Source organism: Scardinius erythrophthalmus (genome assembly GCF_964197995.2).
Source record: "Scardinius erythrophthalmus genome assembly, chromosome: 16".
Lineage (NCBI taxonomy): Eukaryota > Metazoa > Chordata > Actinopteri > Cypriniformes > Leuciscidae > Scardinius > Scardinius erythrophthalmus.
This window is the reverse complement of record NC_138236.1, coordinates 13,766,197-13,831,603: the sequence shown is the minus strand read 5'-3', so window position 1 is coordinate 13,831,603 and position 65,407 is coordinate 13,766,197. Positions and strand designations below refer to the sequence as shown.

Here is a 65,407-nt window from a genome sequence, read left to right as displayed (position 1 = left end):
ATTTTTTCCTGAATCATCATCTGTCCCTTTTTTAACTAATGTTCGCATAATTGTTAGGTGTTAGTGTTTTATTTCGCGCATTATTTTAGTAGCCTACCATGAACACAAATTTGCCAACAGGCCCGCGTGTTTGTTTGTGTGCTCTCGTATGCAGTATGTGTAACCATATGGTCTAAGAAGGGAATTGCACACTGGTTCCTGTCTGTCAGCGTCTGGCCACTGTTTTTCGAACAATAAAAGGTTACCAGATGAATAATAACACCCTTCATGTATTCATACACCTACCTGCATATTAGCCTTTATATTTTCATAGTTCAAGTGGACGAACACCGCGGGATGATTCTCGAATACAGAACGTGTGCCTATTGTTTATTGCGGGGCATTTGTGGTATTTTTAATATGCATATGTGATATTTATTTATTTATATTTGAATTATTAACAACATAAGGTTCTGACATCGTGTGATAGAAATTTTAAAGCTGTACAATTGGCTCCATAAAACATTAAGTTCTTGATTGAATATACATGTTTTACTGATAAATATTTATTTGTGAATAATAATATTATAATAATCACAATAATTATATATTATATACTATTATACAATAATAATACTGCTTTATCATTGAGAAAATATGACGAAATTATGGATTTAATGACATTTAGGTTTCTGTTCTTTTCCAGGAAAATGGCATCTATAAGTGTCTAAAATGAGCACGACCTCAAATGACCTGCAGTTTTCTGACAACAGACCCTAATGACCGCTTAGTACTCAGACTCTTTTTAAACAGCTTTAAACATCCTCAGTTGAGACCTTGCTGTCAGTTCTGATGTGCCCAAAAATGTGCCTATGCTATTTTAGGAAAACCACGGCCCACCACTTTTAAACGTTACATTAATGATTAAGAAATGATTAAGAAATGAGAGCATTATTATCCTCGCTATTTTAGTAATATTTTCAATTCAAACATATTTTATTATATGAGATTATTTATTTTGTGATTTGGTTAATTACGAGGTAAAAGGGAGATGTACAGTAAATTCTCCAGCAATGGCATGTGTGCTTAACATTGATTAATAAATAATGAGGTTTCAAGTCAGCTGAATACATTATACGAGTTATTTTAGTTTGGTGGATATTCATTCTTAGCATCTGGTTAATCACAATACCAAAGGTATTTAACCTCCTTGCCCTCCTCCCCACCTTCTCTTCTCCACAGATGGCTCTCCTAAAACAAACGGCCAAATTGAGGTACAAAATCAAGTATGGCACCTTTCCTTCTGACCCAGCAACCCTCCAGATACAAGAATCTTTTTCAATGATCCAGTCCCTTCCCTAAAAAAAAAGGCCCTTCCCCCCAAACAAAACTCCAAATACCTTCCCTTCTTCTTCAATAGTGACGAGTACAAGGAATGTCTTGTATGATGACTCTCTGGTTTCTCTCCTTTGCTTCCCTTAAACCTTGACTCTCAAACCCCTCCCTAAACCCAATATGAAGGTGATCTATTCTGAGTTCCTCTGCTTTTCTCTGTACTTTCACCCTTTGTGCAATGAAAACTCTTCATTGGATTCCTGTGCTATGTTCTGAATGTAACGCTGCCCTTTTAAATTTTTCCCTGTTAGGAAAATATACAAGTTCTCTTTCACTTCTATCTATCTATCTATCTATCTATCTATCTATCTATCTATCTATCTATCTATCTATCTATCTATCTATCTATCTATCTATCTATCTATCTATCTATCTATCTATCTATCTATCTATCTATCTATCTATCTATCTATCTATCTATCTATCTATCTATCTATGGATCAGTCTCTTAGTATTTGTCAGGATGGATATTTAAAACTCTACCCCCTTTTTTTCCTCAGTCTCTGTGTCCCGGGACGACTTTCTCTCTCCACCCCCTTATGTGATTATTCTCATCTCCTGCTCTGGGCTGGTCTCTTTTGTTCTGTTGCTTCTCACCTGCCTTTGCTGCAAAAGAGGAGGCGTGGGATTCAATGTAAGTCTTTTTAGTGTGGGGTTTATACATGTGGGTTTTACGTGAATTTTGCATAATGTGGGTGTTACTGATATGAATCAGCATGAAACATACATTTACTTGTTCTTTTGATGTTGGTTGAATTTCTTTTTTCTTTTCTTTATATATATATATATATATATATATATATATATATATATATATATATATATATATATATATATATATATATATATATATTCCCACCTCCACTTTTCTCTTTCAGGAGTTTGATAATGCCGAAGGGGAAGAATGCTCTGCGGCATCCAGCCCTGTTCCTGAGGACAGTTTGTCCTCCTGTCCATCACTACCGGAGGTCTACACTCTCCCACTGCGGGATAAGAACTGCACCATCTTACTGAATGGTACAGGTAAACCCACTAACTACAGGCAATGTGTGCATCTTGCTCTATAACCTGTTCCTAAGTGAAAAGGTTATGAACTCTTCTGAACACACTCCTGTTGTATCCCACAGACAGCTCTCAATGTTTCCGAAGGCACACTCTCAACTACCTGCAGGAGATTGGAAATGGCTGGTTCGGGAAGGTAGACACGTTTAAATGATAAGATTTTACATGTCAGGAACAGCTTGAAATGTAACGAAAAATGGGAAACCCATGGTGGATGTTTAACGTATCTAAGAAAACTGAAAAGTAAATTATTATGATTTTATTTGCGTAGCCCTTTCAAGTAAACATAAAACTGGAAGGAAGTAATTATTGTGGTTTTTTTTTATTAATTCAAGTATGGATATGCACTTGAATTAATATTGAGGCTTCTGAATCTGTGTAATATTCCAAATATATGTGAAATTGATCAGTCTAAACAAGCAATTATTACATCTGATCTTAAATACTTATGACATTTCAGGCCATGGTCTTATTTTCCGCTGCTCACTTACTTGATGACCATCTATAATTACACTGACCTGAATTTGTAGTCTGTTTGACATGTGTAGGTCGTCCTGGTCTGTATATCCTCACTTGCACATATATTCACATAAGAACGTAGGCTTTTTTTAGTTTCTTTCTTTCTTAGTCTCTTTCGCTTCTTTTCCTCTCTTTCATTTGATAATAATGTGCAGGTTTGGTGAAGCAAATAATTTTGTTGTTGTTGTTGTAACTGTTTGATCTGTCTCTGTTAGGTAATACTGGCTGAGGTGCTGTGTGACTGCAGCTCCTATCAGGCTGTGGTGAAGGAGCTGAGGGTCAGTGCTAGTCCTCTGGAACAGCGAAAGTTTTTGGCAGAGTCCGAGCCTTACAGGTCAGACAAACTGGGTTGCTCTGGCTGCTATTACCGTATTGTTCCGAATTTAAGACAGCGTTTCTTTCTTGGAAATACATCTGAAAAAATGAGGTCGTCTTATATTCTGAGTCTAAACTTTTACATGTCAATAATACACCCGCAACAATAGGGAGCAGCAAATATGGGTAAAACGAATGTTCTGCCCAGTACTTATAAATGGAGTCATCAAACAACTCGCATTAAGCAGCCAAGGAATACAGTGTCGGAATGTAATGTTAGAAGATGGCGAGCCGAAAAGACAGTCTTAAAAATGTTAACAGTCAAAGAAAAGCTTATCACGGTAAAAGCGGCCACTTCGAAGAAACTGACAGGCAAGTGTGTCAGTGCATAGGTGAAAAAATAAATGAAAGGAAGCCCATAACCGGAGCCGTCATCCAGATGAAGGCACTGGATATCGCCAAAAGGCTGATCTTACCCACCATTGAGGCCCATCATTTCTTATTTCGGCTACTTACTGACACACTTACCTGTCAATATCCTCGAAGCGGCCGCTTTGATGCGGTGTAAGAATGATGCGGCGTAATGGATTAGTGCTTGCCGTCCGACTTCAGGGAGAAACTGCTGTCTTTTCAGCGCTATGTGATCGGCTTAAGGAAAAAACGTTCCTATCCCCCCTGGATGAGATAGGTAATGCTGATCAAACACCTGTGTTTTTTGACATACCAACATCTGTCAATGTGCATAAAATGGTGAGAAATAAGTCATAGTGAAATCTACTGGAAATGAGAACTTCAGGTTATTTTTATGGTATCTATGTCATGAAGTGTTTATTTCTGAATGTAATTAATGTTGGTACATTTTACCCGTTTTTCAATGCTATTAGTGGAAATCTTTGCTGCTTTTTATTGAGGCTATTTCCTCCCACTTATCTAACACTTAAATTCCTCCTGTTAGCAGTGAATTATCTATTTTTGTGCCAGTATATTTGCATTATAATAGCTTTTAATGTTGTAGGTTATAAACTGTATATATGGGCCGTGGAATGCTACAAAGTTTTAGTTTAATTGCATTTAATTACATTTGCGATCTCTCTTTCTTTCACCATGTACACCTTATGTTTACAAGAATATTGACAACACAAACTAACATTTATTGATTTGTTTTTCACACCTGACAGAAGTCTTCAGCATCCGAGTATCCTCCAGTGCTTGGGCCAGTGCAGTGAGAGCATTCCGTATCTTCTGGTCATGGAGTTCTGTCAACTGGTGAGAAAACCCAAATCTCGGACATTGAGACCAATTTTAAAGAAAAATGAAATAACCGCCTTGGACAATTTGTTTGTCTCCTATCTGTAGTTCAGGGAAATACAGTCATTCATGAAACACTGGCGGATTGAGTTTAACGGAACAATTTTACATAAGAATGGATTTATGATGGATTGGATTAGATAGTTCATCAATTTTATTTCATTAATTCTGCACATGTGTCATAAACAAGGCCTACTGTGCACTCAAAAGACTAAAATAAATTTAAATATACCAGTGCGTGATGTAATCATAAATTGTCTTTTAATAGGTTTTAATCTATCATTTTAGAGGACAAAGAATTTGATCCTATTTTCTGTATTGAATATTGATTTTTATCAAATAATGATTTTCATTTTTTTGTGTCTGTATCTACAGGGTGACCTGAAGAGGTATTTAAGAGCTCAGAGGAAGTCTGATGGGATGACACCTGACCTGTTAAACAGAGACCTCTTGAACTTACAACGAATGGCATATGAGATCACCTCAGGTCTCTTGCATCTCCATGAGAACAATTACATTCACAGGTTAGATTAATTAAATCTCTAACCCTAAAAGTGTTCAGGAACATGTGACTGACATTGACACACAGCATTTGTGAAAATGGAGAAAGGTAAAAAAAAATGTTGACACATTTGTCTATTTGTCTGTTTTTCTCCAGTGATTTGGCACTGAGGAACTGCCTCCTCACCTCAGATCTTACTGTTCGAATCGGAGACTATGGCCTCTCGCACAATCAATATAAGGTATTTAAACAATTACTAAACTGCATTTCACTTCAGAGACTTTATAGATCAGGTCCTCAATCAATCAATGTCTTAGGTTTTTTTAGTATAGAGGGTTTTTTTTCAGTTCACAATAGAAGATGATTTGTCAGTATTCTGAAAAGTATTTCATAGTGCTTAATCAGCATTTAGCTGCATAATGGTTTTAGAGCAACTTAGCCTCTTTTTTGAAACTTAGGTAATGTGGTTATTCATATTTAACACAAACAGGAGGATTACTATCTAACCCCAGAAAAACTGTGGATACCTCTCCGCTGGATTGCCCCTGAACTTCTGGAGGAGTTTCGTGGGAATCTGATTGTCACTGATCAAACCAAAACCAGCAATGTGTGGTATGAAAAATTATGAACAAATGTTTTTCTAATGGTATTTAAATGAAGGAATCCAATAATTGCTCAAAAGAAGAAAAAAATTAATAATGGAATTACATATTTTTAATTATAAAAAACAACATTTTCGGGATTTTGAGAATACATACAATACTATTCACGTTGACATTCTTCCTTCAAATGAAAACTGACAGGTCTCTGGGTGTTGTGATATGGGAGCTGTTTGAATTTGGAGCTCAGCCGCACAGACACCTGAGCGATGAAGAGGTCCTTACATTTGTCATAAGGGAACGACAGATTACTCTGGCTCAACCTCGCCTCAAACTCGCACATGCAGACTATTGGTCAGTATTTGTAATGGCTTTAATTAGATGGAGTTATATCTGTACTTAGATCTGGAATTCACCTACAAAATGTCTAATAATGTTTCATTGATGCAAAAATGACTCTTTTCCATTAAAAATATTCAAAAGTCCTTAAAACTAATGTATTTTGAGTGTATTTTGTCTTATAGTGTTGCTTCTCAAGTCAATATATCTTATTTATCTTGTTTTAAGAGTCTTGTTCTTTGGATTTTCTTGTTCTTTGTCTTCTATCTTGTTCTTTTATTTTAACAATAAAATGAGACAGAAATGCTCATTTAAAACAGTATTTGTAATCTAAAGAAAGTTGAATGTGTATTATACAATATGTCACAACTATATTTTTGCATGTTTCATTAGGTACGAGGTCATGCAGTCATGCTGGCTACCTTCATCCCAGCGGCCAACAGTCAGCGAAGTATTTCTCCTCCTCTCCTCACTCCTCGCCGCAGAACAGGGAAGCCAGAAGAGTTCTAGAAGGGATGAGGACGAGGAGGATTATGAGGAAGACAGTGGACAAGGAAGGAGAGGAGAGAGTGACGAATCATTTGAAAGACGATGGGATGCGCTCCGACCCCCAGCTTTCCAGTCAGCCGCACACAAACTTCTGAGGGAGCGAGAGTACGGGAGGGAGGATGGTTGCCATAGAGGAAATGGAAACTCCTTCCCTCTTTTGGACCCCGTGGACAATATGATCACTCCTACATCTGAGCTTGACGACATCCTTACTGTAACAGAGACCAGCAAAGGCTTAAACTTTGAATACTTCTGGGAAAAGGCCCATGGCAGGAGAGGCTACAAACCCCTTCCTCCACCTCAACCAATACCAACACCCAATTCTGGCCACAGGCAAACCTTGGACACACCCACTGTCGTCCCTGTGATCAGTGCCCGCAGCCCTTCCCTGGCCAGCGAGTATTACATTCGTCTGGAGGAGCATACTCCCCAGGATAAATCCCCTAGTCTAGGAAATGGGTGCTCGTCAAGAACAAATTCAGTGTGTCCTGGAGATCTGGAGCTGGTAGAGCTTCAAACAGGGGCTACTGGAAAAGACAGACCATCTTTCAGGCAGCAAGATGGCTTTAAAAGAGGAACCTCTCAGACTGTCCGATCTAGTGAGGTAAAGGTTTTGGTTCCAAACACTGGCTTGGTTGAGTTTAGTAAGGAGAGCTGTAACCGAGTGACAGATTATGCTGTTATAGACATTGGAGAAACAACCCAAAAGTTTTTTGGTCCTCAAGCACCCATTCTTCCACCTAAACCTCGTTCACTGTCCATGTCCTCTGGCAGCCATCTACACTCACGTCCACTGCCTGCTCCTCCACTAGGATACGTGAGAACATACGGGTTAGATGTGTACCCTGGATCCTCGTACCCAACCGGCAGAGTTGAGACCTCTGATTCTTTACTAATAAGTTCACTGTCGAAAGCCAACTTTGACCATTTGAGCTTAAATCGCACTCACCAGACACTGCCCCCATCTCCATCACACTCTCCTTCCATTCCACCATCTTCTGGTTGTCAGTCCCTGTTCCTCCAACCTCAAACCTGTCCTCCACCTCTTCCTCCCCACCATAGACTCCAAAAGGGTCAAAATTACTCATTGGAAATGCATTCCAGATACAATGCGATGCACTTACAAAGAGACCAACTAAGCTGTGACCGTACTGACGAAAAGGAGTTTGCTGACAGAGGCATGACACGATCTCAGTCTTTGTATAATTCAAGAGATGGTCCACATAAGTACATTACAGACAATGATCCCTACTCCAGAATGACTCGATCCCAATCCACAATTCCAAAAATTGAAAGAATATCATCCTCTAGCCCAGAGTTCTCAAAGGATGATGATGAAGAAGAAGAAGACGATGATGATGATGATGATGATTCAGCTTTCATGTCACCACACAGACCCACTAGTGGCACAACCATTCAGCACACCAACCTGGCTGATAAACCAGACCCAGCTACAACCGAGCTTTTCTCAAGGGGGATGAAGCGAACCCAATCCCGTCTCGCCACCATCCTCCCAGCCTTATGGAGGGAAGATGCAGTCATGCAACGAGAGCGAGTTGCAGCCGCTAGGAAATCTCCCATACATTTGTTTCTGACCGAGATCTCCAATGACTCTGTGGACATGAAGGATGGAGAAAGCTCATGGGCACGAGAAAGCGATGGAAAGAAAGACAAAGGAATGCGGCGATCCCAGTCTCTTGTCACAGAACTTGACTCATCCTCACAAGCTTGGGCCTCAGACAAAGACTTCCTGCCTGGATATGAAGGCAACGCCAAAAAGAGAGATTTATTCCTTACAGAGATTGAGACATCTGTGTCGGATTGTGAGGATGCATATGATGGCGAAGGTGGCACCCCTGTTTCAAGATTTGGAACTACACCTCATCCTTTTGCACATCACTCAAATTTGCCAACCTATGCAGAAGCTGAGGAGGCTTTCTCATCAGGGATGAATAAGTCTCATTCCCTGCTCTCTGAAATATCCAATGAGAGCGTTGAACCTGAGCCGAAAACAGGGGAAATGACAAGAGAGGAATTTTTAAAGGAGATTCAGTCTGCTGAAACATTTCTAACTGAAATCATTACAAGGCAACGTAAAAAGGAGGAGAGTGTGTCACCTGCTTTGTTGTCTCCTGAGTATGAGTCAATATGCATTGACCCAGAATCTTCTCAGACAATACAGTTTGAATCAGAAAGAGCAAGAGCAGGAAAACCACCAGGTGAAACAAAAGAAGCAATTTATGCTCAAGTCACCAAGCGGGCAAAACGGAGTGAAATAAAAGTTGCCATGCGCCCAGAAATTCCAGTACTGCAAATTGCATCTGAGTTACAAAATCTTGAATCAAGTCAGAAATTAACTCCAACTAGTTGCTTTACACCTGAAATACAGATAGAGAAGAGTTCCCTTATTGATTTTCCTTCCTCAGAAGTAATGCCTAAAAATGGGCCCCAATTGGAGCAGATATCTCCTGTTATAAAAAAAGATTCAAAAGAGTCTCAGAATCATGACCATATAAGTCAAGGTCCAGTAGAAACCAGGAATATACACAATGTTTATGGTTCACAATGTTGTGACAAAAATCAAATCACTGGTGATACGCAGATTAGAAGTGTAGATCAAAATGATTTAAAGGGCATGTTTGTTCAGGCAAAAGAGCAAATTCAGAAAAATGATTACAGTGTTTCACCTGGGGTTGATGTCATGGCATCAAATGTAACATTTGAAGAAGATGCACAAAATGAGGAACTGTCAGAACATCCAAAACAGATGCAGAAAGAATCAAACTCTCATGATCTTTCACAAAACAGAAGTTCAACAGGAGGCACAAGCTCTACGAAGGCAAGGGAATCCAGTTCAGATGTGAGTCAGCACTCCCCCACTGACAACAGACAGAACTTGGAAATGGAGACATCCTCTAAATCCCTTGAGCAAACCACTTTAACTGACAAGGAACCCAGTTCAAGGACCATGCGCCATGACAAAGACACAGAAATAGCAAATGAGAAAATACTTCCAAGTGACAATTCACTCTATTTGAATGAATCAGGCACAGATGCTTTTCACTCGCCTATGGTGCATGAACCCAACTCTGATCAATCATTGTCCACCATGACCCCCTCAGATTCTGTTTTGTCACCTTCGACCTCTAGTTCACTGGACTGCCTCACACCTGGAGACTCCTGCTTGGGTGGAGGAAGCAATGGATGGAGGGCCCTTGGAAGTGAAACACCACATCGGGATTCGGCCTACTTCTCAGACAGCGACTTGGATGGTGGAGAGGGTTTAGGCAGAAGAGGCACCGATATACTCGGCCTTTCTCGTTCAGGTGGTGTTAGAGCTGGAGAGCGAGGAATATTGATGGGAATTGAGGAAAAGATTGAGGATGAAAGACTACTGGAGCATTTTGAAAAGGAAGTGAAGATAAATCAGGACATACAAGAATTGTGGGTTTCAAATGATCCATCTGATATAGAGAAGGGTCTCATACAAGGTGCTGTCATCTCAGTAGATTCTCAGAGCGAATACAATGCTGAGTTTATTGCCAAGTTGTTCTCCGATGGAGAGGATGAGCCAAATAAAGGAGTTCCATTTAGCAACAGCTCCCTTAACTTCCAAAACTCATCTCTAGTTAAAAATAGTGAGCTGGTCATTTCTCACACTTTTTCAAAAGAAATAATGCTTCATGATTCAGGTGCTATTGATCTCACACTGCTTGCCCATATAGTCTCAGAGCCTCAAAAAAACATTTCTGGACCAGTTTGTCAAGAAAAACTCAATGAAGATTGTACATATTTGCAAACAGCTAAGTGTAAAGAGGCACGTTGTAAGTCACCTGATTTCCCAATTGGTGAACAGTCATCAGACAATAGTAAATCTAGGTTATCACGGTTTTACAGCTTACAGTCTGATTATTCTAAAGGCATCAGCAGCCCTGAGATAAACATAAAGCTCAGCAATGATGACACCAAATGTGACCTGACCCAGTTCATCTGGTCTGAGACAAACCCTGAAGGACATACAGGAGGGGAAAGGGGTGAGCTTGATATCCAAGACACAGATGCAAATGAACTAGGCTTGAGAAACCTCTCGTATTCAGAGGAGAGTGAGGATGAGCAGGCAAAGGAGAGGTCTGAAAGTCAGCTAGCTGTAGGGGAACTCTGTTTTACTATCAAGGAATCCTCTCAAAATGCTGCAGATGAAGAAGTCAGCAGTATGGAGCTCTCAAAAAATAAACGTTCTGATAAATTCAGCAGAGGTGCGTCAATGGGTCTTGAACTAAAGGAGAAGGAGTTGTGGAGCGCCCTTGAGGAAGATTACGGTACGGTGGAGACTGTGAGAGGGGAATTAAACTGCCAGACCTTTCAGCAGGGAGAACTTCACCTTTGGCCTGTGGAAAATGACCAGTGGGCTGCAGCCGAAGCTCAGACACCAGAAGTAGAGCTCGGATCAGAGCTCTTCCCGAGTTTTGGGAAAAAGGGGTGGGCAGCGGAGGAACACTTAATGATTAGTCATGAATTCTGGGAATCTGAAGCAAATGATGAGCTTGCAGATAGTGAGTCTCATCCCTCTGCTCAGAGAATATGTGAAGATGCATTTAATGATGAGAAGGTAGGACAGGCTGATTATCCACCACCTGAGAGGCTGATCCTGTCTGGTGAAGCAAAAGGAACTATATCACCTCAGCAAACACCTTTTGAAAGGCTGGACTTTCAGCAAGAGGAGAACATAGAAAATCCAGACATTGAAAATGTATCACCAGAGCACTACACTAGAAATATAAAGATGGAAGTTGAGAATCTGGAAAACCCAGAGCTGGAGGCCCCTGAACAACACAAAACTATTGAAATGATGATTGATACTCAGAATTCTGAGACGTGTTTACAAAATTATGTGGGAGGAAAATTGTTTAGTGATGAAGAAAATAAAGAGTTTGACAGTCATGAAAACATGGTAGGTGTAAGAGGTTGTACGACTCACTCTCCCTCATTTTCTATTACAAATGCTCCAACCAATGAGATGGAACTTCTGCAGTACCATAAAGAATCTCTTTCTAGTAACAAGAACAATGTACCAAGAGACCAAACCGAAGCTTCATGGGCGCCCGAGACTGAAGCAAGCAAAATGTTGGTTGCAGCCCTTGAAGACCATCAGACCTGCACAGTGGAGTTGGCTGATAATTCTCACATCATTTCAGTGTATCCAGAGTGTCACAGTATAGAAACCAGTAGACATGATGTTGACAGTAATCACTGTTCTGCCACGATCAGTGATGTATCTTTTGAAAAAGAAAGATCAGATTCTCCATCTTTCCCAAGTCTCACCATTAGCACTGATCCAGAGCCGTGTAAGATCCACAGTAGCAACGTTCAGTGCTCAGCCCCTGCACTGATTTCAATGGAGCTTTCAGAATGTGCTGGTTCTCCATATGCAGGAGTTGGTAAGTGTCAAGGTCCAAGTAGTTTCCCGAATACAGTACACCACATAGAAATCAAGACAAGTTCAAGTCTGTTCTGTTCCACAAATCAAACATCTACCAAAGGACATGAGGAGCCATTGGGATGTTCTGAGGATGCTAACTGTTTAGATCAGTCTCTTGAAGAACTTGCAACTAGTACAACCACTCAAAGCAAAGGTATCACTGCAAACCTGGGACAAAAACTGCACATGTCACTCATGAAAGAAAACCACATTCACCCAGAATCAAATGCTTTACAGGAGGACGACAGAAATGGCCTGTCCCAGAAAGTGGCCCATCCACCTCTCTCCCAGTGTTCTCTGAACTCCATCCCAGAGTTGTTGATCTCTGAGTGGAAGGACTTGGATGAGGAGCCTCTGGAGGATTTTGAAAAACTAGAGCAGCTGTGCTGCATTTCTGGGGATGAAGAAAACCTTGGAGATCTGTTTTTAGGAAACTTAGATCTGCTTGAATCTTTAAAGAGAAATCCAGAGCAAAGAACAAGTGGTGCTGGTGGTATAATAAACCAGGATGACTCAGCAGATTCTGAGAGGAAGACAAGAGTAGAGCTAAAAGAGGAAGTTGATGGGATATCGAAAAGTACCATGGCTGTCTTGCAACACTCAGAGCAATATGAAAACATTTCTCCAAATTTTCCAGGAGAAACTCAGCAATCAGTGGAGAAGGGAACAGGGCAACATATGCCAACGCCTCTCTCTATCCATTCTACAGATGGTTCCAAAGGGCAGAGGTCACTCTCAAAAATGCAGACAAAAAATGGACTGATGATGCAGGTGAGTAAAAATTACACTAAAATTAACTGTACTCTATTGGTGCTCTGCTATTTCTGAAACCTTTTGTCTTTGTGCAATGATTTTTTTAGGTTTGTGAGGAGAGACTTCAGTACTCTCTTAGTGAAAATGTTCAAACCAATGTCCTGTGGGGTTCTACGGTTAGTGACAGCGTAATTCTACACCCTTGGGGAGCCTCTACCACTTCGTCCTCTGAAGAAAGTGTTTCAAGGGAAGATTTCCAGGACAATGAGAGGTGTGGTTATTGCTACAGGAACACTACAAAAAATAAATGAATGATGAATTGAGCAGAGAACACTATTTTAATGCAATTTTCACTGTCTGGAAATAACATTTAGAAAACAAATCCTAGTCAGATATTCTGTATTTAATCAATGTAAACTTTAGAGAATGTGATCTTAGCTTTAATCTCCTCATGGCATAAGTCTCATCGTGGCTTTTAATGTAACCACAGTCTTTGCTTTAGATTTAATATTAACTGAATGCTTTTCTTGGTTAAATGAGGTAAAAACCAGCCTTCATCTTAAATTCATTGTAAATTATCTATCTTAGCAGCAAAGAGGAGACCCCACCCTCCTCTCCCTCAGTGTCTGTGAGTGAATCTGCTGAAACACAGACAGAAGAACTGACTGTGCTTGAACAGCCTGAGGTTACCTCCTCTCTACCTGCTGCAAATCAAGCAATGAAAGGTACTGTGAACTGAAAGCATTCGAAATTTTTTCATTTGGATTTGTGTTAATTTAGTGTTTTGCATTTTTTGCTGTTTTATGCTGTTTACAATTTGAAATATAACTTTTTTATGTTAAATGAACCAATATATATACAGATTAGGGATGCACCAAATCCAGATTTTTTGGGTTCAGCCAAATACCAAATCCACTGGTTAAGATTCTGCCAAATTCGAAATCGAATACCGAATCCTACTCCCATCCTCAGTCCACAACAAAGTTAACACATTAATGAAGTAAACAACGTCCACAGCCGTGTATTTTTCATTTTTATTTTATTTTATTTTAACTGTAAAAAAAGAGAAAAAGGAATAGGCAACATTATGCCAGGATGACAAGTGGGAAAAACTTTGACAATTACCATAGGCCTATGTTTACCCTATCTCAAGATCCAATCAATACAACTCGTATACTTTCGGATGTTTCATACGCAAATGTTTTAACAGCGGCGATGTCGTGTATTGTTTAGGGTCCTCGCCACCACGAGACAAATCGGCCCAATATTCGTCCGAATTCGAAGCCGAATCCTGGATTCGGTGCATCCCTAATACAGATATATAGATACCACCGTCTTTGATATTTATCTTTCATCTTTCCCTCTCCACTGTACCATCAACCCCTGTTCCAGCTAAGCTGGCCCGTCTCTCCTTATCCCTTCCTCCGCTTTCTCTCTCTCTTCCTCTCTCACCGAATACCAAAGGAGGATTCTGGGAAGGGGGGGAGCATAGAGGGGGGAGGAGAAGGACTGCATCAGCAGGTAGCGATCCAGATGAAGATGAAGAAGAGGAACAGGAAGATGAGTCTCCAAGGCGTGTCATCGTTGTCACAGAAACAGATGTTGACAAGAGAGTGGGTTTACGTAGTTTGCTGAAATCGCCAAAGGAACCCGTGGACAAAGAGAACCGTGACCGTGGGAGGAATGTGTCATTTTTTGATGATGTCACAGTCTATCTTTTCGATCAGGTATGTCAAGGGTATTTATTCAGAAAAGCATCAAGTACCTTCAATGACAAGGTTTCACATTGTTAAACATTGTGTGTTTTGTTACTATTCTGTATCTTAAAACTCTTCATGCCAGGAAACTCCAACCAATGAACTTAGCTCTGGATCTACTTGTTCATCTCCCCACGGAAAGCCCCCCAGCACTGATGGTTTTGGTAAGTGTATAGACCATTTGGGTGTTTGCAAACAGCAATGACATGTTTTATGGGCGGTGGAAAAAATAACAGTTCTGTAGCAGGAGTCTATGAAAGCCATGGAATTAAAGAGTAAAACAATACATTTCACAATTCTGACTTTTTTTCTCACTATTCCGAGTTTATATCTCACAATTCTGAGAAGAAAAATTGATATTCTGCCATTTTTCCTCAGAATTGTGTTTATATCACTCAATTCACTCAAGACTGTTTTCTTGTCAGAATTGTGATATAAATTTGCAATTGCAAGTTATAAAGTCCAAATTGGGAGATGTAAACTCGCAATTGCGAGAAAAAAAGTCTGAATTGTGAAATAAAAATGTCATAGGTATATAAATGTAATCTCTTTAAAATGTTATAAGTTTAAATATTATTTTATGCTGTAACTGTAGGGTTAATACAATCATGCCCCCCATGAACTGCATATGCGAATATTATGTAGATGTAGTGTTTACATCAGGTTCATGCTTTAAATAATACTGTAAATAATAGCACAGGTTTCATCAGTCTGGTCTGTCCGTTTAATGAAGACCATCTTTTTTTGCATTCCGATTCTGACATCCAAAGGCACAACAAGACATTTTTCTCTTATTCCATGGATTTTGCCCATTTTCCTTCCTTTGTTACCACTGTTTTTCTGCCACCACAATGCGCTCACAGCTGCAGTGACGTATCTGTGACATCTGCCCCCAAATGGTCTATTCAGCAGAAGATATGATAATTTGGGCCTGATTTGCGTAAAGCAAATGTAAAACTTGTGATTGTGCGAAAAGAGTAAAATTCATGTGATCATTTGATAATATCAGTATCACAAACATGGATTTTTATATTAAAAAAAAATTGAAACCAGCAATGCTTTTTGCTCATTCCAGACTCATCTGTCTGCATCTCCACCGTTTTAAGTTGCGATGAACTGCCTACTGCGAGGCTGTTGCACAATTCATATTAGCTGCAGTTAATAGTACTAATAAACATATATCTCTTTTATAAAAAATCTTCAGAGTACACCTATTACACTTCTAAGACCACATTTTGTCAGATTGTTTTCTTTCTTTCTTTCTTTCTTTCTTTTCCAGGATCAGGCAGCCAGAAAGCATCAAAAAGTAAAGACCATGTAATGAAGTCAAGATCTCCAACCGGAGTCACTTCTGGCTCATCATCAAGGTTTACAGTAAGCCCTGCCGATGACCCACATTTAGTGTGACAGAAAACTGTTCCCTAAACAACATCTGGACAAAAATGAACCCCCCTGGAGTGAATGAGTGGCCCCCGTTGTCATCGGTAACTATGACGACTCCTGGAGGTTATTTTTTTAACTGCGAGAAAAAGAAGGGCTCCCGTTTCAAAAGGCTGGAGGCGGTCCAGGTTTTACTCACTGCTGCAGCTGGAGTGGTAAATCCACAAGTAGAAAGTACCTTCCAAAACAGCCAAAAACCTTGGAGCTCTGTAAAATCTGACATGTACTTTTCGGCTATGCAATGGGAGTCTTATTATGTACCAGCTTAACTGTTCTATTTTCATGGCTTCTTGAAGTACGTTTGTATTTTATTCCCCTTAAATGAAGGGGGCGCACTTTCTCTGACCAGTACCTGTCTATTTGTGTGCTTAGAAATATTGACATTGTAAATTTGTTCTCATTGCAGTCAGGCATTCTTGTAGTTTGTGGTTGAGGGGGGAATTGTCTCTCCAAAGCACAGCAGTGCAGTTCTCATTTAGCATTTGTACAAACTAAAAATTAAATCGCAACAGAATACAAAAATCTCATTTTAAAAACATTTATTTTAAATGTATTCTTAGAATGCACGAAAAAATAAAACTGCAACTGTTGTTTTATACTGTATTTTTTATTGCAGATGTTTACTTGTTTGTTTATTTATTCTGCATTTGTTTTTTATTTAAATATATGTTTGTCTGTTGGCCTAATTCACTTTATAAGTTTAAGTAAACTGGATATTTACTTTGTATCAAATTATTTTGGATTTATGGCATTTAATAACCGCCTCAACAAACATATATCTTTGCATAGGTATAAACACTGAAATGTTTTCTCTAATTTAGCTATTTCTAGATGTCAGTCTGTATCTAGTTGTCCTATGATGTGTCTCTCTGCAGGTGTTATTTTCTAATAATGTATTTGACATTAGCTTTTCCTTTATTCATTTTTGAAGCAGTAATTATTGCTTGGCATGAAAAAAGCGAAATCAGCATACATGACTATTAATTGACTTATTTATTCATTCATTTTAGTTTTCAATCTTATCGTTCATTCAGATGTCTGAGGTAATCCAGATCATAACATCGCGTTCAGCATCTGTTTCATTTAGAGGTTTCATATTCTGTATGAAGCTGAGGGAGTGAAAATAACATGGAAACTGTGAAACATTTATTGAACTGTTTGATGACAATAAATTGTTCTGTCTTATAATATCTGTGTAAAATATTGCTTTACTAACTTTAATATAATATTAAAATTATGCATTTTCTATAATACAACTTAAACTGGCATTAAAATAATGATTAGTATCATGAAATATGTGTAGTCATTGGTACATTTCACAATACTGGACACTATCCCATGAAGCAAAAATCCTGTCTATTGTTGTGTGGCCTATTAGATATGTTTATAAACTATTATCTAGCATACAATTAGAAGAAAAAATAGTAGGCTACAATTATTTTTTGAACCATCATGAACATGAAATATCGTATAGATCTGTCACATATCCCATCACAACAAAAAAAGGGGAAAAACATTACTAAAAGTATGGCACTCCAGAAAAATCATCTTGACACTTTCTACTACAGAATGTCACAGACTTGTCTACATACAAGAAAATTATCTCATTCTATTTTCTCAGTTTCTTAGTTTACACAAACTGAATTTCATGCACAAACATTTAATAAGGTTTTTTTTATCATTATTTTGTTTATTTGTTGTTTATTTCTAGAAAATTGATTAGATTCAAGAAAATAGATTAGGGGTAAAGTGTATTTATGTTAGATGTCCCAGATGTTGCTGTCAGGGTTACAATATTTATGTAAAATATTTATATTATAAGATTTTCAGGCTCTATTTGATACCTTAATCGTGGAAAATGCCATAAGCGTTCCTTAACACATTTCCCAGAAGCCTTTGCTGTAAAACATGTGACGCATTTAACCTGCGACTTCAGCGCGTTGTTTGGTGTTGTGCGTTAGTAAGTCGTTGCATGTTAGCTCATAATCTTGTTTCTTAAAGTGAGAAGAGGAGACGCTCTGAAAATGTAAGTTGGAGCCCATTTGACCCTGAAAACTGTTATAAAGACCTCGTTCAGTAAAAACTAGTGTTTATTATCCTAATTGGCGTTTATTTTCTCGCTCTATTCGTAGATGTCTTTGGCAGACGAGCTGCTTGCCGACTTGGAGGAGGCAAGAGAAGAAGAGGACGGGCAGTACCCCGGTGAAGAAGAGGGTGAGAGTGATGGGGAACCCAGCGAGAGACAAACTGGAGGTCTGGAGGACATACCCGAGGAGATGGAGGTGGATTACAGTGGGACGGAGAGTGTCACATCCATAGCAAAACTAAGACACAGCAAGCCAGTGAGTTTTTATGTTTAATCATACTTATCTATAACTGGATTCGTTACACTAACTTAATGCAAACTTCTTGACTTTCCTCAGTTCGCTGAAATCATGGAAAAAGTCGGTCAATATGTTGGAAATCAAAAAAAGAATTCGGAAGGTAAGCAACGTCCTTCAACTTTACGAAACGTGCCGAATACTGATATTGCTTTTACATATTTAACGTCTTTTCATTCTCTTCAGTATCTGGACCTGTCGAAGCAGACCCAGAGTACAGACTCATTGTCTCCGCCAACAATCTGACCGTGGAAATAGACAATGAACTTAGTGAGTTTACTATTTTTAATATATTTTATATATACAATATCTTCCTTTTAATGTCAAATTACAAGATTTGTAACAATTTTCCAGCACGATAACACCACTTCCTCTTTATTTTCTCCCCAGATATCATTCACAAGTTTGTTCGTGACAAGTACTCCAAAAGGTTTCCTGAACTGGAGTCCCTGGTGCCAAATGCACTAGATTATATCAGGACTGTTAAGGTAGAAACCTGTTAGTCTCAAGCATTTGTGAGCCGCCTGTTCATGCAACAAAAAAAAAAAAAAAAAAGCCATCATATTAGTTATGTCTTCTGATCTGTGTTTTGCCTTTAAATCTAAGTTCATGTGTGTTTTATAAGTTCATGTGTTTGTGTGTGTTCAGGAGCTGGGCAACAATCTAGAGAAGTGCAAAAACAATGAGACCCTCCAGCAGATCTTGACCAATGCTACTATCATGGTGGTCAGTGTCACCGCCTCAACCACACAAGGGTGAGTGAGTGGATAGATTGATTCAGTATGATTATAGGAAGAGAATCTACAATTTTTTTTTTTTTTTTTGTAGATATTTGCTAACGTTTTAAAGTTGGGGTAAGAAATTAAATCCAGTTTACATTGAATTGATTAAAAGTGACTGTAATGCCATTTTTTTTTTATTTCAAATAAATGTTGTTCTTTTGACCTTTTCGACTTATCAAAGAATCTGAAAACAATATTTAAAAAAATTAAGCAGCACAAATGTTTTCAACATTGATAATAAGAATTTTTTTTTTTGAGCGCCAATCAGCATAGCTGAAGGATCTTGTGACACTGAAGACTGAAAATTCAGCTTTGCCATCACAGGAATAAATTACATCTTAAAGGGTCATGAACTGGCTTTTTTAAAAAAAATTATATTGTTGTCTGATGGCAACTTATGACGTTCGATTGGTTTTTACATTCAAAAACATCAAAATGAATAAGTAATAGGCTCTTTTCTACCCTGGTTTGGAGCCTAGCTCCTGTAACGCTCGTTTTTATGGGCGTGCCACATTGAAGACTAGGAAGTAAACGCCCACTGCTATGATTGGATAATCTTTGCATATTATAATGAGTTTCATGTAATGTGTGAATCGGTGGGCGGGACTAAACAGGCAGTGTTGTTGATCTGCGGAGGCGGTGTTTGATACCTTTTGACATCATAGATCCCCCACTTTGAAAAAGCTGTCGTTCGCTGTGCCTGGTGTCAATAAAAGCTTTTATTGGACTAACGGAAGTTTTCAGTTCTGAAATTTACAGGATATTCTTATAGTATGATGACCTCTTATCAGGGTCCGAAATTAACACCCGCCAAGCGCCAAATGCGGGTAAATTTTCTGTTTGGCGAGTAAATCTCAAAAGGCTATCCGCCACACTGGCGGGTGAATGTTCATAACAAAATATGAAATTTTAAGCGCGCACGCACGAGCAGAGAGAGAGAGCGAGTCCCGGCCGCGCGCGCGCACTCACTCACCATTCAGAGCGGTCAAGCTTCCCAGTACTTTTTGACAAACGTCCTTGACAGGGTGGCCAGAGTTTCTTTGCAGCTCAAGTCGGCGGCGGTGTGTACGTACAGTTAACGCTCTTTCTGTTGACGGCGCTGAGGAAAAAGAAGCTGTCGCCGCCCATTTGTGTCCTCCTGCGGTGCCATCAAAGCCGTGCAGAACGTCTTCAGCACTCGCGGATCGTGCATATTTCCGCCGCTGCTTCTGTTTACACACCATGGTCGTTCTTTTCTCGAGAAAAGGAGTTTTCTCATAGCGTTTGCAACGCAATACTCGTTCCCTTATCTCTCAGGGAACCGAACCGAGTAAGTTACGTTCTGCCTCTTACCACAGTCAGGTAACAAAACTCACAAATTATTATTTTTTTTTTCACCCCAATGATAATATTTCATATATTTCTCACATTTTGATCAATACATATGTTAAGTTGTTTTTTTTATAGGCTACATTTCAAATTTTGCTCTGGACATTTTTTTATGTTTGTATTCAACATAATAGGCCTACCTTATTATCTCAATTAAAACTACTGAAATGAATGTATATGTGACAAAAAAAAAGGCTGTTTATTATTTTGGCCGGTAAAAAATATGCTTGGCTGGTGGATTTTTTCATCTACCAGTCCCCGTGGCAGGTGAGCCAAAAAGTTCATTTCGGACCCTGCCTCTTATGTCAAAAGCTCAAGGAAAATTTGATTTCTCAGTTCATCACCCCTTTAAAATTCACTTTACAATTATTTCATAATATTACTGTTTTACTGTATTTTTATCAAATAATTGCAGCCATGATAAGCATTGCAATATTTATTTACATTGTAATATTTTTCTTGACAATTAGCAAAATAAATTTGAAAGGGGAAGTATCATAATGACCTTGTCTGAGGTTTGTGGTAGAACGAAAGAAAGAAATTGATTAAAAACATTTGCTTTGTAATCATTTTAAAATTAAAGTACAAAAAAAACAAGATTAATTTTTTTAGATTGTATATTCATTCTTTAAATATGACTAAAAGGTTTTTGACAAATTCTTAAGTTTTATTTCAAATTTGGCATTGACATTTTTCTTGACACTTTTCTTGTGCAGTAAGCGATTTCTGAGAGAAACTGTTGATATTTGAAATCAGCCTAAACAAACACACACCTCCCTTCATCGCTCCGCTACCAAGCATGCAATGCAAAAGTTTACCTCTCTTTCATCATAGCTGAAGTCAAGCAAAATCATACTTTGCGAAAAAGAAAGCAAAGATGCCAAGTAAATTATTTTAGCCATTCTAAGCATCAGAGACTTCTTTCAAGAACATTTTAAAAGAATTATCAACCCCAAACTTTTGATAGGTAGTGTAATTTTGCTAATTTTCTGATTAAATTATTGGATGTTTGCAGAACGATGCTTGGTGATGATGAGCTCCAGCGATTGGAGGAAGCGTGTGACATGGCCCTTGAGCTCAACCAATCAAAACACAGGATCTATGAATATGTGGAATCCAGGATGTCATTTATTGCTCCAAATCTTTCCATTATTGTTGGAGCTTCAACTGCTGCCAAAATCATGGGTGAGAACAAGAGGTTGGAGGCTGCTGAATAAAGTGCATAGTTCACCCAAAAATAACAATTGTCATTTACATGTTGTTCCAAACCTACTTGATTTTCTTCTGTGGGACAAAGAAGGTTAATTGTAAAGAATGTTATTTTAGTATTTTGGGGGGAGAACTATTCATTTAAGATGCTTATGCTTGATTGCAATCAATGTACAGCTTTTCATTCCTTCTGTTTCTGGCCACATGCGCTCATTACAGGTGTTGCTGGTGGGCTGACTAACCTGTCCAAGATGCCTGCATGCAATCTGATGTTGCTGGGAGCCCAGCGGAGGACACTGTCTGGATTCAGCAGCACGTCCCTGCTGCCCCACACAGGCTACATCTACCACTGTGATGTAGTGCAGTCTCTGCCTCCAGTGAGCATCAACCTTTTTGCTTCACTTAATTATTTTTCATTTCTTTATTTGACTCCACTTTTCTATGTTTCCAGGATCTGAGGAGAAAAGCAGCTCGTCTGGTTGCAGCTAAATGCACTCTGGCTTCTCGTGTGGACAGTTTTCACGAGAGTACTGTTGGCAAGGTCAGCGATCGCATCAGTAGCCACGTTTTACATGGAAATCATTCCGATTGTTGAATCCGAACATAGTGTTTACATGAATGCTAAATAGTGATCGGGTTGATGTGCACAGAGATTCCTACTGTTGTCGCATACTAACCATCCTCCTTTTCTTTATTTTAAAAAGCAGACTTAACATTTAGCCATTTCAGATCCTAATTAGGAGACAACGAGCACACATAGCTTTTTGCCATGATACTTGTATTAGTCAAGCAGTAAAAATTCCCTTTCCCAAAACAAGGTGTCTGCAGATGAGTCCAAAGCAAGCGCTTATGGTACAACGTTGTCCTGCACTACGTCACAGATGAGGAGCGGAAAGAGAATTTTAGATTGACACGACAGTCATTTACTATATTCAACAACAACAACAACAACAACATCAGCTCGTTCTGTGCGTAATGCACCCTTAGGCCATTTTTACATTGCACATGCGCAGTTTCGTTTTCAATCCGATCAAGTGTTTACATGAATTATCGAACGGATCAGAACAGGTTTATCCCACCCCTTTCAAACTGATTGGAATTTCAATCAGTTTGGGCATTTTTGTTCCGATTTAGGTCTTTACATGGAGCATTTTCATTCGCATTGGACTTTTAAGCTGATTGTAATCAGAATGTAAAAGCACCTATTGTCTGCATCACTGTACAGTTAACTTATGTCAGATTTTAAAGTTAGACCATCTTTGCTGTAAGAAAATGTTTAGAAGTACTATATTACCTTCTCTTGATTAACTTGTGTGTTTGTTTGTGTGCAGGTTGGCTATGATCTGAAGGAAGAGATCGAGCGAAAGTTTGATAAATGGCAGGAGCCCCCTCCAGTCAAGCAGGTGAAGCCTCTTCCAGCTCCCCTGGATGGACAGAGGAAGAAGAGAGGAGGAAGAAGGTGAGGGTCATAACGGGTGGGAATGATGGGTCCCTGTGGTGCCAAGAAAATGTCATTTCATAATATTTTTTTTCTCAGAGGAACATTGCGATTTTGCATTGCAATATTTTTCTGTTTTTACGTTCGCTCAGGTATCGTAAAATGAAAGAGAGGCTGGGTCTGACAGAAATCAGGAAACATGCCAACAGAATGACATTTGCAGAGGTTAGTTGATTTCTGTCAATATTGCTCCATTAGTATTTTGGATTAGTATTAAGAACTGTTAATTAATCCATGAAATTTCAAAACGGTCTTTTACAAACTTTCTGTCTCTCTGCCTGTAAGATCGAAGATGATGCTTATCAGGAGGATCTGGGCTTCAGTCTCGGTCAGCTGGGAAAGTCTGGCAGTGGCAGGGTCAGGCAAGCTCAGGTCAATGACTCCACCAAGGCCAGAATATCCAAATCCTTACAGGTATGTCTGCTTACTGTAACACAAATCTCAAAATTGTAAGAAATAAATTCTAATTCAAAAGTATTTTTTTATGTAACTTCTAATCTTAAATGTATTTCTATACACTACCGTTCAAAAATTTGGGGCCAGCAAGATTAAAAAAATAATAATTTAATTTAAAGACTTTTTTGCTCACACTGCATTTATTTGATCAAAAATACAGTAAAAACGCTGAATTCAATTTTACTGTCACATGATCTTTCAGAAATCATTCTGATATGCTGATTTGGTGCTCAAGAAACTTTTATTATTGTTATCAATGTTGAAAACGGTTGTGCTGCATGATATTTTTGTGGAAACTGTAATTTTTTTCATTATTTTTTGATTAATAGAAAGTTCAAAAGAACAGCATTTATTTGAAATGAAGCTCTTTTGTAACATAAAAGTCTTTGCTGTCTCTTTCCATCAATTTAATGTCCTTGCTAAAGAAACATATTGATGTCTTTAAAAACTGACCCCAGAATTTTGAACATTAGTGTAGATTTAATATAATTATTTTTTTCCAGTTGTGTTTAATGCGTTCGATGCATTTATTTGTAAATGTTTTGTTTTTGCAGCGGACACTGCAAAAGCAGAGCATGACGTACGGTGGCAAGTCCACTGTCAGAGACCGATCATCTGGAACCAGCTCAAGTGTGGCCTTCACTCCTTTACAGGTACACAAACATGTGGGAATCGCACGTCTAGAAGTGGTTACATCCTTCGTATTTAAATTGTTCTCGCACAGAGTTGCACAGTTTCCAGTTGTTCTCTTGCTGAAACACTGACTGACAGCTGTGGTTTGGTTGATTGATCTGTTCGCTGTCTGCTGTCTCTCAGGGGCTCGAGATTGTGAACCCGCAGGCTGCAGAAAAGAAGGTGGGCGAAGCCAATCAGAAATATTTCTCCAACATGGCCGAGTTCCTCAAAATCAAGCGTGAGAAGGAGGACAAGGTGTGAGGCTGTGCGTTAGACGGAGGAAACCACAAATATCGACAGCCGAGGACGGATTCACACTTCAACCGCTAATTTATACCCCAACACCACACCCACTCAGGACAGCTCAAGGACATGTGACTGGAGATCTTTCTGTGCAGAAGATATGAAGACGGAGAGCAACATGTTCTGCTGGTGTACATTTAGATTTTTGTTCATTTATCTTTTTTTAATGTGTACAAAGGAATTGTGAGCTGTATATAAATCACAAAGAACATGGTAAATGCAAGTTGTTTTAAGCATTTGTTTTTTTCTTCCATTTTCGTCTTTGGCCAACATTTTGATTAAATAAAGTTGCTCATCTAGTTGTACCAACATGGTCACTAGTCCTTTTTCATTTTAGTTCAAAGCCAGCTGTTTTTTTCTGTGTGCGATGCATTTTCTTTCCCTGAGGAAACTTGTATTACATTTAAAATGGTTTGAAACGCTTCCCAAGAGAATTTCATTTAGTTTAGTATGTTTGCATAAAACATGCTTGAATATGTAAGCGTTTCAATCTCTTTCCTATTAGAGGAGACCCATCTTCCCCATGTACATTTCCGCAATCACATAACATTTTGGTATGTCATGAATTAAATATCTTAATACTTCATTTTCAAAATAAATGTTTAATGTCAAAAGGCTGTCAATTTATTTGTAATGCGAGTAAATGCTGGGTGTACAAGCAGTTTTAACTAACAAAATGGTATATTGAAAGAAATTTGGTTTCACATTTATCTTAAGTGACCTGTCAATCCTGTTATGCAACATTTCATGTTCATGAAATACATTTTAATTTAGTTACATTTTCAGTGTCAACTCTTACATAATAGTAGACCAAGGAACACAATGTCATTTGAAAAATGTCTTGTGTTTTTATGTGAGAAGCACATTTGAGATGAGTTGACAGAAGTGGTGCTCTACTAATTTATGAAAAAAATTAAATAATCACTTTTTATGCTTTATTACACATCTCTTATTAGCCAAATGCAGACTAGTCTATTAATATATTTGAGTATACTACTAAAACAATGTTTTTGACTTACACTTTTGTTTTTAGGCCTGTTGCGATAGTCAATATCAACTTATCGCACGATAAATGTTAATGAGCGCGGACATTTTTGGTGCCACGATATACAGATATACAATATATAACTTGTATATTATATTCATTCATTACACACCTACTGATATATTTTAAATGTTAATTTCTTTTAATTTTGATGATTATAACTGACAACTAATGAAAATCCCAAATTCAGTATCTCTATCTAGTATCTCTAATTAGAATATTACTTAAGACCAATACAAAAAAAGGATTTTTAGAAATTCTGGCCAACTTAAAGTATGAACATGAAAAGTATGAGCATGTACAGCACTCAATACTTAGTTGGGGCTCCTTTTGCCTGAATTACTGCAGCAATGCGGCATGGCATGGAGTCGATCAGTCTGTGGTACTGCTCAGGTGTTATGAGAGCCCAGGTTGCTCTGATAGTGGCCTTCAGCTCTTCTGCATTGTTGGATCTGGCGTATCTCATCTTACTCTTCACAATACCCCATAGATTTTCTATAGGGTTAAGGTCAGGCGAGTTTGCTGGCCAATTAAGAACAGGGATACCATGGTCCTTAAACTAGGTACTGGTAGCTTTGGCACAGTGTCCTGTTGGAAAATGAAATCTGCATTTCCATAAAGTTGGTCAAAAGCAGAAAGCACGAAGTGCTCTAAAACGTCCTGGTAGACGGCTGCGTTGACCTTGGACCTCAGAAAACACAGTGGACCAACACCAGCAGATGACATGGCACCCCAAACCATCACTGACTGTGGAAACTTTACACTGGACTTCAAGCAACGTGGATTCTGTGCCTCTCCTCTCTTCCTCAAGACCCTGGGACCTTGATTTCCAAAGGAAATGCAAAATTTACTTTCATCAGAGAACATAACTTTGGACCACTCAGCAGCAGTCCAGTCCTTTTTGTCTTTAGCCCAGGCGAGACGCTTCTGACGCTGTCTTGTTCAAGAGTGGCTTGACACAAGGAATGCGACAGCTGAAACCCATGTCTTGCATATGTCTGTGCACGGTGGTTCTTGAAGCACTGACTCCAGCAGTCCACTCTTTGTGAATCTTCCCCACATTTTTTAATGGGTTTTGTTTCACTATCCTCTCCAGGGTGCGGAATGGGTTTTGTTTCACTATCCTCTCCAGGGTGCAGTTATTTGCAGTTGCTTGTACACTTTTTTCTACCACATCTTTTCCTTCCCTTCGCCTCTCTATTAATGTGCTTGGACACAGAGCTCTGTGAACAGCCAGACTCTTTAGCAATGACCTTTTGTGTCTTGCCCTCCTTGTGCAAGGTGTCAATGGTCATCTTCTGGACAACTGTCAAGTCAGCAGTCTTCCCCATGATTGTGTAGCCTACAGAACTAGGCCGAGAGACCATTTAAAGGCCTTTGCAAGTTTTGAGTTAATTAGCTGATTAGAGTGTGGCACCAGGTGTCTTCAATATTGAACCTTTTCACAATATTCAAATTTTCTGAGATGCTGAATTTGGGGTTATCTGTTACAGGTGCCTTTTCCAGACAGTGAAAACATAAAAATTACAGCGCGAAATGGCACACACTCACAGATAGCGTAATTATCGCTATATGGCCAAAGAGATGCAGCCATTAAACACGGCCGAAAAATATGCTGCTAACTTTTGACAAACGGTATGAATTACCAAAAGAAAACATAGGCTACATCTCCCAAACTGCCATTCCATCTTAGTACAATAAAGTAAAAGACGACATTCTGAAGGAGATAAAAGACATCTCCTTTTACTCTGCCACTACAGATATGTGGTCAAGCTCCAATATAACGCCTTATATGAGCTTGACTGTACACTACATAGGCCTAACTGCTGAATTGACTCTGCAGTCAAAGTGTTTAGAGACCATGATACATATCCCAGAACCACACTGCAGATGTAGCCTACTTGCTGAAGCCCTTAAGTCTGCTTTAGCAGACTGAGAATTGGATGAGCACAAAATGGCCTGTATAACTACAGACAACCATGCTAACATTGTGGCTCCAGTACGTAATCTTGGCTGGCCATGGCTCAATTCCTTTGGACACAACCTCCAATTGGCTGTTTCCCATGGACTGGACAGTGACAAGGATCACACAGCGTGTGCCATGGGACTTCTTATAGTCCCATATAGTTCCTACTTCCATAGGAATCTTGTCAACCTGAGCTGGCTAAAGAAGAGAGACCCGAGGAAGGCACAGACTGAAACCAATGTATATTTTCCACAGGATGTCACCACACGATGGGGTACCATGCAAAAAATGATAGAGAGGGTGCTAGAGCAACAAGAGACGTGTCCTGGTTGAAGATCGAAAACATGTACACCTCAACCCAACCTGGCAGGATGTTTCTGTGTTGGAATCCATTAATGCAGCAATGAAGCTAGTGGCTGATTTCACAGATGTCCTCTCAGGGGAAAAATATGTCACTGTGTCCTCAGTAAAGCCTGTGTTGGAACTTCTTAAAGGCGAGCTTTTATCACCAGACCCCAATGACACTGCACTGACAGCAAGCATAAAGGCAAACATGTGCAGGGTATTGAAAGAGAAATACAGCCCATCTGAAATCCAAAACCAAAATCCAAGGGCACCATCTTGGATCCAAGGTATTGTAGTACCATGGAGGATGCGGAGGTCTTGGATGATGTCAAAGAAAAGCTTGTGCAAGAACTACTAGACATGAACAAGGCAGAAGGAAAAGGAGAATGTGCCAGTGGTGAGAACTGCATTAAAGCTGCAGGGGGAAATGAAGGATCTGAATCTGAACCTCCAGCAACCAAGAAGAAGAGGCTGTGTGACCTTCTCCAGAACAGAAGAACCCAACTTACAAGTCACCAGACTCGGGCATCGGTTCCAAAAAGAGTGCAGGCTGATGCGGAGCTGACCAAGTTCCTCCAGGAAGAAGCAGTTGATGGATCATCTGATCCCTTGATGTGGTGGCGTGATAACCATAGAATATTTCCCCTAATAGCCAAGTTAGCACAAAAATACATGTGCATTTGTGCAAAAAGCACTAGCTCAGAAAGAATGTTCAGCACAGCTGGTAACATTGTTACCCCAGAAAGATCCTGCCTTAAGCCCCACAAGGCAAACATGTTGGTGTTCCTTTCTCGGAATCTGCCTAACAATTAAAAAACTGATCTGGCAGCAGAAATGGCCTGTTGATGCATCTGTGCCTTTGTGTGAGACACTTTAAGTCTAAACTGACTTTGTTAAACATGTTACTTTGTTTTGATCTAGTTATTATTACCTTGCACTTGATAATTTTTTTTTAGATTCCGATTCCAATGTCTAAATATTCTGAAGAATAAAACGTTCTTTGAAAGAGTGTACTTGCATTATTATGCAATTATATTGTCATTATGAAATCAGTGGCATAAAATGGTCTGAAAATTACAATATCATTTATCGCACAACAAAAAGTAGTTATCCTGACAGCCCTAGTTGTTTTCTCACATAAAACTGAAACGCATGGCCATTTAAGTATTTATTTGGTAAGGAGCCATGTAATACGGTGGTTAAGAAACAGAACAGTTTTTTGCTTAATAAACCCTGATACAGTGATAAGGACCTGATGTGCAACTGCTGGATGTTTTTTAATATTTACATGAAGACGGTGTAAGAGGTCCAGCCACCTGTAAATGGAGACAAGAACACTGACACTGCATCACAAAAGTATTTTATTGAAATTTTACAACTCTGTTTTTTTATTGTTTCCTCTCAACCTACGAAGCGACATCACAATCGCATGCTGTCCTGTCCATGTCAAAAAGGCAAGGATGATGGTGTTTGTTTTCTTATTGGAGAGAAATAAACAAATGCAATCAGCTGCCCTGTGCATCAAAAATACTTTTCCATCTCATCACATTTATATCAGTTTGTGTGTTGGTCAAGTCCGTTGTTCTCCCCAAACAAGAGGAAACTGAAATGAATGGAAAGTCGCATGGGATCGTTTCACAATGTGGGGTGTTTCAAAAAGCTTTGCATGATAAATGGAGTAACGGAACAATGATTTTTTGTTTTTTAATAAGGGAAACTGTCCAGCAGAGTATGTGAGAATAAATTCAAGATGTGACTTCAAAAATAACAGGAAATTTGGGGAAGGTTTTTGTTTTACTTTACATGCACACTTCCACACAACAAAAATATTCAGCCATGGACAACCTAAAAGACACTGAAAGAAAGAAAAATAAGGTTTTTAACTTGTACATATTTTAATCTTTGTCTTTTTATTAGATATTTCTGAAGTGAGATCACTCATGCCATGTTTAACAGACAAATAATCACACGCCACTTTGAAGGCTGACAACGTCAACCCACCTTGCTTGTGAACATATGTAAGATAGATGCTACAGAACATTACCCTATCAACGCCAACTTTTTTGCGGTCAAGCAAAACCACATTTAGGTAATGATAAAGGTAGGGAGGTCGAGAGGAATTCAATTGCATAGCAATTTAATGGTCGACACGTTATCTCGCAAGGCAAAGTCACAGTGCCTAAACACTCCCAGAGGGGCTCAATGAACTAAGAACAACCAACGAATGCATTAAACTCGGGTTCTCGCATAGTGCAGATACACCATAGTCAGTATATGTCATCTAAAAGGATAAGACTTGCTAATGCAGCACTCCACCAAACACAAACTACGAGCAAAATGTTTTGTCTGTGGCATCCTAAACCAAATCGTTTCCTTTAATTTCTGTCACTTGGCTAGGTGGGGGGTTTCAGTTAGAACAGAAATGACGGGGATAAAAGACTCCGTTAAAGGAGGTTCAAATGTTTGCATGTAAACAGGCACTCGACCCCCTACTCTCTCTCTCTCTTTTAAAGAAAAAGGCCAACTTCACATCCAACTTTAACCACGACATGGAGTTCATCTCGGAATGTCAACAGCAGCGTTTTCTCTGTCGTAGCAATCGCTCGCTCTCTCTCTCTCTCCGTCTCGTCCTCCTTCAATCACTGCAGGTCTCTGTCTTCCAGGTATCTGTACTCGAACGTAAATCCTTCCTTTTTTCTCTGGCCCCACTTTTCATAGTCAAAGTAAATGTACGTGCCCTACAGACAGAAAAACAGCAAGTTCAAGGTCTCCAAACGAAGTAAAAGCATATTATTAATGCAATACATCACAGGAACTAGGGATATAATAAAGCAAATAAATAGTATTGGAAATATTACATAAGATTTTTAAAGAAATAATTTATTCAGCAATGATGCATGAACTCAAACTCAACCGTAATACATTTATAATGTTACAAAAGATTTGTTTGAAATAAATGCTGTTCTTTCGAAATTTTTATTCAAAGAATATTTTTATTTGAAAATATATTCAAATAGAATAAGTAATCTTTTACAATATTACTGTATTTTTGATCAAATAAATGCAGCCTTGGTGAATGTAAGACTTCTTTCAAAAACATTTTAACTCTTGATTAATTAGTGTACATTCATTTTAAAAATATCTACAAAAAAAAAAAAAGATGGCTTGTAGCCTTAATGTGAGTAATATATATATATTCACTGCTATTGGTATCAACTACTGAAACTGGTATTGTGGCAAATCTACAAGGAGCATTAGAAATGTAAACTCAGTTTGCCATGTTTATCTTCAGTGATGAGCATGAGAACAGTGTTGGGTTGGTACCTGTTCAAATTCATCAGTGATGGTCTTGGGTTCCTCGTGCCGTTGGAACCACATCATGTATTTGGTGTGGAACCTCCACGATTGCTTCTTCAGTGCTTTGGCCGACAGGTACTGTGCCTTTGTGCCCTAAGGAAAAAATACAACCAAGAGAAAGAGTTGGAAGACTGCAACATCCAACAAACATGCATATAAAAAGTTATAAATGCAAACCTCCAGGTAGTAGAATATGAAGAAGAGTGTTTCAGTGGACAATCTCTGGTAGAACTCAATAGAGTCCGAATGATGTGGGGGCACCTGGTGGTGGAATGGCGGTGTAGGACAGGGGTTTCTCATCAGGTACTGCCTACAGACGGGAAAAATAAGAGAGATTTATGTCATGTTAGGCCTACATCTTCAGCTTGAGTAGCTGCTGTGTTTTTGAATGGCTTGACATTGATAGAAAATACTTTGTCACTACCTTTAAAGTGGAACTTTTATACCTAGAAATATTATACTATTTCAGATGCCTTTTTAAAAGACCACAAAAGAAATGTGTATAGGCCTATATACATATGTAAAATTCAACCAGCCAAAGTGGCTAGTTGGAGTGACTGCGTTACACGCCACGGCTGAAATGTACGGAACCCCCAAAGGGACGTAGTGGTGTAAAAAATTTGGGATGGGAGTATTTTTTTTTTTCTCAAATCTTTTGCATTCCCCCAAGAAACTTTGCTTTCCCTTTGCGCTCCCACGCAAAACCTGTTGTGAGCTCGGACAGACACCTCCTGTTTAATGTCCCGCTGGCAGTGTTTCAGAGCTCTGTACGTTAATAGAGCGTTTCATAGTGTTTGAACTTGGACTCAAATGTAAAGAAATGCGGTCAGTGCTTAACTCAAGGAGTTATATATAGCTATCACAGATTTGAACTTCCCAGATCAATAACTCATGAGCTAAACTTTGTTAAAAGACAAACTACACCTATTTACAATCACAGTAACGTAGACAATGAGCTACAACCCAAACTTCAATGTTACACGCTGTTCTGTCACCCAATTCAGTTTACAATGGTCTCCCACTGGTCTGCTTCACCTCACTGCTTTTGCACATTTTATTTTATGAAATTATTCAATAACTTCACTATAACACACCAAATGCAGTTTATCAAACTATTGTTGTATAACCAGCAGGAGAGCAGTGATGTGTGAATTGAATTTCAAAACGGTTTTGCACTTTGCAGACGGTCCCTTATTCAGACTTGTCTCTCAATCGCCTGGTTAGATTGAAATTTATATTATAAAGCTCGTTTTGAGGACAATTTAGTTGTAGCTCGCTGTTTAGGTTACTGAGATTGTAAATAGGTGTAGTTTGTCTTTTAACAAAGTTTAGCTCATGAATATTGATCTGGGAAGTTCGAATATGTGAATATATTGCCAACTCCTTGAGTTAAGCACTGACCGTTTTTTTCAATATTTGAGTCCAAGTTCAAACACTACGAAACGCTCCATTCACGTACGGATAGGGATGGGAATTGATAAGAATTTAACGATTCCGATTCCATTATCGATATTGCTTATCGATCCGATTCCTTATCAATTCTCTTATCGATTCTTATTGGGTGAGGAACTAAAAACAAATTTGTTTGTATTAACTCGCTTTAATATCTGATCAAATTGATAATTTTCACATTAATTGGTCCGGACAAAAAAATAAATAAAACTGCCATTTATGTGCCATAAAAACTAAAAACACAGACTGAAAACAGTAAAGGAAAAGCTTGTGCCTTTTGGAATATTAACAGTGCTCATTGGGATTAGGCTATTGAGTTACTTAAACAATCTTTGTCAAATAATACACGGGTTTTCTTCACATTTTGAACGTTTTTGTTTCCATTTGTTTAATTTCAAGATATGATGTGACTTATCCATTGTTGTTTTTACAGCTACAAAGCTGGGAGCAGTAAATGATATTCAGTCACATTATACACGCTTTTAACATTAAATAAAGCACATAAATAGTACCTGGTATTATCATTGACACTTTCGCGACGTCGCAGTAAAATAGGATCCGTTTCAAATAGAATCGTCGCGTGTCGCGGCTGGTTAAACTTTGATTATGAAAAATGATACTTTTTATCGCGTGTCGCGCCGTCGCGTCGCATGTAGTTAGGACGCGGTCAGAGCGCTTCTGCCTCGATGCCATGTTTACTCATAGTGTTTGCTACATTCCGAACCAAAACAACGCAGCACGTGTGTGACGTCGTGTCACATTTCGACGAGCGGAACCGATAAGCGGAATCGTTAAGCAGGCACGCTAACGGTTCCAATGAATCGATTCACTGGGCACCGGTTCTGAAGAAGAACCGGTTCTTGGTTCCCATCCCTACGTACGGAGCTCTGAAACACTGCCAGCGGGACATTTTGAGTGGGAATGCAAAAAAAAAAAAAAAAAAAAAAACAGACAGGGGCTCCGTAGAAATGCACCCACATTTGGCGGGTAGGCAGGTGTTTATGTCAAGCCCTGTATATATCAGCTAAAGGAAATAATCCTTTATTTATCAGCTTTAATATATCAGCCAAGTTTTCTTGTTGGGCCGATAACGATATGGTGGCAGATATATTGTGCGTCCCTAGCAGCAACAATGTAAAATATGTAAAAAATTATGTTTTTTCTTTTTTAAACATCCAAGCATGAAAACCCCAAAAACAAAATCAAGACTTTGTAAAAAGGCATAATATGGGCTCTTCAATCTACGTTTAGACCAGCAAGCAGCATGTGTACCTGATTCTCTCTGAATCGGATGGGTGAGGCATGTGTGTCCATGCTGACTCCTGCATTGCCTGCTGGTAAAGCTGCTCTTTAGTGAGGGGGGTGGGGCCTAGCGGACACGCCCCTAAAGATGGCGGCAGGTTGACCTCTGAAACAGCTGGCTGAGGGGCCGTTGTGGGTCCAGGTGGAGCTGAGGATGTTGAGAACAGCTCTAAAGGAAAGACATTTTTAGTGTTTGTGATTATACCAGCTCTGTACCTTACGTAACGTCTAATCTTGCACACTAACTGCAGCTGAGCAGTTAGACAGGGTGTTCTGTGTGTTGTTGAGTCATTTTTCTCATAAGCTTGGTATAATGAAGGATGCTGAGGCGTAATAGTTGGCTGCACAACGTACAACAATGCATCTCAGTCAAATAGGCTAAAATGAGCAACTATTTCCAGTGATTAGTTAGGTGCACAGCGTGTAAGGTACCTAAGGGTGCGATTTCTACATCCAGTGCCAATCCTAGTGCAGCTCGCTCTGCCATAGCTTTTAGAGAGCTTGGTGGTTCAGGAGCCTGTGAAAGACAAAATGGAATTACATTTTAAATTAAAAAGCACATTTTCAATCTATGGGAAGCTGATTTCACTGTATTTGATGGGGGTGACTTTAGAGAAACTTTAAGCTAAGGTGTGTCAGTTATGCACCACTGACAGACTGAATGTAGTCTAGCCAGGATGAAAAAACACACCTTGATGGCTTCTGTGTTTGGTGTGTAGGAGTGTGGGCCGTTTAGCAGACTCCCACCACCAGGTGTGCTGTCAGTGAAAGCAGGTGATGGGGAGGAGGGGGGCAGAGTGATAGAACTCAATAAACTGGGGCCATTATCCAGACTATAATACAGACGAAGTAGGAGAGAGAAAGACAGTGACAATCAATCAATCATTTTACTGTTATTAGTTACAATTCAAAGATATGTGGATGTATACTTACGTTTGATTGGTTGATGAGCTTGAGGACGTGGAATGGCTGTTTTGTGATTGGCTGGCACTGCTGAGTGAGGAGTCTGGTGTGTTATCCGCAACCACAGCACTGTAACCTGTATGAAGAAAAATAAAATAATACAAAAAAAAAAAATAATTAAAGATAAATAATAATAATGAATAAATTACATTTAAAAAATTATAAATGAAAAATAAACAGCAATAAATAAAATAAATAAAATAAATAAATAATAAAAACAATAAAAAGGTAAATAATAATTATTATTAATTATAAACTAAAAAATAACAACGATAAACAATTAAGATATTAATAATAAAATATAATTTAAAATAATAAAAACTATAATTTTTTATTTGCATGTTAGTTATTATTATTATTAATTACAAATTCAAAAAAAAGAAAGAAATAATAATAATAATTTTATTATCATCATTACTGAACAAGTTTAAAAAAACCTGTTGGGCTATATAAAGATACATTTGTTGGCCAGACTCAAAAGCACTCACTGGTTGCTCCGTTTTGTTTGAGGCCACTGGGAGGTCTTGCAGGCGCTACGTTTGTCCCTACTCCTCCACTCGACACAGAACTGCTTCCATTCCCACCCAATAGGCTCTCTCCAGTTCCTCCTGCAGGTGTTGTGCCCACTGGGCTTACGGGTACCTGCGCAGACCCGTGGAGAGCCGTCTGCCCCGGTACCAGGTTCAAAATCCCTCCGGTAAGGGCTCCATGACCCGGACTGGACCCTAGCAAGCCCATACTTGCCCCTGTACCCGTACCATTACTGGTCGCGCCTGTGCTTGCACCCCCTGCACCTCCGCTCGGTACAGATATGCCAGAACTACCACTGCCGCTCCCCAATGGACCACTGGAAGCACTACCTACTGTTCCGCCTGCAGCTGCCTGGGCATAGGGGGCAGGGGTAGAGCCTGAGAGAAGCCCTGCCATGGTGCTATGAGAACCAGACATGCCTGACATGCCCAGACCCGGCATCTGAGCCACACTACTGCTGCTGGTGACCGTCACACCCCCTTTCCCCAGGCCCAAACCCAGTCTAGAGCCCTCGACCCCAGGAACTGTTGAAACCTGGGACTGGGAATTGGAGGTAACTGAGCCAGATGTGCTGGAACTGGGCAGAGAGGAAGTAGTGGAGGCAGGTAGCGTGGGGTGGCTAGGTGGGCTAGGTGTGTTGTTTGAGGGTGCAGATGTTGAGGAGAGTTTGACCTGTGCTTGCTGTTGAGACTGAGAAGAATGCTGCTGCACTGCGCTGCTAAAGCTTCCCAGCAGGTTGCTGCCCCCGGAGACCGCTGTGCAGGCCCCGACAACAGTAGCCATGGAAACCAGCGAAGAGGAGGAGGAGGAGGAGCCAGAGGAGGCAGATGAAGAAAAGGACGAGAGAGATGGGTTTCCGTTCTTCACAGGAGACTGAGCGGAGCAAGAAAGCCACGAGGTTAGAAACACAAATATCTTTTTTTATTAAGCATGCGTGCAATTTAAAGGGATAGTTCACCCAAAATGACATTTCTGTCATTTCCTCATGTTGTTCCAAATCTGTATGATTCTGAAACACAAAACAAGAACATTCTGAAAACATTCTGGTCACTCTGTTCAATGCAAATGTAATGGACATTTTAAGCTTCAAAAAGGAAGAAAATAACCATAAAAGTGGTCTTTACAACTTGTGTGTAAAATACATATTATATTAAGTGCCCATACAATTACTTTAATAGTGAAAGTTTCAGTCCCCATTCACTGTAATAAAGTCATACAGGTTTAAAACAACATGTGAGTGTAAACCTTTAACAGATACAGCAGTCTTACCTGACTGACTTCACTGTCTGTTGATCGACCTCTCTTATCCTCTGAAATCTCCTGAGCAAAACATTCACATACAATATATAGTAAGACAATCAATTCTGTGGCTAAGAGAGCATGATTAATGGAGCGATTATGAATGATGGAGATACTTTGCAGACTAGACAGAGACATGAGGCAGAATAAAAGAAAGCAGCTTACCATTGTGCCTGTAGCAGGAGATGGAGGGATGGGGGAAGAGGAAGTGGTGGAGGTCGGTGTGCTGCTGGACTGAAGGAACATTTCATCTTCCATCTGGCCCTGAGGAGATGTCGCCATCAAGGCTGCCGCTAGAGAGAAAGAGATATTTGTAAATGTGACTATCTTGACAGTTGTTCAGTAGGTCAACAACTAGCCATTTCATTTAAAATAACGCAACTGTCCACACAGCCTTCCTAAAAACACACAGACTTACGTATATCTTCCAAGTCCAGATCATCATAGAGGAACTCATTCTCTTCAAAATCTGGGTCTTGTGAAGAGTCAATGTAGTATTCCACATCATCTTTAATCTTATGGATAGCTTCAACCTGGATTGAATCATTATCCAGCATCCTCAAGATGGTCTCTAACATACGAATGTGGTACCTGTGTCTCTCGATTAACCTCTTTAGCTCCTCAATTCGATCCTGTTTCTGAAGGCAAACACAAACAACAGAAAAGAGCAATACGAGAATATGTTGAGTGTTTGCAAAATAGAAGGAAGGCTAAAAAACGAATCAAGCTATAATAAATTAGGAAAGTGGTCAAAAGAAAGGAGGGGAAATAAAAAATGAAATGTCGACCTCCTTGTCTCCTTTCTTCTTTCGCGTTTGAACAGAGAGGGACTCAACTTCACTCTCAAACTGGTCCACCTGCATGTTCAAAGTGTCTATTGTGTTCTGTGAGAGAGAGAAATCATGTTATTACTGCACTACTTACATCCTGTTAAAAGTTTTTCAATCCCCCCCACTGTTATTTGTGATCCCTCTGGTACCGTGAGCCACTGTTCCGTTTCCTCCTTCTCTTTCTGTGCTGGGTCTACTTTCTGAGCCAAGCCCAGCCCCTCTTTAGAGTAGGCCTTTGTCTTGGTTTCTCTTTCAACCACCTTAAAGCGCTCCATTTGCTGAGGAGAAAGAGACAGAGTCAGGTTAAGGGCTTCAAGCTTGCTGGATAAGACTTGGGAAAAATATTTTCTAAAAATGAATTTAACAACGCATTCATATTTTTATCAATAGTACAAAAGAAAATTTGGGAACTGTGACAAGAGTATTAAAATAAAAGAGCCATGAGGAATCCGACAATGTGCTTTTACCGTTTCAATAAGCTTGCGGTTCTCCACTAGCTGCCGTTTGTCTTTGATCTCATTGGATGCCACCCATGTCTTAATCTGATCTCTTAGTCGCTAAAAAGAAAAACAGGTGAGAACAATTATACTGATTGAGAACACATATTTTCCCTTGGCTCTAAAGCAAGTGTACAATAATTACTTTTATTCAACGGTTTCTTCTGCTTCTCTAAATTGTTTGGCCAAGCAGTGTTCCAAGAGTGCTAATATCTAGTCCAACAGCAAGGAATGCATCTCTATTATTCCGCTTGTGGATTTTCACACCATTCCAGAAAGCCTTAAAATAAACTAAATGTCAGATGAGCACATTCTTACCTGAAGCTTTTTAATCTCTTTTTTGAGATCAGCCTCATATTTTTCCTTCTGGTTGGCATTGGCTGCATTGTGAAGCTGAGTATAAAATTGAATTAATTAATAAGATGTAAAATATGACAACAGGTGCGTGATTCCGTTCGCTTATTCATTCATTTGGATTAAGCATTAGTTGTTGAGATGTTAACGTCTCACCTTTTTCCAAATGTCTTCAAACTGTTCGACACCTTCAGCAACTTTTTTCAAACATCGATCTATTTCACCTGGTTGTGTAAAGCATATGGTTATGCATAAATCATGAGATTATATGATGATTTAGAAAAATCTCTGAACAGAAACTGCTGTGTACAAGGGTAGAGTAGAGAGAAAATTACATTATATTTTTCCACATCATAATGTCTTACCTTGAAGTTTTCTCTTATCAGCCATGGCTTCGCTATGATACTGTCTTCATGCCTTCTGTCACTGCAAGCACATTAGAGAGACAGTTAACTTGCACAGTATTCAGTGTGAAGCAGATGGAAAGCGTTTCTACAGCTCCTGACAGATAAATCACATCTCAATAGAAAATGATATCAACACATCCTGCTCGATTGACGTTACACTATTTGTCTGAATCCCGAAAACGATTAATAACTTCAAAGTTATGCTTTACTCGAGTGCTTTCCGGGTCAACAAATACACGCAATTTTATTTGCGTAACTTTCCAATCCTCCAGAATAAGAGAAAATATCAAGAATTTTCATTGATCCTTCCCATAGTTTAGATCACGTATACCGTTACGCCAACACAACCAGTGTTTACGCAGCCTCTGATCACTGAGCACTAGCCAATCTGATGCTAACGTGTTAGATCAGCAGCATTTCATCGCCATATCTCATCTGCACTGATAAAATGTCACCCTGTCAGTATATATAGACCGTATACTGCTTATTTATGCAGTTAACGTGGATTAAGCTGCTGTTGTTGTGATGTCGAGCAGCGCTGACGGCTAACGCTCTGCTAGCACACACATATAGTTTTTCCAATAGAAATTGTGGGGGATTTCAACTCTTAAATTGAATGCACATTCGTCGTATACCTTTTTCAAATGCGTCAGTATCTCTATGTGACAGCCACGACCAAAATATCCGCCAATTACTTATTTCAAATTTGGTAATGTTTTCAGCTCGACAGTCCCTTCTGTCCAGTACATTAAAGATGGACGGCAGACTCCGCCCACTGTTCGCTGCTAAAGTTCCCGCCTCTCGTCTTTTTCCCGTTCTCATGATTCGTTAAAAATGTCTGTCAATCATTTCTCAAGTTGTGACAATTTCCGCTGGACCGCTGATCCAATTGGATCAAATATTGGGTCAAAGGTTATATTTACGGAAAAAGGCCGTCATCTTCACAAAAATTGATTTATCCTGGGGTCTTAACTTTACAGTCCATGCATGTTCTTAGCACAATTTTTATTTTTTTCATTTGTAACAATTGGACCAGTTTGAATAGGAAAATAGAATTTTAGAATAGAAACATCTATTTGTTTTATAACTGTTAAAGGAATCTATTACTGTAAGTCAGTTGAGGGAGTAATAATGATGGAATTTTATTGATTACTCAGATTTTTTGTCAACATACAAAATAACATTGATAAAATGTATATAGTTATGTGCCCTAGTCCTATGGGATTTGTTTTATAGCTATACTACTAATAATAATACATTATAATTTCATCCACCACTTGTTTGATGGAAATAATTGTAATTATAAAATTAGAATATGTTATTTCTACCCCCTCCACCATTTCTCATTGGATCTATTTAATAACATAATTTGGAAGTTGAGTTAAAATAGATATCTTTAATATTAATTCATTCGTTTTACCCATGCAGATACTTGCATAATGTTTTCTTTGTGAAACCTTGAAGCAATCCCTCGCTTATTTTGGTTTTACCAATTTACTTAAAATCTTTATAGAGGTCATTTTATTATTATATTATTTTATATTATTATTAATATTAATTATATAATGTTTGTTACTGTATAAATGACTATTCAATTATGATTTTATTACAAATTTGATTTAGTTTCCGTAAAATTAAACTATAAAATTAATTCTGTTATCGTCTGTTAACAAATGTGATTAAAATATGTTCCGTTTTTAGTCTTATTCTATATTCTATATAATACACACACACACACACACATATATATATGTATATATATATATATATATATATATATATATATATATATATATATATATATATATATATATATATCTTCTTTATTTTGCATTTTCTTTTTTATATCTGTGATTTAACTTTAGATGTGCACAACGTGTATGTGAAAAGTAACGGAAATATTAACTGTAAGTATCTGTATATTTACAATAAAATGAATGCAAAATATGTCTCTCTCATCAACAATCAAAATAGAAACAATGTATGTAGCAAAAACGCGTTTCAGCACTGAATATAGTACTGGAGAGAGTATCGAGCAAAAGAGTGTGTTATCGCCTAGATATGGGCTGGCCAGACGGATTGTATTCCTGATTGTACGTTTATCACGTCAATCATCCGCTTTTCTCCGCCCACCGCTTCGATAGACTTCCTGAAAACGCTCGTGCCTCCCCTACAGCTCAGGAAAGCTGGAAAACTCGCCATGAAGGGGGAACAGAAAAAAACAGGTAAGTCCGGTATTTATTTCGCTTTGTCGTTTATTACTATTATTAAAGTCATTATACCCCGAAAGACACATACAAGTTTCTAGGACACCTCATTTGATGAAGAAATTAAACAGAAACAGATTCGTTTTTCAGGTTGATGTCTCTGAGCTCCGCGTCGGCTTGGCTATTTAAAATGACAATAACAACATGTTTTCTGAGTACATTGTTCTTATCGATAAAACAGTGTTTTATCTTTTCCAGCTTTAAGGTTATAACTGCTTCCGTTAAGCACGAACAAGTCCACTCATACCAATGTCATGATATAGCTGCTACTAGTTCCCTGTGTTGGCCTGTCATCAGCTAACTATGTTGATATGCGAGTTTGTCTCTGAGTTGCTAAGAAACTGCAGTTGCACTTATTAATTTCCTTGCCATTAGTTTATTTGATGTTTTGAACTCACGTTTTGCTTGCAATTCATTTGATAGTCCTTTAAGAAAGCATACAAGCTTGATTTTTCATCCACTTATGATCATGCATCATAATTCCCAAATCTCATATGAGCACCCTTTTATATTTAAATCCCTAATTTAATACAAGTTCACTCAGTTGTTAAAATCCCCCTTGCAACACTTTTAAATGAATGTATGACTGTGACAGCTGACTGGCCACCTGCCTCATTCAAGAGACACTTTGTTTTCAGGTGGCTATTATATTTGTATGTGTCAAACAGAGCTTTGTATCTTTTACCTTTGCTAAGCATTAATTGTAGGCCTGTGAATTTATCGAATTCACAACTGGTCGCCTAAAGAATGACCTACACTGTGTAAATGTCATCCTTTTTTTCTTTTATGATCTTTGAGGTTTTTAGCTGACTAATTATAAGTCAAAGGACTTGAAATAGCTTTGGTGTATCTGAATGAAGAATATTATCATATCATTGATGCAGTAAAAAGTCTTGGTGATAAAAGGGACAAAGTGTGCAATCATGCGTGTGAAGCCCAGACAATCAACAGTACTCTTTTGGCTCTTGAAAGGTGAAGCTTTAGAGAGGAATGCACTTTTGGTCTTCTGTGGGTCTTGCTTTCCTGACAGTGTCTCTGCCCAACTTTGCAAGGACACAAGGGGGCGAAGTGGACATCACAGGGTTGTTGTTCTTTTTTCTTTTTTTTTTAACAGTTATGGAAATCTGCCAGGCATTGATTTCACATGAGTCTTAACAAGCAGGACCGGAAGAAAATTAAAGTGCGTGATTGCTGTGATAAGAGTCACATATTTCTGCGTTGAGCATTACTTGCTGACTTCCAAAACAAAGTCTGCAGATGTTGAACTACAGTCAAAACATCCTTCACAGCCGTCCGTCTCGTCCCAGATGTTTATAGACTATGTGTCGATATATTGGGCCTCTCAACTGCAGCCGTTTCCTGTCTGCCATAATCTTGTACCATGAGATCTTAATCTGTTGAATATGTCGTCAGTTTGCATTTCAGACATTCCTGTTCTCCATTGAGTTGAAATTGCGATTAGATTTCAACTCATCAACCTTCCTGGTGTTGCGTTTCAGGCACAATCACGAAATTTACATATGTGGTGTCATCCAAGATTGATGCGGGACATGTGTGTAATTCCACCCCAGACTGTTTTCTTTCTCTCTCTCTCTGCTTGGGTCAAAATGACACAGCTCTGCGTATTTGTGTTACCTAACAGTGGCAAACCACAGTCCTGGACTTTTTGAATTATGAACTTTGTATTTAGACTAAATCCATCTGTTCACATTTCTCCATACTAACGGTTGCCACACTCTTTCTGTTGAGAAACATAATTGTATTGTTCAGCATGTTCCTTTTTGCTGATATCAGACCTTTGAAGATATTGCAGTATGAGTTATCTGATTACTTAAGTCTGGTAAGGTGAGGTGCAGGTCAAGGGTCAAATTAACAACACATTCCATTAAAAGGGCAGTAAAGATGATCTTGATGATCTTGAGTTCTGATACATGAGATACACCAAAGTTTGGGGGGGGGGGGGGTGTGTGTGTGTTTTTTTTTTTAAGAAATTAATACTTTTATTCAGCAAGGACATATTAAACTGATCAAAGTGACAGAAATATATTGTAACAATGTAAAAGTATTTACTGTTTCAAATAAATGCTATTCTTTTAACTTTCTATTTGTCGAAGAATTCTGGGGGGGAAATGTATCGTGATTTCCACAAAAATATTAAGTAGCTCAAATGTTTTCAACTGTGATAATAATTAGAGGTTTCTTGAGCACCAGCTCAGAATTTCTGGTAGATCATGTGGAGTAATGGCTGCTGAAAATTCAGCTTTGCCTTCACAGGAACAATAAAAATGTAAAATATATTAGAATAGAAAACAGTTGTTGTAAAATTGTAATGATATGATCAAAAATATTATATCTCACCAAGTCCAAACATTTGAACTTTTTGGTAGTATCTTGTATAACAGAAGGTCCTAAACTTCTGTTCAGAATAATATAGGCTATTACTTGAGCTATATTGCTTTGTAAGATGTAGAATATTGCGTTTAATCTTCGAAAATGTAATCTCTCTTTCTTTCTTTCTTTCTTTTTTCTCTCTCAGGGCACCTATAACAGTGGATAAAGAGGATGACTATGACTTGAAACCCTGTTCCAGCACTCCACCTCTTTCTTTATTCTGGGTTTTATTTATTTCTCTTTTTGAGGACTATCCTGCAAGAAATGAATTCAGTGTTCATGGATATCAAATCCTGGATTTTCTGGCATTTTTTTATCGGGTGAGCTAGAATACATGTTTTTCCAGCACTACTACAATCTCTGATGCTGTTTTGGACCAAAACCAAACCAGTAGTTCATCTGTATCACTTCCTCAACCTTGTTGTTTCTGGATAGGAACTGTATTATTAGTTGTCCACCTCGATAAGGTTTCATTTGGTTCTTCTCAAACACTATCTTCGTCCAGCCCGTTACCTCTGCTCTTTGTCCTTGTTTGTCACTGAACATTTTCGTAGCATTTATAGGGTTATTATAACCTTTATGTGTGCTTATTTTTAGTCATCTGTAAGTTCTCTGACCCTAAACAATGCATTGTTAATTGAAATTGTGCTTCCAATTTTATTTAAACAACTTGTAAGAAAGTATCTTGTTAGTAACTTAAGAAATGTCGTTTAATGATTATTTATGTAGACGCACACACGATTCCGTTTAATCTTGACAAACGACTTATGCATTTTCTCATATTTTGCCAGTGAAGTCAGACACATTTGAGAAAAGCAAATAATCTGTCTTAATTGTGCATCTTTGTTTTTTGTTGAGATACTAAACTGGAAATCTCTTTTGTGTATTGTGTTTTGATCAAGTGATAGTTAGAGGATTTAGCATTGTTTCCAGGCAAAATGCACTGATGGGAAAGATTTAACACTATCAGGGATAGAAAAGCCTGCTGAAGTTTCTTTTTGTTTTGAATAGACACCTGTTGAAGCACTTTCATCATTCATAACTTGTGTAACATTAAGTTTATGCAAAAGCCCATGGACTGGGCTTAAAAAAGCTGAGTCGTTTGAAAATATCTCTAAACGTCTAGTGCGTCCGTCCAGAAAGTCATCTCACTACAACACAGAAGAAAGACCTCTGCATGAGGCACTCAAGCTGTATAGTCCAAACATACTTTTGAGGCCAGACATTGAACATGCGCTCCCCAGGCCCCGAAAGCCCGTCCATGACCGAGGAGGCCCTGTTGCATGGACAGTTCAGCGGTTGGAGTAGCGGAGGGGGAAGTGGAAGTAACAGCAACAGCAACCCCAACAGTCCTGGAGGCATATCTTTACCTTCCAGCCCCGCCTCCACCAACTATGCCCTGACCCTCACACCAACTCACGTCCACGTCCAGCGGTTGTCTCCACGTGCGGGGAAGCAGTCCAGGCTGCTCCTGCCACTGGCAGAGCTGACCGGATGCAGCTGCCCACGATCGCCTGCCCCTCCTTTGCTGGTGCTCTACTGGTACCCTCCGGGTAAACGTCGGAAGGGCGTCTCCAGACACAGACAGGTGAGGGCGTACTTGGCAGAGAGCAGAGCTGAGGCGGAAAAATGGAACGCTGCTATACAGAGCCTGCTAAGGGGGATGGATGTCAGCTCCACTACAGGTGGGTGTCAGGGTTTGATCATTCACAGATGCTTTGTTTTCAGGTAGTTACGTGTGTCTGTGCTTATGTTTGTGGGAAAGCCTATCAGATTGAAAAATGCTTTCAGATGCTGCTAAAAAATATATACATTACAATTCGTTTTGCCTTGCCATCTACCTGAAATAAATTTAAGTTGAAGAACTATAACTAAAAAGTAAATTGAAGATAACTTGAAATATTTTAAGGACAACATTACTACAACTTAAACTTAAAATTCAATTGAAAACTGAAGATATAAATAATAGGAAAATAATGGATGCTGGATGCTGCTAATTTTTCATGACGCCTGAGTCAGTGCTGTTGCATTAATGTTGTTAATTAGTAGGCTATGTCTTGTAAATAGGATGCCACTTTGATTACTTGTATATTGAGCTAAATTTATGTGAGAATGAATCATGTCTGCATTTGTGTATGAATTTTAACTGTCCCTTCCCTTTTTTCCTTTGTTTTTTCACTCATAATGTGTACCACATGCTGTCATTGACGGTCAGAGAATGGGTGGGTCTGTGGCAGGGAAAATACAGCCTTAGTGCAGTAGTGCAGATCATTCGGTAGCAATGCACCAGGCTTTATTGACTTAAAACAGATGCTGCGTGTTGTCGCTGTGTCCCTGTTTTTAACTGCTGTGCTGTAGTTAGTTGTCAGTGATAGTCGTTGCAGTTCAGTAAATCATTAAAACACCTTTATATGATAAAAAATAAATATATTTTGGCTTGTAATTTGTGTTAGAAATTCAGATTGGCAGGTCTAGTGGTGTGAAAATGTAAGTGCAACTGGGATAGTTGACCCAAAAATTTAAATTCTGTCATTTACTCACCCTTAAGTTTTTCCAAACCTGTATGAATTTCTTTCTTCCACTGAACACAAAAGAAGATATTTTAAAGATTTTCTGTAACCTGACAGTTGACGGTAGCCATTGACTTCCATAGTATTTTTTTTCCTACTATGGAAGTTAATGGCTACCGTCAACTGTATGGTTACCAACAATCTTCGAAATATCTTCTTTTGTGTTCAGCAGAAGAAAGAAATTCATACAGGTTTGGAAAATTTTATGGGGGAGTAAATCATGACAATTTTTTCTGTGAACTATCCATTTAAAACTGGGTATTTTGTTTTGAATATAAGGACATTTAATCATTTCAGTTATACTGATTGGTTAAACTATAATTAAAGCAAAACTGAAACACAACATTTCACAATCAGCTGTTTAAATCAAGAGAAACAAATTTTACATTTTTGGGAAAAGTTAACATCAAGGAATTGACAGGAAAGTCTTGCCTCTGTTTAATTTCAAAATGCATGAATCAGTCGTCTGAAGAAAAGAAAAAAGCATCACTTTGCCCCACATGATGGGAAGGTTTGAAGGAAGAAGCCTTCAATCTTAAAAAACAAACATAACATCTAGGTTAAGATCAGGACTATTATGCACTGTGCTCTGGATAGATGAGACCTATCCCAAATTCTCAAATCCCAGAACATAATGAAATGTTCTCAGAGACCACACAGTTTAAACATTAATGTAAGAATTGATTCTGTTTTTGGAAAATTTTAAAAAATACTGTAAAAAAAATACTGTAAAAAATAGAATTGAAATGATCCATTAAGAATTTTATCAGAATTTTTGAAATGATGGTCAGATATGTGTTTACTTATTTTTCACATCCACTAAAACATCATGATGTCTACTTTCAGATAGTTTTGGACTGGCTTAGTGTTAGTATTAATCCTTAGAATGAAGGTCTTATCCTCACTTGCTTGTTTTTGTTTGTGCAGAATTTTGCAAAAGCATGTTGCCCCGTCCCCGTCGACTGTTGCTGCTGGTGAACCCATTCAGTGGCCGGGGTCAGGCAATGCAATGGTGTCAAACGCACATACTTCCAATGATAAGAGAAGCCAACATCAGCTACAACCTCATACAGACAGGTAAGAACAACACGCACACATGCTGTGACTATAAATGGTTCAGAATAAAGAATCTGAATTATTGCATTGAACTGATGTGATGCATGTATTTTTGTTGTTGTGCAGAGCGTCAGAATCATGCACGTGAGCTAATCAGAGAGATCTCACTACAAGAATGGGACGGAATAATCATTGTATCTGGAGATGGACTGTTGCACGAGGTGGATATCATGTGGCTCTGTTACATTATATATTAACTTAGTTTAAATCCCAGATGGAATCTACTGACTTTTTGCAGGAAATTTGTTTGGTAATTTTTCTGGAAAGTCTGTGGAATCCTGTGTAATGGATTAAAGCATGGTAAAAGACATTAAATGGTTGAGAACAATACTCTATTGGTAGCTGAAAACATGCTAACATTTACCAAAATGTTAAATAAATGAAGGGGCCGGGGAGGTGTAGAACATTCTGAATGACATAAGCTTGATTTCTGTTGTAGCTGACTGATCTACCACAGGCTTTGTATGTAAAAATACGATTATTTACGTTTTAATCTGTTTCCCTTTTTCTGCAGGTGATAAATGGCCTTATGGAAAGGCCAGATTGGGAACAAGCAATAAAAACTCCAGTGGGAATTCTGCCTTGTGGCTCTGGAAATGCACTTTCTGGTTCCATAAACCACTACGCAGGGTACGAAATGTACTTAAGCTCACCTGGGACACATTGTGCGAAAATCTGTAGTTCTTCAGAGAGCCTCCCTTATTTTTTAAGGAACTGTTTGACCAAATATTTTAAATTTGTCATCTACTCACCCGCATTCCAAACACTTATGTAAAAAAAACAACAACAAAAACTACTTTCCTTTTACTAAGATGAGTTTCATACATTTTCTCAGTAGTTGTTTGCTTTGCTCTATGTGTAGGTGTATTGGTGGCAATGTACCTACTTTTACACTCTCAAAAAAAAATCTGTTGTGCTGTTTCACTTCCATATTTGAATAATTTTTTGAGCCATGTTTTTTTGTGTGTGTGTTCTAAATGTGATTGAATCTATTTTCTTGTTTGTCTCTCAGATATGACATGTGCCTTCGGGAGCCTCTACTCCTCAACTGCTGTTTTCTGCTGTGCCGGGGTGGGGTTAAACCGATGGACTTGGTCTCTGTTACAACCAGCCCATGTGCATCCACATCCAATCAGAATGGGCACCCATCTGCTCCCAAGAGGCTTTTCTCTTTCCTTTCTGTGGCCTGGGGTTTTGTGTCTGACGTGGATATAGAGAGTGAGCGCTACAGAGGGCTGGGCTCAGCACGGTTTACTCTGGGAACACTGGTGAGATTGGCTTCTCTGCGGTCCTATAAGGGTCGTCTTTCCTATTTGCCACCCGGTATGGTCAACCCCTTCCCCGATGCCATGCCTCAGCTGCCCCGAAGGCCGCTTTCACGCAGCATTACCGAAGGATTGGAGGGAGTTTGTCACGCGCCCATCCACCGCACCTGCTCTGACATGGGCCTGAGTGAACAAAGAAGTCTCCGTAAAGGAGATGGAGAAAGAGAGAGGGAACGAGAACTGGAGAGGCAGGAGAGAGAGAGGGAGAGGGAGAGGAGAAGAGAGAGGGCAAGAGGGGTTGGGGTAGTGAGAGCAAGCAGTCTCGCAGAAGACAGAGAGAGAGAGGTGGAAGCAGAAGAAAAGATGGAAGAGACGTCAGAGACCAGCTCTGAATCAGCCGAAAGGGAAGAGTGTGACAACATAGCCAGAAATAATGGGAATGGAAAAGAAGATAATAAATCAGGTGGGGATGATATAGATGGACAAGGAGTGATGAAAGCAAGAGATTTGGGTGACAGAGATGAGGTAAATGAGTGTGACGAGAGTTATCAGACAACGCCACCTGACATCCAACACACATTACGTAAAAACTCGCTTCCCTCTAGTCAGATTATTAATGCCTTCTTCAGCCAGCCAATTGGTGCTGACACTGACCAAGACATGGAGGTGGCAGCTTATGGGAAGGAAGACGAAGACATTAATGGCACCTACTTTCAGAGAGAGGCCTTTCCTCTGGACAAGTCTCGCGAGCGAGCCCTCACCATCTCTTCCTCTCCATTCCGCCAGTCTCCTTTCAAAGCTTTCAAAACTAAAACTATGGACCAGAACCAGAACCCCTCACGACCACGGCCCCTCTCCCTTCTCCAGCAATCACATTCAAACTCTCTCCCTCCAAAATTTCCATCCCTTTCTCTGTCCCTTTCGCCGACCCCTCCTTCGTCTCCATCTTGCGCCTCTCCCCACTCTTCTTATCTCGCACCGCGTCCCAACACTCCCAGCTCGTCTTCCCCATCGCCTTCTTTTCATTCACCGACCCCTTCATTCAACTTTGACCTTGCAGAGCCCGCAGGACCCTTGAAGAACTGTCATCACTTGACATCCATCAACTTGCCAGAGGATGATCTGCTACCTCCTCTGGACCAGCCTCTCCCTACACGTGACTGGGTCACTATTGAGGGCGATTTCGTCTTAGTGCTTGCCATCTACCAGTCCCACTTGGGAGCAGATCTTCTCGCTGCACCGCAGGCTCAATTTGATGATGGGTTGATCCATCTGACTTTTGTGCGGGCTGGTATTTCCCGGGCAACGCTGCTTAGACTGTTTCTAGCAATGGAGAGAGGAGCTCATATGTCTCTAAGCTCTCCCTACGTCAGTCATGTTTCTGCTCGGGCATTCCGCCTTCAGCCACTTTCACCTCGAGGAACCCTCACTGTAGATGGAGAGCTGGTGCCCTATGGGCCACTGCAGGCACAGGTAAGTGGAAGTATAGGGATGCACAATATGTCAGTACCACATTAGTTATCAGCTGATATTAAAGAGATAGTTGATATTTCATTGATTAACAATGTTAAAGAATGATAATTTAATGACACTAGCAAATCTCATAATCAATATATTATAAAGATTTAACAATGTTATGATGCCTAAATTCTCTTTAAGCATTTAAAATTATATATTTTGTTCTTCTTTTTATTTTTATTTTACTTTTCTGATTGCACATTCTTTTGTCCCAGGTTCATCCCTCCATAGCCCGCTTGATTGTTGGAGACTCTGGAATAAAGATTACAAGATTCTGACCTGTTTGGAACTAAACGGGCAAGGATTAGCGTGACGCTCTGGATTATATAACATTTTGCCATCCGCAAATTGGGGGAGAGAGAAACAGAAAGCCAGCAGTTGCAATCACGGCTTTTACTGGGATTAACTAAGGGATTGCTTATTCAAGCTGCATATGCAAGGAGTATTTTTGAATTTAACGAAGGGATGAGAACTTGCGGCCTATTGCATGACTGTAGGATTACACTTGAATTACCCTCACTGTAGTCAGAAAGAGAATGCAGCAATGTCTACATAAAAAGGAAATGGCAAAACTGAATGTGTCCAAATGGTGTATACATTTTAGTATGCATTTGTGCATAGATTCTCAATAGTGCTCTTGCCTTATTTCAGAGAGTGATAAAAATACACAGACAAACACTAAAAACAAAAGCTGTCTTTTAGGTTGCCACACCCACATTCAAATATGGCTCCACCCATTTTGCATAATAGGTACCCCTGGAATGCCTTATCCATCTCTGAACTTTATGGTCAACCCTCCCTAATTTACATAATTGCTTAGTTTCACACTTAATCTGAATCCTCATTTAGCAATTCAGTTCATTCTACATTGAACTAAGTCTCCGTCCAGCTCTGGAAACCGTTGTTTGATGAGACTGATCAGAAATCTTATCAGTTCTTGCATCTTGCATAAATTTTTGCAGGTATTTTTAGGACACAATCAGTGTGGATTGAACTGAACCTTTAAACATGGACTGTTATGATATATATTGCATTGCTAGACTGTGTAAAAAAAAAAAAAGCATGCAACAGTCATGGTTATGACGTTAATTGACTAGCTACATAGCGAACATAGAATGAAAGCTTGGAAAACTTTCAGTTCCATGTTATCGAAGCATATGCTATCATGTCTTCTAAGTTAAGACAAATTTGCATAGTGTTTGCTTACTTTTATTCAGAGAAATGAAGAAAGAACTGGAAGTTAGGGATCAACTGCCAATGCATCTTTTAAATCCTTTTCCTGAAGAATTCTTAGTGATCAGTAACTTGATAACATTTTAGTCTATTTCTCTCAAAACAATTTTTAACACTGAGTCACTAGAGCAAGAGGAACTGTTGAAAGTCCAGCTGTGGAGCTGATTACGATCGCAAAGGAGCCTTTCCAGTGCTTTTGAATTTTACCTAAATATTTATTGGAGAAATGGCCTATCTGCATTTCTTCTATCCTTTTCATTTTACAAAGGACCACAATTTGACAACTGCAACCTCTTTTTGCTCTCATTTCTGAATTTGCAATGATTAGTAAATAATATTTAACTCCAATTACTCGACTGGTATTTCCGAACGGCTGTTTAGTTCTTTCTAGTGCAATAATTTCAGCTTCTGTTGATCACGACTGTCCTCAGCTTTTAAGCATCGGCTGATTTGTAAATCTAGTTGTTTTGTTTGTGAGTCTGCGCTCTCAAAACGATTTTCAGCTCCAATCAAATGGCCAGTTATTTGTTTTTGTTATTCATTCCCTATATTTCCTTCCTTTTTGTTGTACCATGCTTTAGAGTGATCTAATAAATTTGGTATCAAGCTGCTGTTCACCTTGAAAATTGCAGTTTAAGATGTCTCTTCATTCTACAATGCTTGTATTAAGATTGTAATTACTATTAAAAGAATATTATATTAAACATGTATACATATTATTTACACTTCCTAGTTCTGTATGGTTTAAAAGTTTAGTTTCAGATAAAATTTAACTATGAAACCTTGCATGTTTGTTCTCCTGTCTTTTGCTCTTGCTTTATATAGAGGTATCTCTATGAACACTGAGGATAAATGTTTTCTTTCCGGTTTAATGTCCATTTAGGAATGTTTTTTCCTCTTCAATTAGCACATTCTCAAGGGTAGACGAGAACAAAAAGGAGCTTGAACTATGAAAAACGTGACAATTTTGCACAATCACTGTTGTAATTAATACAAAACTGATTCCGAGGTGGAAAACAATGCAAGTTCCCCTCAGACAAGATGAGTAAGGCACCAGTGGGCTGATAGCCCAGTGTTTCACTTCTCTCTGTCTCCTGCTGGTTATCAGGATTGCGTGAGTTGGTAAACAAGGAAGTCGTCATCTCTGACTCTTTTCCTCTCTTTCTTTCAGCTCTTCATCTTTCTATTCAGTCTACTAATCTCCACTACACGGTTCAGCGACAATCTTGTTTTGTTGTAGTGTCTCCGCCTTCCTATCAGCTTATTGAGCGGTTTATTTTCCCCATGTTTAGTACTACATTGCCCTTTTGCTCCTGTAGATTACAGCTAGTCAGCATTGCCCTCTCTCCCTCCACTCGCCTCTTCTCCTTTTCCCTTAGAAGCGATACATTGTTTTAGTGCTCTTTTGTCTTCATGAGTAAGGCTGTGGCCTACACCATGCTTTAACTGTTCATGTGCAATTGGAGGCCGTCTGGTTAATTTAGCCACTTCCCTGTTGCTTACTCTCCATTGTGACCACGTTTAATGATGTTTTTACCAACATTAAGCTATAAACGCCTGTTTCAGTATTAGTTTAAATAAAAACTTCATCCCCTGGTTTCACAGACAAGGCTTAAGCCTAGTCCCAGACTAAATGCATGTTTTAACTGAAAGCAATTTGCACTAACATGTCTTAAAGATCCCCTGTGGTGAAAATTAAGTTTTTAATGTTTTTGTTTTTTTTCTCTCGGTGATGTTTTACAGTTTTTCTCCATTGGTTTGGCTCATTTCTTGAAACAGAAATGACATTCTCAAAACAACATGGACAAACCTCCAAACCACTTGGCAATTGTTCACAACAGAATTGAATTTCTCATTCATTTCATCAAATTGCAAATGTCTAAGCACATCTTTGCAAATGATTACGTACAGGTAGCCTACATTTAGAACAATTTACAAGTGAATAGATCTTGTTGATCTAAACTGATTGTTGATTCTCAGTCTAATGGTTGTTCGCTCCACAACATGTCAGCGTCATTTCATTGTATAAGTCATCACATGCACAATAGTCTGTTCAATTGTCAAAATTAGTCAAGAACATAATACCATGAATACCATATATGTGTACCATTTTATATATATATATATAATATTATTGGCCACTAGGCCATGGTGGATGTCCCAGGCCAGCGAGGGGACAATATAACTATGAGTGCTGCCATATCTGAGAATGGTGTGGCCACTCACATCCCCAGACTTGGCCCATACAATACACAGAAGCTCCTCATCTTCTTGGACTGCCTTCATTTTGATTTGATCCCTGAAAATGAGAGAGGTCTCGTAGGGCCTCACCTACCACAATATGTCATTATATGGGACTTATATGTGAATTTCCACCGTGGCCCGCTCATCAGGGCCTGGTTCACGATTCATTCATTCAGGATGGTCATGGTGTTCCTACCACCTTACTCTCCTTTCCTCAATCCTATTGAGGAGTATTTCTCCGCTTGGAGGTGGAGATTGTATGAGCATCGGGCTCAAGATCAGAGGTCCCTGCTCCATGCAATGGACGCTGCGTGTGTGGATATTACAGGAGATCAGTGTAGGAGATGGTTGCGACATGCACGCCGTTTCTTCCCTCATTGCATCGCAAGGGAGAATATACGCTGTGATGTGGACGAGAATCTGTGGCCAGACAGACAGCAGCGTGTGGATGGCCAGGAGGGTGAGGATGAGGACAGCGACCAGTGAAGAACTGTTAGTTGTGAAACTCCAGCTTTATTTACAGCACTGTAGGCTGCATATCATTTTCATTGTTTTTTGTTTGTGTGTTTATATTTGAGTATATTATGCTGTATACATTTTCTTTTTACTCTGATGTATGGAAGTTACTTTATGTGTGTGAATGATAATGGTTACAATTTCCTTGGCAGTATGAGTGCAATGTGTGCTGTTAAACCTTGGAGGCTACTCTTACCCTAAAATCCTATTTCTTTTTTTCAGTTTTATACACAATTGTATTCTGTTAGCTAGACAAAAAACAGTACAGTAACCACTGTCAATGATGGGCTAAGACTGAAAGGTGGACATGAGGGATATTTCAATGGTCCTCTGCCATAGTGACAAAACATCTAAACATTTTGACTTGCAGTGCTTACACAATGCCAAAGGGACGAAGCATTTTGGGGGCACTGACTGTTTAAATGAGAAGGAAATTTAGTTTTGACACATGAGTGAACTGTTTTGGGAGAGGAATGAACTTTTGCAGGTGAACCATGGTGTTGTGCCGAACCATCCACGTTATTTTGGCAAAAGCACCAAGAGAGTTGAGAACGTCCGGTCTGTTTCAAGAAATGAGCCAAAGCAATTGAGAAGGATCTTTGCCATTTTCGTGGCACTGACTCTTTATATGGGAGAGGAATTTAGTTTTGAAGCATGAGTGAACAGTTTTGGGAGAGATATGAGCTTTTGCAAGTGAGCTATAGTGTTGTGCTGAACAGTAAGACTGTTTTGCCAAATGATCTTAGAGTTTTGAGAATGTAATTTCTGTTTCAAGAAATGAGCCAAACCAATGGAGAAAAACTGTAATATGCTTTAAGACAAACCATGTGCAAATTCATAAGTCAAAACCATTGCTGAGTATTTTCTCCTTCAAACTGCAGTGAATCAAAAACGTAATTTCTATCTTGAAACCAATCATGTCAATGTGCGGGCGGGCTATATGCTGTGAAGGGGAGTCTCAAGAGAAGCCAGCTATCCCGGTATATTTTTCTGTTGATATGAAAAATCGTGTTCATTTATATAGAGGGTGAATTGTATGTATATTACAATAACAGGTGGAGATTTGATCAACTTGAGTAAATAGAGCAGGCTTACACATATTTGATGTATCTACGCTGCAGCGTAGATATGATAATTAAAACCATGTCGATGTAAGATATGAACCAGCCAAGGAGTGTTCTCCATTACTATTGAATTTACATATAGGCCTACTACCTGGTTAGTAGGCCTATGTAAATTCAATAGTAGCCTAATGGAGAAAGCTCCCTGGGGGACACCTTGCTTCAGAGGGACGGCCAGAGATCTAAAATCCTGCATTGAAATGTAAAATGTTTTTTTTGTTGTTACTTTAGCTGCATGTGCTATCAGTCTTAAGTGCAATAATTAGAATAATATTTTTCCTAAAATAACTTCTTTTGAATAAAACCAGTCACCTTCGCCTGACCAACAGTTTGATAATTTAGGATAGGATAGGACAGTTATTAGGATAATTTTATTTGTCTTACCTGTGTTAATCTCCACTTTCTTCCCAGCAATGTGCTTTTCCATTCTTCACGTTTTCCTTGGCTGCATTCATCATTTGAAGTCGATGCATTATTTTAGAGCTCCTGCATTCAACCTTATTTTCTTCATGCATTAATAGCCTATAAATTGTAGCTTATATTAAAATATGATATTTGAATCAGTTATCATATTTTGATGTTTAAATTATAACGCTGAAAACAGTCTCGTGATTTGATTACTTTAATTAGTGATAGAAGTTACTAAGTAGCATGAAGTTATTATCTTAACATTAAAATACTAACATTTTTAACAAACTTAATTTCACAGTTAATTCAAATATTTTACGACTTTAAAATACGTCAGTGCCATTTTGTCTCAAGATGGACGCCAGTAATGTTTTTTCTAAAGAACAAACGCAACTTGATGTCCTAATTGAACTGAAACCTAATCCTGGCTTAATCTAAGATCTGTCTGTGAAACCAGACCCATATCCAATTGTAACTTCATATCTTTCAATTGCTAATTTTATATCTCAAATTTGGCGTTTTTTATTTTGATTTTTTATTTGAAGGAGAGTATTTTGTGATAATTACCAGTTATTATTTTAATAATTAAGCTATGGAAGTATCTGAGTGCTTCACCACAAGGTGGCGTGAACTATTAAGCCACTTTCACTTCAAGATAATTTTTTAGCCTAGGCTACTGTAATGAATGGTGTTAATAGCCTAATGATATTGATGCACTACTTAACATTTCTCTTGTTTTGTCTTGGTTATTTTGTAGGTCGTTGTTTAGTGTAAATTTTTCAATTTGCATGAATTTTACTCATTTTAATTTTTATTGAATTATTTTTAATATAATTTATTAAAAATAATTATATTTATTATTTAATTATATTTTTTATATAATATTTTTTGCGGTTCTTTTGTCTTAACGCCACACCGCGGAACTTTTGCGGCGCTAGGGGCGCTAGACCTGTAACTTTCACGTCGCATAGACCAGAGGTGCACAACCCTGCTCCTGCCGATCGTCTGTCCTGCACAGTTCATCTCCAATCAAACACACGTCTTTAATATGCAAGCGATTCTGAAGACGTTAATTGGTTGCTTCAGGTGTGTTTGATTAGGGTTGGAGATAAACTGTGCAGGACAGTCGATCGGCGGGAGCATGTTATAGACGTTTTGTACTAAGTTGTTATTGTGCTTGTTTTGGAGTCATTTTATCTTTAGATCGGACTTTATCGTTTTATTGTGTGTTTATTTGTGTTTTTCCTGTAGTAACCTATGAATTTGAATCTAAAATCATATAAGCCTCTAATAATACATACACATTTGTATCTAAAATCATATAAGCCACTAATAATAATACACACATAGGCCTATATGAATGTGTAAAAGGACAAAGAAAATGAAGCCTACAAATAACGGCAGTAGGCTATGTTGTGACTTATATCAGTTTTGTTACACGATTTCCCGACTTCGCAGTAAATATTACATTATATATCCACTTTTATGCCGATGTTCGTTTTATTTTCAGTCAGTTTCTTTTGACCTAGCAGTTCCCCACACTTTAACTTCTTGAGCATCACCACTTATGTTATAGTTAAAGTTATGTTAAGAAGCTCTGAAAAATGTATATCTAAGTAGGCTACAGTATAAGGTTTCAAATCAGTTTGGATAAGTGTTATTTTCATTGCCTATTATTTCAGTTTAAGATATTGTGGTACAACCAAGTTAAACTAAATTTTTTTGAGAAAAGTGACAATTATAGCCCTACAACTATAATAACCCAATGATTGTTCTTTCCTGTACACATGTGTATTAAGAAACAACCTGCGGCCCTTTTGTTGTTTTAAGACGTTTTTCTGCATTTGTTATGTTTCACCTGATTTACAGGAAGATACCTGCTTTTTTTTAACAGAAGTTACCTCAACTTCCTATAAGGGAGGGACTTGAGAAACATGTGGGAGGTCTGCATGTTTTTTTTAAAGCTATATGAAGAAAGCGTGTATTATAAACAAAGATGTATGAGAGCACACCTGTCATTCGCCCCGGCTGAACTCAGGGAAAACAGCCTACAGCAGTGATGGCTCGTTTGGATTTGACGATCCTCTTACTCATGTTGTCTGTGCAGTTTGAGGTCACAGATGCCTCTCTGACACAATTCCATGGGGCAACAGCCCCTGGAGACATCATCATTGGAGGTCTTTTCCCCATCCATGAGGCAGTGACGGCAGTGAACTTCAACAGCTCAAACAGGTTCTCTTCTCCTCAGCGTCCCACCTGCAGCAGGTGAGTGTTCATTCTGGAGAATCCAGTTATGAAGGACAGAAAAAAAGCGGACTGGGCTGAACCGATCATTTGACTAAATGTAAATGTTTTTTTGTCTGTTTGTTAATAGGGATTTATAGACATTACAGTAAAAGATTTGTAGAAATGTAGAATGCTGAAAATATATATAAATATTTTTGAAAGACGTATGTCTGTTATTTTCACCAGGTCTGCATTTATTTGATCAAAATACAGTAAAAACTGTAATATTGTGAAATATTATTACAATTTAAAATAACTATTTATATATATTTAAAAATCTAATTTATTCCTGTGATGGCAAGGCTGAATTTTCAGCAACCATTACTCCAGTCTTCAGTGTCACATGATCCTTCAGAAAACCAGTCTAATATGCTGATTTGGTGCTTTCCCTCTAAAAATAGATGGTGAATAATCATCAGTATGTACTAAAGTCTTCTCTCAAGTATCTTATATGCTTTAATCTGAAGAATCTTGTCACAATCATCTCAACGTGGTTTTGGTTCTCTCTAGATTCTATACAAAAGGTCTAAATCAGGCTCTAGCTATGATTCATGCTGTGGAAATGGCAAACAGATCCCCCATGTTGAGCCGTTTGAACATTACTCTTGGATACCGCATCTATGACACATGTTCTGATGTCACAACTGCACTTTGGGCCGTCCAAGATCTCACACGGCCTCTCTCAGACTGTGATTCACCAACAAACTCTTCTCAACCTGTCCGGCCCATAACGGCGTTAATTGGGACCACTTCTTCGGAGATCTCCATCGCAATTGCCAGAGAACTCAACCTTATGCTGATTCCACAGGTAAGCTCTTGCAAGTTCTCCACTCATATAACTCAAAATTAGGATGGGGTAATATATTGTTGTCTGTTTATCTGTTCTGCAGATTAGTTACGGATCTACAGCTATTATTCTAAGTGACAAAAGTCGTTTCCCAGCTTTCATGAGGACCGTCCCCAATGATGAGTACCAAACCCATGCCATGGTAAAACTTCTGAAGGACAATAAATGGACCTGGGTTGGCATTATCATTACAGATGGAGACTATGGGCATTCTGCCATGGAAAGTTTTGTTAAGCACACCGAAACCGAGGGAATTTGTGTGGCCTTTAAGGTGATCCTACCAGACTCCCTAGCAAACGAACAAAAATTAAACGCCTCCATCAACAAGACCGTGGACATCATTGAAAAAAATACGAAGGTTAATGTGGTGGTCTCATTTGCTAAATCATTTCAAATGAAGTTGCTTTTTGAGGGTCTACAGAGCAAGAATGTTGCAAGTAATAAGGTATGGGTGGCCAGCGATAACTGGTCAACTGCTAAAGATATTCTGAAAGATGTAAAACTCTCAGATATTGGAACAGTACTGGGCTTCACCTTCAAGAGTGGAAATGTTACACCCTTTCATCAGTACCTTAAGGATCTGCAGTTTGAAAGTGAAGATGAGTTGAACAATTCATTCCTGAAGGAATTTTTAAAACAACCTTATATAGGAACTGCTACAAATGCAGTACAGAAACTGATCATGAATTCGGCCTTGGTCTTCAACGTTCAGATGGCAGTCAGTGCTATTGCTAATGCTGTGGCTGAACTTTGCGTAATAAGACAATGCAAAACCCCAACAGCTATCCAGCCCTGGGAGGTATTTTACCACACTAAAAAAACACTTGCTGCCAAATTCTTGTCACAATTAACATCCTAAAAAAATCATTGCATGTTTGTGTTTCAGCTCAGTAGACAGTTGTTCAATGTCACTTTTGAGAAAGAAGGAGTAATGTACAATTTCGATGAGAATGGCGACATTAATTTGGGCTATGATATCCTCCGATGGGATGAATACGAATCTGAAGGACATGGCAAAATATCAGTATACGATCCATCCTACAGCAATTTCACTTCAATCAAGCATCTAAGAGATTTGAAGGTAATTTGTACTCTTTAATGATCATTTTTATAGAGACAGATTTTCTGCTGAAGTAAGCTCTTCCTTTTTCTGAGACCAGCTAAAGTATCATGACACGTAGTATCACAGTATTATTGGAACTTGTTGTTAGGGGAGGATTTTTGTATAATTCTTTACAGTTTAAACAAATGTATTACTGTTATTATTAACTTTTTTATTATTATTGACGTCAACAGACGTCACATCTCAATTTTCCAGTGCCTTAGAGCATGTTTTTACATCAGTGTCTCTTGCATTAGGTGCGTTCATGGCATGTCGTAATCACCTTTATTCTGAACTGGAACATGCATGTTGAACTTGTAATTTCCCGAGAGCTAAGACTTTCACCATGTGGCCGCTGTACCACCTGACCAGCAGCGCTGTGCAGACCAATCGTTGTATGACATCAAAGTACTGCGGGAATGATTCAAAAGCATACAGAGCTTAATTATTTATATGACATGCCGTGAATGCAGCAAGTGTCTTACCAGAGATGGGCTTATTATTTGGAGTTATGAGGGTCTGTGGCTCTATCATTGGAGAAAGCTTAATGGCTATACTGAATCACGTGTGCTTTATTTTCTCAAAAAGAAAAACGGTTTATAGTCTTTATTTAGAGGAGCGTGCTTGTGTGCTTTCTCGCAAATTATTTGCATTTATCCAGTGAAACTTTGCGTTCGCTTGTAAACATTTTGAGTACTTTGCGAGAGAGCGCAAAATTTCTTGAGGAGTTCAAAAGTTTTTCAAGGAAACGCAAAGGTTCTTGGAAAATAACAAAAGCGAATGCTGATTTTTTTAGGCTTTCAGGCGAATGCTGATTTTCCCAGGGGAACGTAAAACTATGAGAATGCAAAAGCATTCATCAGCACTGTGTTTTTTAACAGGTTTTGTGTTAAATGGCCAGAACGGTAGTTTCTAAAAAGCATTCTCTAACGCAGTCTTTCACTTGTTTTTTCTCAGGTGGTATCTAAGTGTTCAGAGAGCTGTTATCCAGGGCAGTACAAAAAAACAGCAGATGGTCAGCACACTTGCTGTTATGAGTGTCTCACCTGCACGGAAAACCAATATTCCAGCCAAACAGGTTAGTTCCTTGGTGTCAAGTTCCTTACTCTAAAGGTGAAGTCACATTCACCTTTGCTGGGCGAAATTTCACTGCTAAATTGAGACATTACAATCAGAATAAATGTGAGGGAAAATAATTTCACCACACAGATTTTACTCATGTTCAAGTTGGTCATGCAAACTTGATTTAAAAATGACTTCTGTGTGAGCAATGCGTCATAGTCAACGCTAGTTGATAGTCATAGTCTACGCTATCGACAATGAACAATGCACCTTGTTTGCACGAAAAACTTAGCTAATTCAACAGCACCTTTAGGATGAAAATCTCTGATCTTTATTTTTAGTTTATACCCCAACAGTCAAAAATGTTTTTAAATTGTCTTTCAGATGCAGATGCATGTTTCCAGTGTGACCCCAAGAGTATGTCAAACGTTAATAGGTCAGAATGTCATCTCAAGCCTTATGAGTACTTAGAGTGGAATTGTGGGTTCGCTATCGTTCTGTTGACGCTGGCTGCCGTCGGCGTCCTCCTCCTCTTCTTGATGTCTGCACTGTTCTTCTGCCAAAGGCACTCTCCGGTGGTAAAGGCTGCAGGTGGACCCCTTTGTCATCTGATCCTTTTTTCGCTGCTGGGAAGTTTTGTCAGTATAATTTTCTTTGTGGGTGAACCGAGTAATGAGACGTGTAGGGTGAGGCAGGTCATCTTTGGTCTGAGCTTCACGCTGTGTGTCTCATGCATCCTGGTCAAGTCCTTGAAGATTCTTCTGGCATTCCAGACGAACCTAGAGGTGAAGGAGCTACTGGACAGGCTCTGCAAGCCATATGTGATCATCTGCATCTGCACGGGGCTGCAGATCATCATTTGCGCTGTTTGGCTGACCTTGTACGCGCCTTTTAAAAAAGACATAGTGCAGCCCGAAGTAATTCTGCTGGAATGCCAAGAAGGTTCAAGTGTGATGTTCGGGTTAATGCTGGGATACATAGCTTTGTTGGCACTTATATGTTTCACGTTTGCTTTTAAAGGCAGAAAACTTCCGCAGAAGTATAATGAGGCCAAGTTCATCACATTCGGTATGCTCATCTACCTCATGGCCTGGGTCATCTTCATCCCTGTGCATGTCACCACCAGTGGCAAATATGTACCTGCTGTGGAGGTGGTTGTTATTCTTATTTCGAACTACGGAATCCTGAGTTGCCACTTTTTGCAGAAATGTTATATAATTATTTACAAAAAGGAGCACAATACCAAAGACGCATTCATGAAGAATGTATATGAATACGCTAGGAAGAGTGCTGAGAACATCCGGGGCTTGAGTGGAACTGAGCCACAGAGTAAAATGGAGAATTCAGCCTACATCATATCCAATCCGTCACTTGTGCCTGAGGAGAAACAAGTTTCTGAACCAAAATTAGATACCACACCTTAAAATAGTATTAAGAATAATTGGATGCAAGAATTTAAGATCATGAGTCAAAGCAACCATTTTGATGACATGTTGTCTTCATTTAACTTAAATAGACTGAGTTAAAAGAAAGACCTAACATTATGATGATTAATCTGAATGAGGATTAATACTTTAATTTAATTATGGAAAACTAATAAAATTTATGTATGTACAGGGCCGTAGCTACAGGATTCGGGGCCGCCTGAAAAAATATTGACGTGGGCCCCGACCACCCTCCACCAATATCATATACTGTACAATAGATGAGGAGGCCCACATTTAACAGAAGATGGTGATGTTGTTGTAAAACCTTTATTTTAAAAGTTAGATGTTTATATAAAAATTACAACTAATAAAAACTAACAAAAAGCAAGAAATTGATAAATTATAATAAAACCAAGTAACAAAGTAACAGCAAAATTATGTTTTTCCCCCCATCAGTCTGTCATAATTCATAAATCAAAAAGTAAACATTTAGAAATGGACAAGAATGCAGTCAAATTTAAAAATAAAATCATTTATTGTCTTATTTTTTAATAAAGATAATATGGAACTGGTAATATTATTAAATCAAGCTAATAAAACTATTCATCCAAGTGCAGTGTGTTGTAGCCTAGGCCTATTCGTGTTTTCTTGATGTAATAAATAGCCTACATCATCAGCCGGCAGGTCAGGGGCATAATGCAATGCGTTGTATAAATTTTTTTTAACTCTATTTACAATAGTGTAAAAAGACAGGAATTTTGACCACGTAATCATTCGGTCGATTGTGGTGCGCACCGATAATGAAAAGTGACAGTAGGCTACCCGGCAGGCTGGAGACGGTAGTTTTCTTATTCCCAGCGAAATAACAATACAACCTGTCTTTTACTCTCTCCTGGCCTCCCTCTCCTTCTTTTTATGGCGTTTCTGATACCCTGATTTATGTTTTCTTTTCCCCAACATTTCTCAGTCAGTCAGTCAGTCTCCTGCTCTTCCACCAAGTGCATCGTTAACTTCAGGCAGCTGCCGCCTCAACTCTGATTGGTTCTGTTCACGCGCTGGGGTGGGACTTACAATTCTATTGGGTCCATCTGATGTTTGTCACTGACTGAATAATTAATAAATACTTTAGATCGGACTAAATCATTTTTAGGGAGGTAAGAGAAGCAGATATTTGGACAAAAAATATTTAACCATATTGCATGTTTTTGTGGTTTTCATTTAAATCTAGAATTATTCATACAACAGGGGTCTATATAGTATAACTGGATTTTGTGGGGCCCCCTGGGCAAGTAGGCTACTCTTTTCTTTTTTCTTTTTTTATTGCTCAAGAACTAAATAACATTATCATTATCAATAAAATACAAGGATGGGCAAGTACTCCTCGCTGCAGACTGAAGCGCGGTGACGTCACGTATGTGTTACCAACTTTATATACTGTCTATGGTCATATCTATGGTTACCAAGCATGCGCCATATCGCGGTGACAAGTTTGACAAAAAGTTAATGTATTAGAAAAACTCTAAAGTAATAATGAAAGCAGCAAAAAGGAGTACAGCGCACATCCACACTTTTAACTAGGCTATGCCTGATCTAAGCTACCCACTGAGCACAGACACGTCCAAACGACGTCATTACAACGCCTTTGTCGAACGTTCAGAAGACGTCCACTGAGTAGCCAGAATGAAAGTTATGACGTCTTTTTTAGACGTATTTTTGACGTTCAATGTTGACGTCCAAGTGACATAAAAAGTCAACGTTCAAAAGACGTCCAATAAAGAGTCAGCTTGAACGTCTTTTTTAGACGTCTTTTTGACGTTCACTGTTGACGTCCAACTGACATAAAAAGTGAACGTTCAGAAGACGTCCACTGAGGAGCCAGAATGAAAGTTATGACGTCTTTTTTAGACGTCTTTTTGACGTTCACTGTCGACGTCCAACTGACATAAAAAGTGAACGTTCAGAAGACGTCCACTGAGGAGCCAGAATGAAAGTTTTTATGACGTCTTTTTTAGACGTCTTTTTGACGTTCAATGTTGACGTCCAAGTGACATAAAAGGTGAACGTTCAAAAGACGTCCAATGAAGAGTCAGCTTGAACGTCTTTTTTTAGATGTCTTTTTGACGTTCACTGTTGACGTCCAACTGAGATAAAAAGTGAACGTTCAGAAGACGTCCGCTGAAGAGCCAGAATAAAAGTTATGACGTCTTTTTTTAGACGTCTTTTTGACGTTCACTGTTGACGTCCAACTGACATAAAAAGTGAACGTTCAGAAGACGTCCGCTGAGGAGCCAGAATGAAAGTTTTTATGACGTCTTTTTTAGACGTCTTTTTAGCGTTCACTATTGAAGTACATAGTGAACGTTCATTAGACATCTCTTTTAAATGTTGATTTTTGATGTCCAAGTGACATCTTTACAATATTGTAAATGAAAGTTTTCACAACGTCATTTCAACGTCACTTACAGACGTCTAAAGAACATTCATAAAAAATTTTAAGATGCACAAACGAAATTAGCTTTACTATTAGCTTTATTAAACCATGTTTTGGTCATCAAACAGGCTTTTGTTCCAAGGTTGGATGACAACATGGTATTCAATAAAACTCATTCTAGTCATAGTAAAAGCAGTGTGCAGAACTACTGCTTTAAAATTGTAAATAATAAATTAATACCTATCCCTTTGATGCACCTGTCTAAAACATGCAAATACGTTTTAGTAGCCTTATATTTTTGCAATTGGAAATAAGTGACATCTGATTATTGATAAAAAAAAAGCAAAAATAGTTTGAAATGACAATTTTTTTCCATCTTTAATGAGGTTTTCAGCAAATTATGAACAGGCTGATAAATAAAACAACTCTAATGGTTACACTGAACTGCCAAGTGAACAAAAAACAAATTACTCCAGACCAAGATTGGGGGTGGGTGGTTGGAAAGGGGGAGAGAGACAAAGTCCCCTAAACTAGAAATAAACACACGCGCCTTACAGTACTCATGTAAAATTCCTCATTATTTCCAC

The 65,407-nt window shown here is 38.8% G+C and overlaps 4 protein-coding genes and 1 long non-coding RNA gene across 9 annotated transcripts in view; 3 read left to right on the top strand and 2 right to left on the bottom strand.

Annotated features, from left to right (window-relative positions):
- The first annotated feature begins 17,885 nt into the window (after positions 1-17,885).
- Positions 17,886-25,440, top strand: prpf31 (PRP31 pre-mRNA processing factor 31 homolog (yeast)). Its single transcript, XM_081389452.1, has 14 exons — positions 17,886-18,022; positions 18,129-18,338; positions 18,420-18,480; positions 18,564-18,647; positions 18,768-18,865; positions 19,026-19,132; positions 21,543-21,712; positions 21,956-22,113; positions 22,188-22,277; positions 23,068-23,195; positions 23,327-23,399; positions 23,520-23,648; positions 24,245-24,343; positions 24,507-25,440. Exons 2-14 carry the CDS (start codon positions 18,129-18,131, stop codon positions 24,624-24,626), a joined length of 1,527 nt encoding a protein of 508 aa, XP_081245578.1. The 5' UTR covers positions 17,886-18,022; the 3' UTR covers positions 24,627-25,440.
- Positions 25,441-29,179: 3,739 nt separating this feature from the next.
- Positions 29,180-39,822, bottom strand: cnot3a (CCR4-NOT transcription complex, subunit 3a). Of its 4 annotated transcripts, none has more exons than XM_081389437.1 (19): positions 39,652-39,822; positions 38,975-39,035; positions 38,766-38,833; positions 38,574-38,648; positions 38,226-38,315; positions 37,908-38,036; positions 37,717-37,812; positions 37,347-37,560; positions 37,094-37,221; positions 36,899-36,949; positions 36,588-36,638; positions 35,587-36,502; positions 35,069-35,174; positions 34,827-34,968; positions 34,568-34,652; positions 34,106-34,304; positions 31,559-31,691; positions 31,349-31,474; positions 29,180-30,762 (listed from the first exon to the last, which is right to left on the bottom strand). In XM_081389437.1, exons 2-19 carry the CDS (start codon positions 38,997-38,999, stop codon positions 30,664-30,666), a joined length of 2,733 nt encoding a protein of 910 aa, XP_081245563.1. In that variant the 5' UTR covers positions 39,000-39,035; positions 39,652-39,822; the 3' UTR covers positions 29,180-30,663. The 4 variants fall into 4 exon arrangements, with proteins under 4 accessions (XP_081245563.1, XP_081245562.1, XP_081245564.1 ...); XM_081389436.1 differs by having other exon boundaries at positions 37,347-37,566; positions 39,652-39,817; XM_081389438.1 differs by lacking the exon at positions 36,588-36,638 and having other exon boundaries at positions 37,347-37,566; positions 39,652-39,790.
- A 1,321-nt stretch (positions 39,823-41,143) lies between these two features.
- On the top strand, positions 41,144-52,162 carry sphk2 (sphingosine kinase 2). 2 transcript variants are annotated; one of them, XM_081389441.1, is made up of 8 exons: positions 41,144-41,241; positions 43,820-43,994; positions 44,919-45,359; positions 47,172-47,321; positions 47,427-47,521; positions 47,875-47,990; positions 48,373-50,098; positions 50,359-52,162. In XM_081389441.1, exons 3-8 carry the CDS (start codon positions 44,936-44,938, stop codon positions 50,419-50,421), a joined length of 2,574 nt encoding a protein of 857 aa, XP_081245567.1. In that variant the 5' UTR covers positions 41,144-41,241; positions 43,820-43,994; positions 44,919-44,935; the 3' UTR covers positions 50,422-52,162. The 2 variants fall into 2 exon arrangements, with proteins under 2 accessions (XP_081245567.1, XP_081245566.1); XM_081389440.1 differs by having other exon boundaries at positions 41,176-41,241; positions 43,820-45,359.
- Positions 52,163-57,724: 5,562 nt separating this feature from the next.
- On the top strand, positions 57,725-62,386 carry LOC308704005 (G-protein coupled receptor family C group 6 member A-like; the record flags this gene model as incomplete). Its single annotated transcript, XM_081388054.1, has 6 exons — positions 57,725-57,930; positions 58,462-58,759; positions 58,842-59,597; positions 59,685-59,879; positions 60,858-60,978; positions 61,347-62,386. The coding sequence occupies 6 exons, from the start codon at positions 57,725-57,727 to the stop codon at positions 62,384-62,386; spliced, it is 2,616 nt and encodes an 871-aa protein (XP_081244180.1).
- Positions 62,387-65,176: 2,790 nt separating this feature from the next.
- The window catches only part of LOC308704862, a 6,170-nt gene continuing 5,939 nt past the window's right edge, over positions 65,177-65,407 (bottom strand). Inside the window, exon 4 of the long non-coding RNA XR_014031840.1 lies at positions 65,177-65,407. This exon is cut by the window's right edge and continues 94 nt beyond it. This is a non-coding gene — a long non-coding RNA (uncharacterized lncRNA).

What these genes read in the sequence shown, in the direction of transcription:
- prpf31 (XM_081389452.1), top strand. Translation starts at nt 18,129, where the DNA reads ATGTCTTTGGCAGACGAGCTGCTTGCCGACTTGGAGGAGGCAAGAGAA. An exon ending in ATTATATCAGGACTGTTAAG is followed by an intron (nt 18,866 to 19,025) that starts GTAGAAACCTGT and finishes GTGTGTGTTCAG; the next exon opens with GAGCTGGGCAACAATCTAGA. An exon ending in AACTGCTGCCAAAATCATGG is followed by an intron (nt 21,713 to 21,955) that starts GTGAGAACAAGA and finishes CGCTCATTACAG; the next exon opens with GTGTTGCTGGTGGGCTGACT.
- cnot3a (XM_081389436.1), bottom strand. Translation starts at nt 38,999, where the DNA reads ATGGCTGATAAGAGAAAACTTCAAG. An exon ending in CTCCTGCTACAGGCACAATG is followed by an intron (nt 36,950 to 37,093) that starts GTAAGCTGCTTT and finishes TGTTTTGCTCAG; the next exon opens with GAGATTTCAGAGGATAAGAG. An exon ending in CAAACACAGAAGCCATCAAG is followed by an intron (nt 34,653 to 34,826) that starts GTGTGTTTTTTC and finishes TGTCTTTCACAG; the next exon opens with GCTCCTGAACCACCAAGCTC.
- sphk2 (XM_081389440.1), top strand. Translation starts at nt 44,906, where the DNA reads ATGCGCTCCCCAGGCCCCGAAAGCCCGTCCATGACCGAGGAGGCCCTG. An exon ending in CTACAACCTCATACAGACAG is followed by an intron (nt 47,322 to 47,426) that starts GTAAGAACAACA and finishes GTTGTTGTGCAG; the next exon opens with AGCGTCAGAATCATGCACGT. An exon ending in GAGATGGACTGTTGCACGAG is followed by an intron (nt 47,522 to 47,874) that starts GTGGATATCATG and finishes CTTTTTCTGCAG; the next exon opens with GTGATAAATGGCCTTATGGA.